We start from the raw sequence: 72,089 nt of genomic DNA, 5'->3' as shown, positions 1-72,089 counted from the left end.
CCTTTTGTTTACTTGAAATATTATGTTCCGTTTCCTATACGGTGGGTTATGTGGTTGGAAAGAAATCATATTCTAATTGCCAAAAAAACAAATAAGAAAAAAATTGAACTATTTTATTATAGACATTAAAGCAGTGAACTTAACTGGTCCATCAATGTTGTTTTATTTAGGAATATCAAGTTTGAGGATTTTATTTTTCATTAGAGCATCCGCAATGGACGGCTAAACCCAAAATTTTGATCCAGAAACCACACGCAGTCGAACGGATTAAAGAGTAAAAACCAGACCAAACCCAAATATCAGACTATATTTGGTCGAGCGAAGTTGAAATGTTCATTTATTAACAGGCGAGCTTTTAAGTTACGTTTGAGTTGAAGCGGACGTATATTTTCCGTCCGTGTAGTGAGGCGTACATATAAGTTACGTCTCAGTGAGGCGCATGTATAAAGTGATCCTGATGACTGATGGGGAGGATGTATAAAGTGATCCCGATGTATACTTTTTCCCAAGCGAACATTATATGTGTTCTCGACCAAATTTACTCTTCCACCCTAGTGTAACACCACAGACTAAACCAAATTTTTTTAGTTTTTTTGGTTTTTGGTCTTTAGGCGAGTTTGTTTGGAGTGTAATTTTGTTTTAAGCTCTCTATGCCCGTTGTTCATCTCTTGTTATATCTTGTGATGGTGCTATCTTAACACCCTTTCTTGTTTTTATCTATGGTTTAATGGAGGTTTTTGGTTATTAGTTTAAGTTTTAAGATAATATGGATGTTCTCGAACGACGAAACATTCATCTTTGTTATCTCCGGCGATGAAATCTTCATCATAATTTATTCGGCGACGGAAGCTACAGAGATGATTTTTTTTGAAGAGGGAATCTCGATATCTTGTTACAAGAGATTTGAGCGAATCACTCATATTTTGGGAGCACATGTTTCTGTAGAAGAAATTCAAACAAAATGGTTCAAATTTAATTCCAAAGAGAACCAATCTTCCTCCGATTTATTCGGATCTTATTCATACTTGCATTTGTCTTACGCTGATAATCCTTCTGTTTCTCTTGTTGGATTTTTCGGTGTTGTTCTCTTACTGTATGATCTTGTTTTTTCCTATTCTCTTATTTTCGATCTTAAACTCCGTGTTTATCAAAAAAAAAAAATCAGAGAAAATAACACTTAAATGTAATAAGATTTTCTTTCTCTTTATTAGAGAAAAAATGGAAATAGAAGCATGGTCCTCTTTTTGATATTAGGAGAGAAAAGAGAGAATAAACTGGCCCATCAATATATGGATTAGTAAACTCATAACATATGACTTTCCATGAAAACAGGCGTATGTTGTTGGTATAAAGATATTTTTTCGGAAGTGAGGGAATACTACAAGCAGCCGCTGTAGATTGGCGTCTATGGTGCTTTGGCACATTTTTGAAACTAATTGATTTTGGCACATGGTATAGAATAATGTTTCATGATTTATATCACTTGCCACTTCGACAACACGATTAAATCACCCGATACAAACCGATATTTTATTCATTACTGAAGCCAAAACATATTCAGCTTTCACCAAAAGAGGAAACGGTACTAAGTTTTCCTCGGATTTTTTATTGAGACAACGGGAAGTTGCAAACTTTCAGCCATTTTTCGACAAAGGAGAATTAATTATTGCGCATAATATCTAATCTTGTGGTGGTGTAGACAATATGCGGATATCCCGGTTCAGCTGCACATCCATGAAGATAAGCACACAACAGAAAAAAAAATGAATCAAGAAAAGCTCTTAATTTCCTTGATACTCAAGAATGAAGAATTATAACTATGCACTTATTAATTGTCACCTCAATGATTTCCTTCAATTCAGCTTTTATGCGACCGAATTCACGTTTGATATGTGTCAATGCCCTCTCACACCTAATGAAAAACATCGAAATGGAGTAGTGATATCAGTGAAAGAACGATAAAAGAAATCGAATTTTATACGTATTTTGAATATTTTTACTGGAAGTAAATAACAAGGTACACAAATAAATCAAAAAAATGCAAACTTAAGTACGTACCCATCTACGCTGGACTGTTGTTCGATGGCTTTCATGAACTCAGTACACGCAAGAGTTACTTTCTCACAGCCAACACTGTAGCGCCCAACACCCATCTCAGAAAATGATCCAACTTACGAATGCAATCGATTTTTTGTATGATTCATGTTAAGCTAAAGTATATAAACTACCCTTTTGTACAGTTTTTTTTTCTTTTTTCTCTACATTCCAACTTAGGTGGTGCTTTTTCTTGTAACCCTAATTTTTTGGTTTAATATATTGTTTTTTATCGAAAAAAAAACTGCCCTGATGATATACGCACCTAAGGCTGCTCTCTTTTATTTGCCTAACTAGGCTTTTAAGTGCGCGGATATTCATTTGAGGGTTCCTGCAATTTTATGGGAATAAGATCTGTTAGTGAACCAAAAATGAGACTGATAATTAAGAAAACTAGTTGTTTGTTCCTGATTTATATTACGTACATATAGAGGTCATCGATTTTGGTCAACCTCTCTGTCATATCATAACTGTAAATTTGCAGCACATCGACCATAAACTCTGGTTCCTCGCCACATAATTTGCTCACCATTTCATCCTGCATCTTTCCGAACGTTCCCTGCATTCATCAAAAAAGAGAGTATAGCAATCACCGATGACGATTCAACATTTCAATAAGAAAATCTAAAATCCATGTCAAAAAGAAGATGAATGGCTAATGAATGAAGAAATTTATCTTTTACACGTACATCCTCGCGATTCTTTGTCATGAGTTGATCAAGTTCATTTTTGAGGGTCTGTAACATCGGCATTTTTCTCTATGAGATGATATCAAAGATAAATACGAAACCGAATTAAGAGAATTGCTTGATGCATATGAAGAAGAAGAAGAAGGAGAGCTTATATACAGTTTTTTTGCATTTAAAACCCTTTAAAGAGAAGATTTTATATGTTTCATGATCTAGTTGAAGATTTTATCAACTATATTAAATGTTATTGCTTGAGAAGGATTCTATAGCTAGATCTCATATTGCAAAAGCAGTTGCCAGTTGCAATTGATTATCTTTTGTAGATTTTATATGGCAAAAAGCAATTTGCTACTTGTAAATGAGAATCTTTTACAGAATTAACCATTGATTTGAAAATATGGGCCGGGCTCAGTGATTAATGACAAAGTTCACCGTATAGATTATGGTGTTTTTTTCTTTCTTTCTGAAACTCATGTGACTCAAAAATTACTGTATTACTAAGTAGAACTAGTTTTTCACTCGTACTACGTACGGGTATGTTTCTCGCTTATAATAAATTTGATCTCTGCTTTGAAATTTATTTACAAAAAACTAATAAAAGTCAATAAACTGATGATGCTAAGAACTAAAAAATCATCTGTTACTTAATGGCCTTTTTCTTATTTTATTTATCTTTGCACAAATCTAAATCTTTTTAAAATGGAAATTACCAAATTCAGAACAAATTAAAATTCATATAACATAGAGAGAATATTAAATATTCCCTCTATCCAGTGTAGATGAAGGTCTAGTTGTTTTCATGCAAATTAAGAAAAAGGAAAGAGACTATAATTTTTTTTCATATCTACTCGCGATAAAATTCCTACAATATTTAGGTCTTCTTAATTTTGATTCCTAGATTCAAGCATGGATTTGGAATATAGTTGATTACTTCAGAATTTCATTTGTGAAAAATTATATCATGGATTTTCATGATATGTGTTACATGTTCTTCCTTTTTGAGTGATGACTTAGATAAATATTAATACTCAACGGTGTTGTTAATTCCCTTATACTAACTTTTTTGACTTTGATGTTGGGCATTGAGCTTATATTATATAAGCGGAGACAAATCAGGAAATTCTTGGGGATAAAAAAAAGGAAAACCTCCGAGAGATATGGGACTTATAAAAAACAGAAAACCTTCGTCTAAACAGGTACAAATGGAGTAAGCAGTAGAGAATTTAATTTTTGTCGTCTCTAAAGATGATGTCATAATGTCTAATTTATTTTTATTTTCATACGGGTTCTGAGTTGTTGAGGTTTTCCGGTTAATTCCTCGAATACATCAACCAGTACTGTCATGCTTGGAACTATATTTATTTTCGCACGGGTTCGTTTTCCTTGCTCCATTTACAAATGATCCGAGGTCATTAGAATTAATACTTTAAACACTAGCATATAAATCAATTATATCTCAAAATATATAACATTAGTTGTGTATAAACTTAAAATAAAAAAACATTTCATTTGTCCTTAGACCGTAGTAGTCTTGCTCGTGTGCTCCCTTACATGGTCGTTTGTTCCTTCTAAGCACTTTCCGCTTTCTCCCACCATAATACTAATTTAACGTTAACAATTGACTATTATTATCTGAACACAAAATCTATTTCTACTCATATACTGTGTAATTTGTGAGTCTAGCCTATGCTGCCAGGAATTTATTAACGTCTGACTCATAGTTATGCTCGTAAAAATGGTACCATTGGTTTTTCTTCATTGTTTCGGCTAGGATCTGGAGCTTGGACAAGAATACATGACACGGTGACTCTATCTTTTATACAAAATCCAAATGGTGACGAATTTAAAGCTAATCTTTTGGTGTTATGTTCCTCTTATGAAACTCTACATTCCTACCAAAAATGAGCTATTCAGAGATACGAAACTTTAACATCCACAAATTTTAATTTTCACTATTAATCATTAACGGATGATATTCAAAATGGTGGATAGTAATCGGATCCACAAATTTTAATTTTCAAAATGATACGTCTCGGAATGCGCTTATTTTTTGGTGGGAGTGTAGAGATTTATACGTGAAACATGTCATCGAAAAATTAGCTTCAAATTCATCGCTATTTGGGTTTTGTAAGAAGAATGGGATCACCATGTCATGATAATATCATTCTAACCATGTTATTGGATCCTTCCCTTATAGATATTCGGGTTATATAACTTGCATGAAAGGAGTAGAAATAAATGATATGATATGACTCGGGCCGAGTCAAGTTCAGATCTTGAGTCACGGTTCAAGGAAGAAACGTTGGGTTTTCCTCTCGTGGGTGTAAAACTGTTGGGCCCAAGCAAATAATTCCGGTTGTTAGGCCCAGTACATGCATGATCGATAACAGGAGTATATTTCTAGCAACTTCTAAATTGAAGACGAAGAATGCACCGCAGGGCATATGTTGTTGATTAAATGCTCAGAATAAATTGAAATATGTTGTAGTAGAATAATAATGAGAAAAGGAAGAGGCAGAGAAGAGAAGGATTTCCATTGGTTAGCCTATTACATAGGTAAAGTATCCTTTATATACATGTAAAGAGAAACCCCCAGGCTCTAGTTGGCCCGCACACCCATGGGCCGTAGGCCCTACAACACTCCCCCTTTGTGTGGTCCAATAGAACTCCGTTTGTAGTGCTTCACTTATATTGCTTCGAATATAGGTCTTCAAATGTCGTCCTCTTCTTGATGACTTGTGCCGAAATCAATCGCCTCATTAAAACTTTGACAAAGAAAAACCCAGTGGGATAAAACCTCGGTAAAACTCTTCGCATGTAGTACTTCACATGTTGTCACGTACTTTACATGTAGTTCATCACATGCAATACGATTTTCAAAGATCGACGAGTCTAAGTTAATTGCCTCGTTAAAACTTCGTCAGGAAAACCCAAAGGGACAAAACCTTAACTAAAGAAAAAGAATACAATATTAAGCAAACTTAGAACATAGATGGACTCAAATATGTTTCCTCATTAAAACCTTGACAAGGAAAACCCAACGGGATAAAACCTTGACGAGAGGAAAAGAGCACAACGTGATAGATGCAAGTAAAGGTGATCCGTTGCAAATGATCATTTTGCTCCGTAGAAATTGGCTAGTTGCTTTACAACTCTTAAGGCATAAAATCCTCGTGGGAAAGACAATAGACTTAGCTGGGAAATCATATTCCCGGTGTTTGTTGTTGTCTCATTAAAAACCTTGATGAGTAACAAAATCCTGTGGGAAAAAACAACCTCGGTGAAGGAAAATAGTTCAACACACCATTAGATGCTCCTCCTGATGTCATATAATTTTCATTAGGCTGATGCATTCAAAAGGAGTTTATCACACTTTACTTTGGTGACTTGAATGTTTATAAGACCATGTTGTTGATTCTAGAAGTTACGTTTATTAAGAGAATATCCTGTTTCATTTCTTTGATTCAGAAATTTTCAGTAATATCAACGCAATCTCTATATCTTCAACATTCAACATACTTGATGTTTTTAGTGTTGTCTCGCTAAAAACCTTGTCGAGTAACAAAACCTTTTGGGAAAAACTATTCTCGATCGAAGGAAAAAAGAGTACAACACAGCTTCAATTTCGAAGTAAAATATGTCGACATCATATCTTGGATCCTCCCCCTGATGTCGGAATCTCCCCTTGATTACTTTCAGAGTTGTTCCAAACTGTATCTTTAGTCATGTATTTTTCGAAACTAATATCGGTAATGACTTAGAAAATAGTCTACCATATCTCTCCTGATTACTTTCGTTGGAGAAGAAATTATTGTTCCTTCATAATCAATAACCTTTGGATTGCAGTTCCTTTAACATTCATTTTTATATCTTTGCTGGGATTAAACAAACTCATGTCAATGGTTAATTTTAATTACATGATTACATTGAGTGTACCATTCCAATGACATTACGTTGGTGTTGAGCAATATCTAGCTAACAAGTTCCATGAGGATGTAAAATTTAATCGAGTATATTACTATACTAAGTACAACAATGCGTATATTTGTATTAGATATTGGAATTTCATCCCCAACACATCTTCGTCATATTCCTTTAGACGAAATGGTCACTTACTTACATTTGAACCTCGACTAATCATAGGAGTGCTATCAGGATGCATGTCTTTATTAAATGGCCTGACAAATTTAGACATATGCAAACTGGCGGGATGATATACCACAAGATCAGTATTCAGTCAAGCTTTCCCCATATTTTTAATATCAAATTCGGATTTCAAATAGCTTTTAAGATCTCTTATTACATCAAGAGTACCCATCATGTCTGTACCATCGACATAGGCAGCTACAATTCCAAATCAGGAACTTTCTTGTGAATACGCAAGGAAACTAACTTACTTGTATATACCCTCCAAATCAAACAACCATTTAGATGGGTATACCACATCCGCCTGATTGCTTCTATTTATAAGTGAGCGTCATATTTAATTGTAAACGCACTATGTGGTTTAGAGTCACTTGATTTAGGTAACAAAAAGCTATCAAGTACTATTGTAAATATATTCTATCTCTTGATTCTTTCAGATATACAGAACAACCACATACATAAGATGCATTTCAAGTCCTTTTGAAATTACCAAGCTAACCGAGTAGCCGAACACTATGAAGTTCATTAAGAAAAAAATTCCAGGGCTTGGTGAGAAACCTCATAGTTTAATACTTCTTCTTCTCATTAAGCTTTATGACAAATTAATCATGTATGTCCAATAGGCTTTACACTTGTTTGGTTAGCACTAACACACCAAATACTTGTATATTTGTCAAAGAACCAAGTTCTACCTGGATTTTATAGGCCAAATATGCTATTCATTAACATTAAACAATAAGGAGCATGGTTCGATATCATCTTTCTCTATTTCCTTAAGCAAGTGTATATAAAATTGATCATCAATATACTCGCATGATGTTTGCATTGACTCGTGCGCATTCTCATAATCCACTTGCGATGTCATTGTTATCTGGAATCATTAAACTTCAGAGCGTCCTCCAGTTTGATTCATGGACATATTCAGAGACAATCTTATGAGATGATTTCCGATGATATAAGTAAGTTGTTCCTTCCTCACCTACTTCCTTTCTAGGTGAGGATTGATCGAACCAAGTGGTTTCTCCAACTTCCTTTATGGAGCCACGACCTCAACCACACTTCCACTAAGTGTAGTTGCAACACCTTAGTCTATGTTGTATATTCCTTATTGAGGATTTTTAACCTTGCAGGTAGGTTTGCAGCTGGTATATGTGATCTCATCACTTTAGCGACATCAACGTACATTCTGAAAATCGATTATTCTTTCACTTTACATTTACATTTGTCGAGTACAAGAATCAATATGAGACACAGTGGGAACACACAACGACTATTCCTGTCTTTCTCTTAGAAATACTTTTTATTATCTCCCTTAACAACGGGAAGATTGTCTCATTAAAGTGATAACCCGCAAATCTAGCGGTAAGAGATCTCCTGCCAAAGGTTTTAAAATGAGGATAATTGTTGGAAATTCTTGTCCAACATAATAACTTAATCATTTCGATGACCCATCATAGTACGATGTGGAGTCGTAAGGGCACATATATAGTGCAATCAAAAATGCGTAAGAACACAAAATGTCAGGCTTATATCCAGTTACCAACTGGTACGCAAAGAATGGTTGGCCAATTGTGGGTTTAAAACGAATAAGTGAAGATGCGTGTAATATTGCATATTCCCCAAGCAGTTAAAGGTAGGTTTGTATGCATAACCATGCCTTAGGAACCATTTGTAACCTTTGATGATAGACTTTGCGAGACGATAGGGTATATGATTCTCAACATTGATCCTATTAAACATGCAATAACAATCAAGTCCTTTTGATGTATAGTCTCTAGCATTTACAAAGGTTGGTGAGTCCTTACATGTATAATGTGTGCTAGTAGTTTTACAAACGCAACATTACTTGGGAACTATAACTAGTCCAAAATTTCAAAAAATCCACGAGAGCCATAAGTCACTTTAATGGTCCGCATTCTGCATGAATATTTTTCTAAATATCACCTCGTTTTCTTTGTAATATGGATTGTTTACCATTTGCATCTTAGGACGGTCTCGGTCCTATTTTACTGAAGGCTTTATGAAATGAGTGATATGCTAGCTCTCTTAATTAAAAGCATAACAGGAAGGGGGGTTGTTCAACTAGTTCTTTAGAGAACACTTATTGAGAGATATGTTGTTACTTCCCATTCTGTCAATCTTTTTCCCGTTGTCTCGTCCACTAAAACACAATGATGTAGTATGAGTCCTTTTAAAATGAAACATCATGTCACAACCAAAGTTCCTTTATGGTTATGTCAAAGTATGTATGAGTCAATTCTCAATATTTCATCGTCGAAGTCAATATGGATTCAATAATCCAAATACTATAGTGATTTTCATTTCACTGGATTGACTCATTAGTTTCTCTAAGATATATTCCTTCCAAATATATTAGAGACTATAAAAGATGCAATCAATTACATTCTCATCATTGTGAGTTTCCATATGATATCCACTTGCATGGGTCTCTTTGGAATTTAACTAGGTGATTAGCTCTCGGTACATATAGAGCTTTTGTGACTTTTAATCTTTGTTCCCTCTTGGAAACAAAGTTTGGCCATAGCTTCGCTCGATGATCCAATCATCGTAGTCACATTATAAGGAAATAGTTCAACAACTAATTTAAATTCCTTAAGAGTTTCGTGTAATAAGTGGTGTGATCTTATTACGTACCAAAAGAAAATCTATCTCATTTACTTTATAGTGTTACCGTTCATGAAGATGATATACTTTTCATCATAATGTATCAATGATCCTTATAACTCAAGTACTTTTGAGTATATCTCAAGTTCTTTAGAGTATTTCAATCTCATGAAATGATATACTTTTCATTCCATAAGTGCAGACAATGAATTTAATTCTTCGCAAAAAAAATTCTTTATTTTAGCTAATGAAATATATGTCACTATCATGTAGACAACAGTTTAAGATCAAAATGTAGATTCTAACCATACGAATTCGATTGAATAAAGGTAAGAAAAAAATGGGTAAGTGTATTGACTTGGAAAATTTCTTGTTTCCATTAATTTTGATGTCTAGGGCATGACCTTCTCCAAAAATATAATGTGTTCATTTTCCTTTAAACTCCCTTATATCTCTTGTAGTTGACTACTAATATATGATACTTCCATTACAACGCTTGTATCTTTCTCAGTAAAATGCTTATACCAAGATTTGCAACTCTCATTGGTATGAGTCAGAATTACACCTTTTTTCCATTATAGAGATACATTTACTTTGTATCATTACTACTTGAGCCAAAATTACATCTTAGATTCGTGGAAACTTTTGTGAGTTTCTTTCCACAAAACATGAGGTGTGATTTTAATTACAACATATCATTGTCAAAGTTATTGAATCATTTTAGTCTAACAAGTGGATTACCTCCCACTTAACATTCAAGTTTGGGGGAAAATGAATGTTTCGACAAACTTCCTTCAAAGCAATACATCGTCTGAAGTTAATATGTCGCCTTGGAAATGTTGAAGGTATGGCTTCCTCTTTGAAAGGTGTATCTTTATAAGTTGAAGATTTTTATGAAGAAACTATTGTACTTGTATACACAAACTTCCACATCATAGACTCTTTAGTGGTGCTCAAGTACTTCTGAGTTCAAAAGGTCAAATTAGAGTCGAATTGGTTTAGTCAAAGTCTGGTCAACTATTTGATCAAGACCCGGTCCATTGGGTTGACAAGTTCATATTTAATGAATATAAACATACATAGTCCATTGTATATGAAATATTCAGGTCCATTGATAATAAGTGTGAAACTATTAGCATATGATCCCAAAACATATCGTTAACCCTAAAAATTGAAACAATTCTTCTTTCAACTGTTCTGATAGAAATACAAATGGATCATAGTCCGATCATGATGAAATTGTTACAGTAGCTTCACCACATTGTTTCGAGAAATATATTAAAATTTCAAAGAAATCCAACGGCTAGATAAAAAGATATCTATGACGCTGTATAACTGTTCCAATTCACGTTTCTGTGGACATAGCAGGAAATATCACGTACTTTGGAGTACTTTCCATTGTTGGATCTTTATGAAATGTTTATAGTATATCCATGAGGATAACATATACCACATATAAAAATTATAGAATAATCCAACGGTTAAAATTATACGAAACTTAGGTTTTTCGACATTGTTATAATTAGGGTTTTCTAAACGAAGACAGTTATACTAAAATCAGAATTTGGAGATTGCATCATATTCCGATTTGATTTAAATTTTAACAGAGTAAATAAAGACTAATTCTGTTGAATATACTAAATTTTCATGAAAATCTAACGGTGAAATATATACGTTTGATAATCATGCTTTCGTGGAACCCTAATATATATATACTATGAAACGAAATTTCTTTGTTCAAAAGAAATACCTGATACGCATCCGTGTGAAAAAAAAATCAACCGATCCAACATAGCTCTGCGGTATAGCTTCGTGCATGATAACGTGTTGTAGTAGAATAATAGGAGGAAAACGAAAAGGCAGAGAAGAGAAGGATTTTCATTGGTTAACCTATTACATAGATAAAGTATTCTTTATATACATGTAAAGAGAAACCCTTAGACATCTAGTTAGGCCGCACACCAATGGACCGAAGGCCCTATAACAAAATAGTTATAATTAAGATTAGTTTTATTTGGAAAAGAAATCCATTCCATTAGGGAAATGCTAGAGATATCACCCAACAAGATACATTGAAAGTAATCCAAATTCGTGTAGATCTAGATCGATCGAGATACAGACTTAAAGTTTTGCTATGAAATCAGTCGTCCTTGCAAGAGCATATAGGAGGGTAGGATTCTGAGCAACTACACTGCTTGCATTCTGGTTTGCAACCAGACGATGGAGGTGGTACTGTTGGTGTATCCATGCAAGAGCATTGTGGAGGAAGTGATTTGGTGCATCTACACAATTCACAATGAGGACTACAGCTAGACGGCGGCGGTGGTGGTGGTGTTGATTTATCATTGCAAGAGCATATAGGAGGAAACGATAGTGCGCATACACACATCTTACAATCTGGACTGCAACTTGATGGTGGTGGTGGTGGTGGTGCATCCTTGCAAGAGCATATAGGAGGCAATGATTTTGTGCAAATACACATTTTACAATTTGGACTGCAATTGGACGGTGGAGGTGGCCTTGGTGCACCCTTGCAAGAGCATTTAGGGGGGAGTGATTTTGTGCACATACATATTTTACAGTTCGGGCTGCACCTGCTACTAGATGGCGGTGGTGGAGGCAGTGGAGAAGAAATACGGCATTTTGGATAACATTTTTTCCTTATGTCCATGCAACGACACTTAGGAGGAGAAGATTTGGTGCACCTACACCTCTTGCATCCTCTGTAGCAATTCTTCCGATCCGTACACTGGCATTGTGGCGGTATTGATTTCGTACATAGGCAATTATTACAACATGCTTTAGCCTTATTACGGATCCGATCTGAGTTCACATACAAATAAATCATAAGACTAAGAAGTAAACACAGGATAATATGAAGAAATTCATTTATACACACACACCAACAGAAGTAGTTTGTTGTTTCTTGCCATCGAGTTCTTTCGCATCCACCGCAGTCGGAAAAGATGTTGCAGCTACCATGGCTAGCATAACCAGAACTGCTAGTACTACCGTTGACACCATTTTCTTTGCCATATCTCTCTCTCTCTCTCGGAAAAATGGTTTAACTGTTAATTACCTTCACAATATGCAACCTGCGTACTGGAAGGGCTATTTAAAGACCCTGCAAATTGGTATTTGTTTAGTATTGTTATGGTCCACTCTTGTCTTGAGATCTTAAATCTGCACTTACGTCCGATGCAGATAACATGTATTGTCAACTTAACGCATGTATTGGTGTATCCTACGTAAGTGATGAGGTATTTAGTTTAGCTACCAAGTTAAAAGAGATGCCTCGAGTATATCTCTCAATTGATGGTATTTGTTATTCTCGTGCGATTCGTATCTAGGTTTACCAATTTATTTTAGTCGTGCAAGGGTGCAGCCAACTTCACTTCCACCTTTATTGCTTGCATTTGTGATGTGATGTGCACTCAACACCCTATATTTTTAAAATTGTACAACCGGTTAAGGTGAATGCCATATTTATCATGCTCCATTGGCTAAACAAGAACAGTATTATGGACTGTGGCGAGGATTGAAGATTGGGTGGCTTGGAAAAAAATTTTCTGTCCTTACAATTTTTTTTTTTTGGCGGTGTAAAACTTTTAAAATCGTATATCATGTCCCTTTCTGACATTTTTTTCCAGTTGATATAGGCAGCAGCTCCTCAATGTCTTTCCTGATGAACAAAAACATTATCAGTAACCCCAAGAAAATTTATCTCATCAACTTCCATCAATCAGCTAATATTAACTACCCTAGAATACGAAGTTTAATTGAGTCAAGTTCCCCACTAGTGGTACCCATGAAACCAAAACGTTAACATGTTTCAAAACCTAATAAACATGGTGTCTAAGAAAGTGACATCCACGAATCGACTTGGTCCTCCACGAATGCACACATTGCAGCTTATTTTACGATCTTGAGAACGAAATCAATTATACAAGCCATAATGAAATTGCAATTTTGGACCAAACCCATGAATCCAATATCAACAAAAAAACACACTAAGGAATCATCTAAAACAAACCACAAGCAACCCTAAAACAGATGCAAATATCGCAATTGAAGTAGACTCAATAACATAACCAACCTCATTGTAAAAATGACATCATGTTTTCTAGGACTGCGCTTCTGCCGATAGAAAAAGTGATATCATGTTAAGTGCATACGCGTTTCTAACTGTAATTCAGATGAGCAATTCACTTAAACAAATTTACATATCAAACAAATAATATTTGGATGAGTAATTTTTTCAAACACTAGGAGTGCATTCAATAGAAAAACATCACTCGCGAACCATTACTACATATACTGATTCACAGATTCTAATCCAGCGACATCTAATTACTTCAAGGAATCACCTAACAGTAGGTGCTCAAAATTCCGAAAAATTACAACTGCAATGTATCAAAATTTGTTATCTCAAGAAGGCCAATATCAAAATCAAATGAGATCAGTCCAAATATATTAACTACGTCAGTAACATTACATTAGTACTGGCCACTGATGGATCAAACAAATCTGGATTCACGAACCCTCAACAATCTAATATCACTTGATTTCAAAGATTATCAATCAATCAACACTAGCAACATAACTCTTTCTTACCCTGGCTTGGCAACAATTTCTTACCCTGGCTTGGCACTATGTGTAGCTGGGTTTGACGAAAATAAGCCATCGTTTACTACCTTCAAAAAAAAATTTTATTTGATTGACCCCTGGCTTCAGCCAGGGGAAGCCTGTGCATACATCCGCCCCATTTCGTAGGAGGTTATTCCAGCTAGCATTCCCAGAAAAGAATGACCCAGTCCCCCAAAAATCCTCTTCATTATTTCCTAGGCTAGCCCAATACAAAAAACTATGAGACAGATGCGTGTGACTAAGCCCATGCTAAGATCCATTTAGGCTCGCCCAATATCTATCGCTCACTTGTAGTTGGATTTTCCACCCCCAATGACACGATTATTAAGGAGAATCCCTTTTTATTCTCTTAGAAAATCCTATAATTACCTTTTAAGCCATCCAAAGTATGGTTTATGGCAGTTAGAAATTGAAAATGTGGCCAAGTGGTATATGTACTATGTGCTACACAATCAAACATTCAAAAGGTGTTTGTAAAGATGCATCAACTTCTTAGAAAAAGCTCATGAGAAACCTTATTTTTCTGGAAAAGTTAACAATCTAAGGAAGACGGTTTCAACTAACACTTCAGCTACTTCTCCAGTTCTTAAGAAAAGTCATAAGAGTTTCACTAAAACAACTGTATTCATCCCTTCAAAAGATGAAATACCTATTAACATGGATTTCCTGCAACAACAAAGTGGTGCCGATAATGATGATGCTACTAGTCTAGGAAAGAGACTTAGGACTTTTTGTGACCCTAATCCAAATACCAATGATGCTGAATCATCTTCTACCAACACCATCAATGATTCCAACTTAGATGTTCAACAAGCTCAAAGGTGCACAATACGAGGAGAACTGGTTGAAAATGCATTAATGGAGAATCAAGTAATTTTTACACCGAATTTTTTTTCTTCCTGCATTAATTATCGCTTCTACATCATAATTGTTTTAATCATTTTAAGTTTGTTTTTTATTCTTAAAGTTAAGAATTACAATTTAAACATCTTCTACGTAACACTGCGTGCATTTATTACTTTCTTAGGGTTTACATATCTTCGCATAGCAAAAATTGTCTATTCATTAAAACTATCATCGTTATATATTTATTAGTGTTTTCAAATATTTCAATTCCAATGAAGATATTCTTCTAGAATGTCTAAGGTTTAAAAACATCTGAAACTCGTAATCATCTCAATGATCTAGTCATAACTCAAAATCCCGACATCATATTTCTTTGTGAGACAAAAATTAGTCAATAAAAAAGTAAACCTCTCTTAAATCACTATGAATACCCAAACCAGGGATGCGTAGAGCCGGTAGGTTTATCTGGTGGTTTAGTGATACTGTGGAGGGATGAGTTCACTTATGATTTGTTAAAGGACAGCCAAAACATTTTTAGTCTAGCAGTTCAGGATGATCCTAGCAAAGCTGAATTTCTTCTCACATGTATGTATGGATATACTAATTACACTGAAAAAGGAACAATGGGAATACATTCACCAAATTAGTGAAACCATAATGGTCCCTGGATTCTTATAGGTGATTTAAATTTTCACCTTTTAGATGTTAATAACAATTTCTCTTCTTTTCCTGATGGTTTGGTTAACAACATTATTATTTCTTGTGGTCTTGAAGATATTGGTTTTGTAGGAAAGGAGTATACTTGGTCAAGCAATAAACTAGGATCCGGCGCTAGAATATCTAGGATAGACATGGCTTTAGGTAATGTAGATTGAATTCACAATTACCATAACTCCAAACTTTTGCATCTTACACAAGTAGGAAGTGACCATAGTCCTATTATGCTTGTTACTAATACTCATGATTCTCATTGATGGAAACCTTTTATATTTTTTCTAACATGGCTTGAGGATGAGACTTGCACTTCTTTTATTGAAAGTGCTCGGAAGATTAATGTTTCTGGATCACCTGGTTATCAGCTTGTTAAGAGATTTCAATCAACTAGGAAAAGGATTTCTTTGTGGAATAAAACTCACTTTGGTAATGTTAGCCAAAGAATTAATGATCTGCAAAAAGAACTTGGTGTCCTACAATATCTCCCTCCATCTGATGATAGTCACAATAAGTTTTCCAACATCAACAAAGATATAAATATGTGGCATAAAACCAGAAGTGAATTCTATCAACAAAAGTACGGAGACCATTTCATCAAAGACATGGACAACAACAGTAAGTATTTATTTTCACACAAAAATAAACAGGAGAATAGCAAGGAATAACATTGATGCTATTCAAGATCACAACAATAATTGGCTTCATACAAGAAAGGAAATCTTACAACTTCTTACTTCTGATTTTAAGGATATAAGTATTTCCATGCCTATTGTTCCAGATGAAGGTCTTTTTCTTCTTCTTCCAACCATTATTTCTGAGGCTGATAATCTTCTACTTACTAGAGTTTCTTATCATCAAGAAACTCATGATACTCTTAAAAGTATGGAGAATTAGAGTGCTCCAAGACCTGAAGGATTTCAAACAGGTTTTTATAAAAGTTAGTGGAACATTATTGGTGATGATGTTTGTCAGACGGTCATAAGATTCTTTGAATACAAGCACATGGTGAAGGAAATTAATAAAACATACATTTCTCTTATTCCTAAGAAGAAAAAGTGTATATGTGCAGTTGATTACAGACCAATGGGTTTATTTAATACCTTATAAAATATTATATCCAAGCTTATTTCCACAAGATTAAAGACTCTAATGGAGAATATTATATCACCTTACCAGGAAGCTTATGTATATGGCAGGCTAATAAGTGACAATACTGTCATTGATCAAGAAATCATACATTCTATGAAGAACAAAAGAGACCAAATTGGAGGGTTGGCTTTGAAACTAGACATGTCAAAGGCTTTTGACAGGATAGAATGGAATTTTTTGATCAAAGTCCTGGATTATTTTGGTTTCAGTAAAGATTTATGTGACCTTATCTACCAATGCATCTGCACTACTTTTGTTTTTGTTGTGCTCAATGGATCTCCATGTGAAGAGTTTCATCCCACAAGAGGCATTGGACAGGGAGATCCTCTATTCTTGCTATGGAATTTCTTTCAATACATCTTGTTTCATCTCAACAAGATAACTCAGTTAAAGGTATTAAAGTGGATGCTAAGCCATTAATGATTTTCTTTTTGGAGATGATTGCTTGATTTTCACTCAAGAAAATCTTTCTTCAGTCATTAAACTTTTGGAGTTCTTACACAATTTCAGTACCCAATTAGGTCAAGTGATCAATTTTGATAAATCTTCTGTGCATTTCAGTAACAAAACTAAACCTGAAGTTGTTGAAACCCTTACACATATATTAGGTGTTAAACCTATGAGTTTTAAAGAAAGATATCTTGGTTCTCATTTAATTCTAGGTGACTCAAAATAAGAAGCATTCAAAGCCATTGGAGAAAATTTTATGAACAGATACTCTACATCCTTCTAATTTCATGGTTGTTCACTCTAATGATAACTGCATGTATTTTTTGTAAGGACAGATGCGACATGTTTTTCAGGAAGTTAACCTAAATCCTTTTAATTCCATGCATAGAATTCATTATCATCTGCATCTCATTTGCATGACACATCAAGAAGCACAAGCATTGTTAATCCCATTAGAATGTATCAATGGAAGCCTCCCAAACATGACGTATTAAAATTTAATGTGGATGCTTCTTTTAATGAGGAAACTAACACACTTGGCATTGGCATTGTATGACGCTCTCATGCAGGAATTTGTGAAGGGATCAAAGGATTCTACTCAGATGGAGTATTAATCCCGGAGGATGGAGAATGTCTTGTTATACGTGAAGCTCTATTGTGGGCTTGGGAAAAGAAACTCAAAATTATTCACATAGAAGCTGATGCAAAGTTGGTAGTTCAATCAATCACGGATAATGTTCTTCTTATTCAATGAGAAAACCGGAATATACTATAGCAAATAAAAAGTTTAAGTGCAAGTTTATTTAATTGTAATTTTGTGTATGTCAGTAGAGATGATAATAGGGTAGCTGATGCAGTTGCTAGATGTGTTAGAGAAACAACTACAAACTTGAACCTTTTAAATAATTTCTTTGCAGAAATTTGTAGGCTCCTGGCAAGAGACATTACTATTCCTTCATCATAAGCAATAAAATCCTTTCTTTCTATAAAAAAAAAAAATGAAAATGTGGCCACCAACGGTTAGCGGGCACGCGGGTGTAGGGGCTTCCCCGTACAGAAGATCTGAAACCATCTAACACTTTGAAAATCAACCATTAACGACTGAAACATTGAGGTACAACGACATATAACCCAGAATTTCCTCATCATCTATTCTCGATCGACCATCCATAACATATCCGTTGAACCTTCTATCTTCCCAATATTCACATGATGGTAAAGGGTCCTGAACAATATCAACATCATTATCAAATGACTCGCTTTTTTTCTCATCGATTTTAAACTTCTTGTGCTCATTTGGGATTTTTTGTACGTATCTGCGTTGTCTTGTGACTCTCTTCGAAGTTGTACATTACACATCCTCTTGGGTGAAACAAAGGCCCAAAATAACTTTGTTGCTCGGCGTACCCAACCATCTTTACTTTTCCTTTGGGAAAATCCTTCTTATAAGGGTCAAAGACAACATATTTCGTCGTCAAGTTTTCCAATTGGCGTCTCAACTTCAGATAAACCACATCTTGGGAATTTTCCTTACTGTTGTAGGTGTACATGTCCCCATAAAAGTTATCGTCCCATTCCTTTTTCTCAAAAGCCCTCTCAACAAATATTGGGAAGTGCAAATATAGGCACGCCTGCAGAAAAACCATATTCCCTCTGATTGGTTCCTTTCATACCTAGAAGCCTTTCTCAACTCATTCAACAAGTGTGCAAGGATGGCAGTTCCCCAAGAGTATTCGTGAATCTTGTCAAATGGATGCAACAGCTGAATAAAGTTGGCATTCACACGAACACCAGAAACGCCGAGAAAGATAACAAATCACAGGATGTAGAGGACATGTGCATTGGCCGTGGAGAAGATACGTTCCTTGGTCACCAATTTTCCCTCTGCACGAAGTTTCTTTGTTCCCATGAAGAGTTCCCTCAACTTCGAGAGTTGGAATATCCTCTTTTTTTCTTTGCCTACTAGCATATGTGACTTGGTCATCTCCTCATCCCATTGGAACACATTCTTGGTGAACGAATCTTGTCCCACTCAAGCTCTTGCACGTAGACTTCATGCTTCACGGCTTTACCATATATGCTTAGGCTAGTAATGAACTTCCCATCATTTGGATTTATCATCAACGGAAGATGCAAAGTATTCGTTTTCTCGTAATATCTCTCGGCAAAGGCGGAACAAAGAGGTTTGTCGTAATAAGATCTAAATTCTCGAACGCATGCAACAACCCCTTAGATTTTACTATCTCGACTACTTCTTCAACTTCTCTAATGGTCGATTCTGGTGCTTCTAGTACCCAATTCTTCATCATACTCCTGACGTTCCTGGATTTATACAACGAACGACATCCTTGTGACCCTATTAAACAAAACAAATCCAATGGACAATAATCAAAACACTACACGGATAATAAGTTTTATGTCACATAGCATAAGGTTTAGGTAGTTACTATGGTATGGCAGACGACATCGACCCAACGGTATTGAGCATGTGGAAATATCTTCAGCGTGTTGGGATGTGGCTTCCTTTTTTCTTCTTTGTACCATCATTCTTACCATATGTTTTACATTGTTCTTGACCGTCTCCTCCTTGGACTTGTTCTTGCACTTTTGATAAGCACGTTAGTGCGACACCTTTTCACCCATAATTACATTAGTTAGGACTAATATTTTCGCTAATAAACTTGTTTTATGTATTTTTAAGGAAATAAGTTTTTGGAGAAATCGGCTTGAAAAATTGCTAAAGGCACCCCAACTTTGGCTAAGGGTACCCCCAGAATTGTGTTAAAAACGCCCCAGAAATTTTGTTGAAAACACACACGGGATTTTCTAAGAAAACCCTATAATGGATAAGGGGCACCTGATTACTATCGCCACCCTCGGCAGTTGGATAAGGGGTAGCAATCTTCTTCCTTATTTGAATTTCAAATTTTGGAGGGAAAAATGGGAGCCGATTAGGGTTCGATATTTGAAGGCTTTCTAGTGAGACTAAATTGATGAAAATCATTGAGTATGTTTTATTTAGCCAAACAGAGATGGTAATCTTTGTTTCGGCTAGAATTGGCTAAATATCGGTATTTCAAGATAACAGTGTTCCCCGTTTTGACAGAAAAAAGTGTAGCTTATGAACAGAACTAGAGTTTGAATTCTGAAGGTGTTCTGAAGAGACTAAAGAGCTAAGATTAATTGGGGTTGTTAATCATGACCTAACAGAGTTGGTAGTTGGTTCTGTTTCGGTTAGAATTGGATGGAATCGTGAGTCCACGGGTTGCTACGTGTTTTCTGTGGAGGATTTTGGGAAGATTTGGTGAGGGTTTTTCGTAGTACTGAGTTGGAATTATCCTTCTACGACTTAAAAGGGCTAGTAAATGATTTGGAGTCGAGAAAGAAGGAAAGTTTACGCGGATTGAAGGAAACAAGAAAAAAAAAAATATTCCATGTGATATTTTGGCATGTGATTATAACAAGTTTGATTCAACATGTGACGTAGATTCAACGTATTTGGAGTGTGCTGATACAAGAAAGGGAACATTGACATCTTCAAAGACGTGTAAGAAGAGAAGAAAGTAAAGAATGAAAATAAAATCTCGTAAATTAAGAAGATATGTAGTTATTACGAAGATTTCCTTAGCCTGTTGAATATAAATAGGGTGGTGGGGAGCTGTAGAAAGGAACGGAGAAACTGAGAAGAAAGTATTGATTAGAATCGAGAGAAAACAAAGTTCTAGGAAGTTCTGCTACTGCTGTAAACTCAAGAACACGAAGAACAAACACATGTTAGATACAGTCGCAGAAGATGTCGCAGAATAACCACAGAAGATCTCTATCGTTCCTTATCCGGTAGCGAAAGACCTTTTGTCACTGATTTGCGTAGCTGAATCTTTATATCTGGGATTCTTAAGTCGCTGATGCTTTTAGCTACCGAAAATCGTTGTAAGCAATTTTATATGTTTTTGAATACAATGATTAATCAATTTTTCTCCATATTTCGATTCATGAGTAGCTAAATTATTTCTAGGATTTTGGAGGAAAATATTTTTGTTATGTACTAATAATTTTATTTCTTAGACAATAATTACTCAATTACTTGTGTTATTCATGACTAATAATTTCTCTTCTATAAATGCTTCATTTTAATTATTTTGGGTAGTTTCTACCGATCTTTTATAAGCGAAGGGGGTTATGTTTTTGTAACAACGAGAGTCGCATAATTAATTTTAAACGTTTAATCTTCCAAAACCCGAGATTGGGTTCAATATGGTTTTGAGTATTTTATGAGTAATTGTCTGAGATAATAAATTGTTATTTTACAACCATCAGAATAGTGGAATCTAAAACCCTAGGCTTATATCTCCTTGGTTAACAAAAATTAATTAGCTTTCGAGTATTTTGTCTTATAATCTTAAAACCGACCTTTTCAAAAGTCTGAGAATCGAACCTTCTACTTACCACTTGTAAAAACTTCATCAACTTGTTCTTGAAATTCTCTTATCTCTTCATCAACTTTATTCTCACTTTCTTCTCCATCACATTCATTCTCACTTTCTTCTTCATCAGTTTCATTCTCACTTTTGTCTTCATCGCCTTCCTTGCCACCAATTTATTCTTCATCAACTTCCTTTCCCACACTTTCTTCTTCATTGATATCCTTTCCACCACTTTCTTCTTCATTAACTTCCTCCTCACCACTTTCTTCTTGAGAAAATTCTCTATCACCACCTCCTTCTTCAGTAGGTGTATCAGAATCAAATTCTTCTTGTCTTGGTTTCTTCGCTTGAGGTGGTGGGTCCTTGATGCGGATCACTTTGGTCTTACTCCCCGAGCCCCTTCGATGGGAAGCATTCAAAGTTTTACCACCCTCTCGACGAGGTCCGAAACTCTGAGGAGAATCAAAGTCATTTTTCCTCTTATATTTCTTTTCGGATTGATTTTGTTGCTTGTCTTTGTTTGGCATATAGAATACGGAGATAAACAACAAAAAAACAATGAAATTGAATGCATATTTTTGAATTCAAGGTATACAATCGATTTACTCGATGCACATTCAAAATCTGGTTCCTAACATAATACATAACAATCAGATTATATTAGTGCTCTCATGTAATCCGATTCTAACAAAAAGAATGGAACAGAAAAAATTGGGCATTTTTTCTTACAAGAATCGGTTTATTTGATACACATGTAAAATCCGATTCTAGTATTACACATCAACAATCGGTTTTTATAAGTGATCATGTAATCTAATTATGGGATAAGCAGATAAGAATTCAAAGGATACACAATCGGTTTTTATGGACACATATGTAATCCGATTCTAACCTATAAAAATTATGGAAAAACGATGATCCCTACAGTAACTAAATCGGGTTGTGTGGACATTAACATTGTCCGGTTCTGGTTCAAATTTCTCGAACAATCGGTGTTTGTGACCAAGAACATCAACCGTTTCTAAACACAATCGGTTCACAAGTACATTAACATCATCCGATTCTGGGAAACCCGAAATATTTTTGAGCAATTGCATGTTACTAAAACCTAGTTTAGAGGATTGAGTTGATAGAAAAGTACCTGATTCGACCCATTTCCTCCTATTATGCGATAAAAGATGCTTCGTCTTCCTCAACCATTTTCTTTGTTTTGTTTCGAATCGCTTCAACAATTCTTGGATTATTCTCACTAGGAAATTTCCTGTTAGTAGGATGCTTCACTCGCGTTGGTTTCGACGACATTTTATATAAAAAAGAAGCGATTAATCATTTTTGGAACGTCGATAATCGACGATGTTTTGGTTTCAAAAAAATGAAAAAGGAGGGAGAAGAAGAGAAAGAGAATCTGTTTATAGAGGGAGGGATATGAAAATGAAATTGATTTTAGTTCTAGGTTTTATTATTAAGAGTTAACGGGGTAAATTGGTAGTATTAATATTTTTTAGAGGGTAAACTGGTTGTTTCAGCAAATTTAGACACCCCTTATCATTCCATATTTGGTAGATGAAGTAATTTATAGGCCCCAATTAATCACACTAGGCCACAAACTAGCCAGGTTATGAAATCTCTAAACTCTAGGGAAAGACTGGACCCATTTATCTCAAGTATAAGAGAGTCAGGCTACTGCCCAATGTATGGGTTACCTCATGTTGGTTCTATTTGTTATAGTTATTGTACCTACTCGCTGCGTGGTCACAGGCAGTCGCAGTAAATGTCGTTGATCGACGAATATGGCAATACTGATTTACTTCTACACCATTTGGAGTTCGCTTTCCCAAAAGGACATGCATAAATATTGGGGAACTATCGTTGTTATCAGTTAATAACTTAGCATAGTCTTGTCTTGAAATTTCCATCTGATTTCCATAATTTGTCTGTCTTGATTTGATGTATGCTGATGCCCAAAATATAACATAAAGGATGAGTTTTTAATCCTAACATTTTTAGGGGTGACCCCAAAGAAATTAGGGTCTATTTTTTTATACCCATCCAAGGGCAGGGGTTATGGGGTACCCTGTAAAATTGAAGTTACCTATATGCCCTTCCACTAATAAAACCAATTAAAACCTAATCTAATTTCATTTCAATTCATTTCAACTCTTCTTATTCTCCTTTTATTCTTCATTCCCGAACGTAGAGAGGAAAAAAATTCCCTCATTCTTCAACTTCAATTCATCGTCGTCGTGAATCGCCGAATCAAACATCGTCGCTTCTTCTACAAAACGATGATTAAAAATAATGAATCCAAAAAGCTCGAGTGAAAAACTATACCGTGGTGACGATCCGAAAATTGGAGAAAAATAAAAAATCAAAGAAATTGTTACTGAAAATGATGGAGAAAGCGAAGAACGCGAAGAAGATGAAGCGGCTCATGTAATTGCTGGTGATGAATCTAACAATCAAACTCTCCGGAAACTTCAGATGGTCCCAATTAGGTAAGATTCTATCATTTTTTGGGTTTTTATTGTTTCAATTTGACGAATCGATGAAAACAAAATCTAGGGTTTTCGGTTTTTTACCGAGAATCGGGAGTTAGTTATGATTTTTTACTCCCAATTGTGTCAATTTTCTTCATTCCTCAAGAACTTCGAACATAATCGGGAGATAAATTTATATGTTTTCTACTAATTTTATAACGAATATACTAGAGGATTAAAAGATATAGAGACGCAGTAATTGGAAGTTCAATTTTTTTTTGACTTCCGAATATAATATGTTTGTTGAAAAATTCAAATATTTTGTGATTCTGGAGAAATCTAATTTTGGGGCTACGTTTAAATAGAAAGAAAATGTAATTTACTTTACTTCTGATTGTTTGATTTTGAAATTGAAATTATTTTGGGGAAACATTATATTCTGTAGATATGTATGCTTGTTTGCTTCCGATTGCTTAGGCTTAATAACTTAATAATTTTCTGATGCATATTCAGTAGATATGTATGAATAGTTGCTTCCAATTATTTTGACTCAACAACTTAAGAGTTTTCTGAACTCAAAATGATGCATATTCGGTATCCGAATGTTAATTATTTGGAAGACAAAACTGTCATTTGGCATCCGATTATACGTATTCGGGTGATAATGTTGAATTTTACTGCCGAATGTTTATATCGATTGTTGTTTTTTTGTATATCTTCCGATTGTGTAGTTTGTTAACAGATTCTTATGAACCAATTCTCTTTAATTTGTTTTTTTATGGATAGGCGAGGTAAGAGATTCCAAGGTCTAGTTGACTCAGGGGCCTCGTCGAGAAGGGGGTAAGAAAGTGACACCTAGTGCAAGGAGAGAAATGAGTTCTAAAGGAAATTCAAGTGCTCAAGATGAAACTCTATAAGGAACTCAGGAAGGTGTAGAACCAAGTGACATACAAGGAACTCAAGAAAGTGTAGAACCAAGTGCCACACAGGTTAGAGTCAAATATGAAATTCAACCAATTGATCCAATGCCAAGAGTAGAAGAAGAAGGACAACCAAGTAGTACGCAAGGAGAAGGAGAAGGTACAAGGAAGCCAATTTCTAAGAAATCATCACACCTTGTCACATCTTCTTTGGTGGTGAAGAATATCCCGGAAGTAGAAATCTACCGGAGGATGGACGAAAATTGTTATTTGGATACAAGACACTTGGGACACAGATATCTACAAAACCGATGTAAGAATCATATCTTTTTATTAACGTATTATTTTCTTGTTCGTAATAGTATTCTATAATATCTTAATGTTTATTTTGTAATTTGTTGCGCATTTAATAGTTTCATTCCGATGTAGTTCGTCTACTCAAACGCACGTCCGCACCAACAAAAATGACGGATTGGCATGACCGGGTGGCAATATCAGCGTTCGTAAAGAGACTGTATATTGACACCGACACCTTCTATATGTCGTTCAGGGAGATGACGATTACCCCGGATGATGTTGTGCAGATTCTTGGTCTCACTGACCATGACACGTCTGTGAAGTTTAATTACACAAAGCAGTGCAGTTGGGAACAACTTTATGTTCTATGTAATCAGTGTTTTGGTTGGATGAAGTGAAATTAAAAATTCAATTCGGGAGGTGCGCTAAATACAGAACTAGACAGTTCAACATGGATCATTTGATGGATATGTTCAAAGGCACCTTGGAGAAAGAAGAGAAAGGAACGTTAACCGATGAAGAAGTGGAGCACGCGACCACCACATATCTACTATGTGTATTGGGATGTCTCATTTTCCCCAATGCTGGTGGATACCGGGTCGACGCCAACCTTCTATAACTACTACATCCTCTCAATAAAGTCTGTGATTATTCTTGGGGCATGGCATGCCTTGCATTCTTCATGGAAGAGTTGAGAAAGGCGTCGAGGCGAGGAACTAGCCAAATTGCTGGGAACATGAGCCTATTACAGGTATTTTATTTTACTAACTATATTAGTCCATTAATAGTTATGTTTTTCTTTTTTCTCAATTTGAAAAATCAATTTTCTAATACTTGGTTTCGTATCCATATAGACATGGATCTATAACTACTTTCTTATTCTGAAATTGGATTTAGAGAACCCGGAGTGCCAGAAAGGTATTCCTAGAGGAACAAAGTACGTCTTCGATGATAACTGTTCTAGGACAAATGAGCAACAGTTGATTCGCATGAGGAAGGTTTTGGACTCGTTGAAGGCCTCGGACGTATGTTTTGATCATATAAGGAAGACCGAGCTACTGGACATATAGTGGGTATATAACAAAAAAAACCTTACTATCCTCCACCTACTTTCCTTTTTGAGGTTGTTGATAAATCATTCCTTTTCCTCCACCATACTTGAAAATGACTATATGCGCATATCACAAAAAAAATCCTCATAAGTGTAAGCATTTAACATACATTATTTGAAAAGGTAAAGAGTAGTCATGAGCATACCAAATCGTTTGCATAGTGCAGGGAAATATCAGTCCTAAAATTGAAAATCATCATCAAAAAAATAAAGAAAAATTACAAAAATAATAAATCCTAATAAAGTTTTTTTTTTAAATAAAATAAACAAACCCTAAACTAAAATTGTCTAAAAAAAATAATAATAAAATTGTCTTTCTTTTCTGTTCTTTTTGCTTTAATCTTTAGCTCCAAGTCTTTATGAAATCACCAAATTCCTTGGCTCAATTTTCTTTATGATCCAGAACCTGTAGACACAAGATAAATACCCAAAAACATAAAAAAAGACAAAAACAATAAAAACAAAAAAAATAAAAAAAATAAATCTAAAACCCTAATAAATCTAAATCCCTAAATCCCCGGCAACGACGCCAAAAATTTGGTAGGTTGGGAAACCTACAATAAAATACTGCAAGTGCACAGTGTCTAACTAGTAGAACAATGGCAAGTACAGGTCGTTCCCACGAGGAATCTGAAATACTCTACCAACTAATACGAAAACTAAATAATCAAATAGATGATGTTTTAACGGTTTTCAGAAATTCGGAACAAAATGAAATACCAAATAATCGTAATAATAAACAAAGTAGGAGTGGGTTATTAGGGTCTTCGATTTCCACCAATTCAATCATATAAAACTCTACTAATCTCTATTTATTACTCAAGGAAATTTCGAAATCAATCTCATGTCTCGGAAGATGGTATATTAAATTCTAAAATATAGTTTCTCCGTTGTAATTTCCTTCGCTTCATAGGTAGTGATTCTAAAGCATTACATATCAATCCTAAATCATACCACGTCAAAGGACTTAATCCAAGCACGAAATATCAATTGAAAAACATAAATAATCAAGAAAATCACATGAACTATTAAATGTCAAGCCATATTTGAAGACAAATCACTAGTCGATGAATTATTATTAGAAATATCAACATACAGTTTATAAAATTAAATTGGTTTCCATCTAAACCCTAACATGGCTGTAGCTAGACAAAGCTTTCTCAAAAACCATAAACAAATTAAAATCAAAAATTCTAGCTAAGCGAAAATGGAATTGAAGAAATGAAACTTCAAACCCTAGTCTTCTTTCCCGGTTACGGCTGTGTAGCCATCTCCTCTGTAGCCTGGTCGGCTTCCTCCCTCTTCTGTTTCTTCTCGATTCCCATATAAGGTGTCGTTGGAACTCCACCTAAGACCTAGCAGAATTGCTGAGGCTCGGTACAATACCCACCATATTTAGGCCCATTGTCAAGTCCAACTTCTGTTTAGCCATCAGCCACAACTTCTCTGGCCATCTCAATTTCGTCAACCACCGGCGAACGGCGTAATCAATTACTCCAGCTCCTTCCTTGACTGCCCACAACACAAGATTCCACTTCACACACCAGTTTCGAACCATGTAGGAACCCGAGTACCGATCTCTACCCTCTGATCCTTATCAGCCAAGAACATGGCCATTCCTTCCAAGACCAGCGTTTCAAGTCTTTGTTTGCTGCAATTCGTTCTCCTACACACCAACTTTCATTCCCTGCTTATCTGACATCACCTCCACTACGAATTCAACTCATTCAACATAAGATCCATCTCAAAACCCATCATTTACAGCCACGAGTCAATGGCAGCAACACTCGTATCATCACTTTCTTATTCTCGTATCAACTCAGCCACACCCATCTTCTTCGCTTCAACTCCATTCCATACCGACCACCTTCCGACTAATCAAACCATATTGCACTGCCATCTTCTAACAATATCAACAGCTCATACAAACTGTCCGCCTGAGAGACTTATTGACTTGGTTTCAAACAAATCTAACACAGCACTAAAGAATCAACGACAAAACCATTCTTCTTCATGCCTGCACGGCCATAACAACCACCGCCAGTAAGAGAGATGCAGCCAACTGATGTTCCATGATCATCTAAGCCTCTTCCCGTTCTCATTTCCTTCTCGAGCTTCCATTTCTTCAGAACTTTCGCCAACAACATACATTTCATCTATCACAGAATGCAACCATCTCGATCACAAACCCAAGGGATTCAGTTGATCTAGTGCTTACAGTCCATCTTCATTCCATTCCAATCTGTGGATAAGAGAGATCACCACCATTTTTTTCCATCTCATGCTGACACAAAACCGTTCGAAGTAATAGAGAAACACTACCATTTTAATCATTTTTTCGACTCCAGCAGCTCAACTATCTACTCAATTTAGCTCCATCTTCTTTGAACAAAACACAAGCTGCAAAGTCCATCCATACCACCTCCGTGTACCGATGACAGCAACTCATCCATCTCTGCCGGTTCATTCTCGTTGCTGCAGTGTCTTCCCTTTGTAATCTTCCATCGCCAATTTCTCTGTAGATTACTATTTATCACCAGGAAGAAAATGTGATACCAGCTGCTTGGAAGAGAGTATAGGAAATGCATATTCTGCCTCGTAAGGAAATGAGGCAGTTGGGAAACTAGACACGTCTCCCAGATTCCCACTTCTTTAACCCTTCTCGGTTAAAAAATGCCACCTGCATGAGAATTCCTTTTGTCTCATATAAGAAATATGAAATATGATGTTGTCGTGGACACGTCACTTGCTTGAATCAAAGAATGCACTTCTCTGTTTCACCATTTACTATCCATGAAAATTGTTAGTGGTGCTAAAACATATTTTACTTGATAGCTCGTAATTAATTAAGTTGTCTCCCTCTGGTGCCCTGAGACGCTCCGGTCATTTTTGTTGCAAACGCTCTCAAGCTTGTAAATTTAGCCGTTTATTTTTGGATGATGGTATTCGCTCGTACTTTATACAAAAGCACTAAAATAGTGTTATTAGCCAAAATATCGAGTCCTAATTAATACAAATATGGGTATAAAATATAGTACATACGTGCTTATCAACACCCCCACATTTATATTTTGCTAGTCCTCGAGCAAAACAAAGAATATATCTGCTACACAGCTGGATATGAAGAGTGTTGTCTGCTAAACAGCGAGATCGGTCCGCTAAACAGCAAGATCGAAAGATGTCTGCTAAACAGCGAGACGAATCCACTAAACAGTGGATAGAGATGTCTGCTAAACAATGGATAGAGATGTCTGCTAAATAACAAGATGAAACCACTAAAAAGTGGTGTAGAGAAGTCTGCTAAACAGTGAGACAAATAATCCGAAAGACCCGCTCAACAGCTGGTCATGTCATTCAATTTTTATTTTTTTATTTTTTTTTTATTTTTTTTGAGACCCGCTAAACAGCTGGTCATAATATGCATATTTTTTTTAATCAAAACTCCTAACGAAAGTGCCACTCCCCCACACTTAAACATTACATTGTCCTCAATGTAATTGAGTCATCCAACGTAGAAATTAAGGTGGGAAATTTGCAAAGTGATATGTAAAAGAAATAGACAAATAAAAAAAATAAAAGATAGAGTAAAGGGAACAAATCTGATGGGTTGACTCCCATGAAGCGAAAGGTATTTGTTTCCCTGCTTTCAGTACCACGTTCTCAAACAAGATGAGGTTAATACCCCCAAGTAAGCTGCCAATCATATATATAGAGTCTGAAAAGTTGGGGATCAACCCAACCAATCCAGTTAGCTGAAAATATGCACCTGCAAAAACTATAATCATCCAAAGATATATGTGAATCCATTTCCCATAAATAACAATCTTTAGTAATCAATCCATGCATTGTTAGGTTATGTAAATCATTCACACAAAGAGGTATAAATTGTTCAATAGCTTCTAGTTGAGGTGCACGCCTTAAGTCAGGTTCTAAATCAGCGGAAATAACTTTCATGGATGATATTGGTTCAAGTTGAGAAAAATAGGGCACACGAGCATGTGTTGGCTCAAATGGAGCAATAATATCATGACTCATAGACTCACTATCATTTACAACGGTTTCATTATTAATATTATCAAGATGAGTCAAGGGCGAAGCTTTATCGACTGATGGAACTAGTCGAGACTCGGGCAGAATTAGAGGTTCTAGTTTGGGTTTCTATGTATCAGTGTCTAGCAGCGGTGTGGAGTCTAATAAGACATTGACTTCACAAATAACACTACATCATCAAAATCATACCCAAAATGAGTTAAGCAAACCTCTAATGGATCTTCCGAGTGGCTCTTGCAAAAGCCTTGCGAGTGCATACTTTCTTTTGGCCCACAACACTTCAGGCTAAGGTACCTAAAAAAAATCAAATAAAATGCATATAAAGAACCAAAAGAAATCTCAAAGAAAAACAAAATAAAATTATGTACAAAAAGATATCAATCAGAGAGTATTTTTCAACCACTCCCCGGCAACGGTGCCAAAAATTGATGTGATTTGTAGATAGTGGTAAAAGTGGTTCGATTCTCAGACTTGTGAAGGATATTAATTAGACTTAAATCCTAATATTAAAATAGAAAACTCACTAAAAATTATAGAAAACTCAATCAAAGATGATATCAATACTAAAAGAAACACTAAGGCTAAGATTCCACTATTTTCCAAGTTCAAAGTGAATAAACCAATACTTATATTTATGCAATTTTCTTGTTTAAGTTGATTCTAAAATATTACAACAAGTAGATTTTCAGAAGTAATAATTGTAAATACCAAGTATGAAGCATCAAAAGTCTTAAAACTAAGCATACTCCATCAAAATAGATCACAATCACTCAAATAAAAATCATATTCAATAATATTTCACGGCAAATAATAAAAAGATAAAATAGAATATACCACTTTTTGTTGGAAAAATAGCTTCCTCTATCGCCTCAGCAATGGGGTTTATCTCCTCATATTAATCATGATCTCAAAATATGTGTTTGTTGCTCAAAAGATGATTAAAAGAGTGAAAAGTAATAACACGGACTGTTTGCAACAATGTATTGGTGTTGCAAAACAGCTGTTACAATGGAACTGTTACAGAAAAACTGTTGCTTTGCCGCTGATTTTAAGACCCTAAAATAAGACTGCGCTGAACAACTTAATGTTCTTCAGCTGTTAAACAGCGACACTTTTCTGCGACTGTCTACCGAGGGTCAATGTTCTTCGCGTTCTTCTTCTTCAACAACAGCAGCAGCAGAAACAAAGTTTGGTAAAGCTCTGATTTCTTCTTCTCTGGCTCTCCTTAGGTTTCCAAACTCTCGACACCTCTTCTATATGACCAAAGACATCTATTTATATCAGAAATACCGATTAATTCTCTCCCAAATCTTCCAAAATCTCTTTCCTTCTCTTCACGGCCAAGTTGCGACAAATTCTTGTTTTAGGATTTCTACGCGTTTCTGAGCTTTCCTTTTTATTCTAAACTCTTCCTTAGATAGATAAAAATCTTTGGAAATGGGATGCCCCTTAGTAATTAGGTTGCCCCTTATCCAAAGTGAGAGTCCGAATAGCAAATGTCCTCCGGGTGCTTTCCGACAACTTTTCGAGCCAATTTTTTCCAAAAATGTTTATTAGCCAAAAATACCTACAAATAAATAAAACACCATAATAAGTACAAAAATGTGCCCTAACAATATATAGAATCGAGACAAATAGGACACAAAAATGTGTCTATCAAATACCCCCAAACCTATTATTTGCTACTCGTCGAGCAAAAAAAAATAGAAATAAAATCCTAACTCACTATCGCAGGCATCGTCGATTGCATTTAGCGTATGCAATAAGCCTTTAAACCCCTAGGTGTCCCTAGTGACGGAGTGTTTTCTCCGGAGGGCTTACCAGAGGTATACCCACAAAACCTTTTTACTCCAGACCCTAGCTATCTACACAAAACCTTGGAAGGCACTAAAGAATCTCCTTAGTTGGCATACTTATTAACTACAGGAGGAAGTACCCTGATGCGAAATTCCAATTGTTGTACACGAGTTTTCACTCAAGCATACTAAAATTCATATGAAGTGACAGAGCTCTACTCAGATAGTTGCACTATGGACATCAATATCCGGAGTCAAAACTAATCACATTGATAGATCAAGAAGATGGATATAGAAAAACATAGATGGTTTTGATGTTTACTAGGTGAACGGTGTTTCTCATATCTGTCTGAAGGCCTCCGTCAAAATGAACCTACCCTAATGGACTGAGATACTAGTCTGACTAATATCAACATACTGCATATACAAGGGAACCAGTGATTGATAATCCTAACTCTAGGTCAACACAACTGGCATATACAAGGGTTCCAGTGGTCGACTTTATTGAATTTATTCCAGTTGGTATGATGGTCTTGTCTGGTCTTTTTTTTTTTTTGGTATCTCAATCACTCTAATTCACCCTAGCATTGGTAAAAACTTGAATCGCGAGCCCCACCTAATCACTTAGAGAAACATAGTTTAAAAACAAAACAAAATAAAAACAGAAGTAAAAAGGACTCAACGAGATATGGTGAAACTATGATGTTATTTCTAACACCTGAGCTCTGTCCTTTTATGAATAGACTCTTTAGATGTTGCCATCTAGTCAGATTGGTTCCTCAACTCCTACAACCAAAATGCTTCCATCCACTTAGATTGGTTAGTGCCATCCTTAATAGGGATAAATTTCTAGGCTCTGGAGTTTAATTATTGCAACGAAAAGGTAACAAAAAGTTCTACTCCACCCCCAAACTTAAATCTAACATTGTCCTCAATGTTTCTAATCAAATAACAGTACCAAAAATATAAGTAACATGAGGAAATAGTAAAGAGAGAAGTCGGAAAGATAGTACCTGGGTGAAGTGTAACCAAAAACCTACAAAAATATTATACAACATACAAAATCGCCTCGATGGTCAATCAAGGTAAATAGGGTCCTCCAGAGGGACCTCCTCAACATCACCTGTAGGAAAAAGCTCTAAAAATGGCTTCAATCGATGACCGTTAACCTTCGAAGAACTACTACCATCTGGTGTCTCAATCTCAACAGCGCCATGAGGAAAAACAGTACGGACCACAAAAGGACCGGTCCACCGAGAGCGCAACTTCCCGGGGAATAGATGCAAACGAGTGTCATATAGAAGAACTTTTTGACTTGGAGAAAATGACTTTCGTAAAATATTCCTATCATGCACAAGTTTCATTTTGTTCTTATACTCCTTAGCACTATCTTATGCATCTCTACGAATCTCGTCCAACTCATTGAGCTGGAGCTTTCTTTGAGCTCCTGCCTTGTCAAGTGAAAAGTTTAAGTTCTTAATAGACCAATAGGCTCGATGCTCCCGGGAGTTACCCTATGCGATAAATTGCTATTGGTTATGCCATAAGTAACTCCCGCGAGATGGAACTATCCGGGAGTCCTTTTTGGTTAATGGTATGTGTTTGTCCATTTTTAGTACTCAAGTACTAAAACCACATGATCACACCTAAAAGATAGGTTATTATTGATGACAAAGCATTAAATCCTCACCATTGAGTTATACTCTCTAATTTTGTGAGGATGGCATTACCATTTGAGACTGGAGTTACTCTAGCATCTTCTTCTCCGTTGAATGAGACGAGGTTAGAATAACATATTAGCGTCACTTCTATAGGTTATTTTGGGGATGAATTTTTCATAAATGTTGTTTGATCGGAATAATATTTGGGGAAGTGAATTAGAGCAACCTTCTGCCATGTGTTGGATGTAAAAGATGTTCAATTGTTTTTCCCTAGTAGAACTGTGAAGTGTGTTAGTGGTTACTTGAATGTTGTATTTGTTTCCATTGGGCACCTCTTTGGGATGATGTGCTCATTCTCCCATAATTTAGTTTTCTAAATCAAAAGAAATGGTGTGCACGAAAATATTCGTTTTTGTAGCTTTAACTCTTTATCGAATCTAGAGATATTATATATCTTATATCTTATATATATATATATATATATATATGTATTATTTGTTAATGTGTAAAATAATATATTATTGTATTCATATCACTTATATATTTTTTTATTTTATAATATCATAGTGATAGAGAATACCAAATCCATGTAAGATAATTTAATCCTCACAACTGCAACCTATGAATTGGTACCATCTTCTGGACTTTGGTATTCCCTGTATCAATCATGCCATAAATTGCTATTGATTATGCCATAAGTAACTCTGATGAGATGGAAACTAACATGGAGTCTTTTTTGGTTAATGGCAAGTGTTGGTCCACTTTGAGTACTCAAGTACTAAAACCACCTGATCACACCTGAAAGACAGGTTATGATTGATAACAAAGCATTGAATTCTCACCATTGAGTTATACTCCCTAATTTAACTCGAGCAATTCCCGACATGAATGCCAAATTCATATTAAACAAACAAATTTTCACCACTGATCTTCTGAATTGGTAAGACCAGTGGAATTTGGTGTCTCCTATATCAACCATGCGATAAATTTCGATAAGTTTATTTTATTTTTTATTTATTTTTTTGATTTAAAGCGTTAAAATTTTATAAAATAGAGAAGTACAGAGGAGAAAGCACATGTCAAGTGCAACAAAGGGAATAAGACTAGTCTAAGCTTTAACAAAAACTAGTAGAGGCATGCAGGCTGCAGCCCCCGGCCTTCGCAACCCCAGAGAGCTAAATAAAACAAAAACAAACAAAAGCTGCACCTGAAAACTAAAAACTAAAAACAAGCAACAGCCAGAGCTTATTAATTTCCATAATTAATTTAGATGAGATGGAAACAAACAAGGGGTTCTTTTTGGTTCATGGGAAGTGTTTATCCATTTTGATTACTCAAGTACTAACACCACCTGGCCACCTAAATGACAGGTTGCTTTTGATAACAGAAAATTCTTTAAACTTATATATTTTTCTTGAAAATTGCTTATATTCTGTAATTTGATTGGGAGTTGTGATCGACTTGGTGTTCCTAGTCAAATCATGAATAAGACTAGTCTAAGCTTTATCAAAAACTAGTAGAGGCATGCAGGCTGCAGCCCCCGGCCTTCGCAGCCCCAGAGAGCTAAATAAAACAAAAACAAACAAAAGCTGCACTTGAAAACTAAAAACTAAAAACAAGCAACAGCCAGAGCTTACTAATTTCCATAATTAATTCAGATGAGATGGAAACAAACAAGGGGTTCTTTTTGGTTCATGGGAAGTGTTTATCCATTTTGAGTACTCAAGTACTAACACCACCTGGCCACCTAAATGACAGGTTGCTTTTGATAACAGAAAATTCTTTAAACTTATATATTTTTCTTGAAAATTGCTTATATTCTGTAATTTGATTGGGTGTTGTGATCGACTTGGTGTTCCTAGTCAAATCATGAATAGTTACGAGACTGTAATGCTTATGTAGCACTCTCCCCTGGTCTCTCTATAAATTGCAAGGCCTTGGCCTGTTCTTTTTTAATGCAATCCTTTTCTTCCGAAAAGAAAAACAAGAGATAAAGCAATGGAAATCAATGGAATTGTTCAATCTCTTGAGAACAAGATCATCCTTGTCACTGGTTCTACTGGATATCTAGCAAAATGTAAGAACAAATAAACGCATAAGTTTTTCATTAAACACGTATCATTTTGTCCATCTGTTATTCTTTACCTTCTCAATCATATGTTTATTCTTCGGTTTTGATTAAATTGCTTATTAGGCAGTGTTTGTGGAGAAGTTACTTAGGCTTCAGCCTGGAGTGAAGCATCTATTTCTTCTTTTAACAGCTTTTGATGCATCTGTTTCATTTGTGGAGAAGTTACTTAGGCTCCGCTACTCAGCGTCTGCATAATGATGTGCGCACCAAATCGAATTAATTATCCTCGGCTTTGTTTCATTTATAACAGATTAATTAATATTGTATTAGTTAAAAGCCAAAATGAAATCAAATAAATTAAACTAACTTGAGCTTAATTTTTTTTTTTCTTTTTTGTAGGTGATGGGCAAGGAAGTGTTTAGAGTATTAAGAAAAAAACATGGTGTTGGGTTCGATTCCTTTATATCCGAAAAAGTAACACCTTTTTTTGGGGATGTCAGTCTAGAAAATTTGGGAATAAAAGACTCTGACTTGGAAAAGAAGATGCATAAAGAAATCAATATTGTTGCAAATTTTGCTGCAGCTACAACTTTTCAAGAAAGGTATATATTCACTAACGAATTCTTTTAGATCAGCTAGGCACAAGCTCGTACGCATATATATTATGGGCTGACTCAATTTTGTTATTTAACATTGATTAGATACGATGTGGCGTTGGCTGTGAACACAATGGGACCTAAGCATGTTTTAAATTTCACAGAAAAGTGTGAAAACCTGGAGATGATTCTCCATGCATCTACAGGTAAGACTCTTAGTGCAAATGTATCCATCCCCACCTAAGATCAAAACTATTATCATGTACGCATTTGCAAATATCCTGCTTATCTTTCTAATCATGCACATATGCAACTAACGTGGATTTGTTTGTGAATGATCGAACGAACAGCTTTTGTATGTATCAGAGAGACGCCCGGAGTTAAATTAGAGACATATCTCAATCAAATATTCAAGGAATCCTCAAAGTTTCTAGACGTAATTGAAGAAGAGAAAAAATTGGTGCAACAAAGATTGGATGAACTCAAAGTCGCACGAGTGTCGAAGAAACAAGAGACTGCTGCAATGATAGAACTTGGACTTGAAAGGTTTGCAAAGGGTGTTTTATCATTTTTGGGATTATCTGAGAATCTACCTTACGTGCACAAAACCCCTTTTTTACAATTCCTTCTTGTTGCTGGTAGAGCTAAACTATACGGATGGCCAAACACATATGTGTTTATGAAGGCACTGGGAGAAATGACAATTGGTCGACAGTTGGAAAGAAATTTTCCTGTTGTTATCGTAAGGCCTACAGCTGTAACTAGCACTTACAGAGAGCCATTCCCTGGGTGGATAGAAGGATTCAAGTATGTCAAATCAATATTAAACACTTTTACCTAAATATTGATGAGGACATAGCGAATAGATTCATGTCACTCGTCCGAGCTATATACTACCTGTCATAGTACGCGATACATTCTCATCAATGAACTGTTTTCCGCAACTAATTCAACTGATTTTGTAATCTGCAGATCACTTGACCCCGTAGTAATTAGTATTGGAAGAGGAAAGTTACCTTGTTTTATTGGGGACCATGATCAGTCATTCATTGACATTGTAAGTCAAGCCTAATTAGCTCTACTGCATGCAACTTGTCTTTTGTAATTTCCAATGTAAACTCCGATTATGATTTGATGAAATAGATACCAGGAGATATGGTGGTGAATGCTATAGTAGTGGCAATGGTGAATCACCTAAAGACTAATATTAATCACAATTTCTCTCGCGGTGACAAAGATATTATCTACCATATAGGTAGTTCTACACACACAGAGCCGCTCCTTAACCTGTTGGAATACGCTTATGATTATTTCCGCCAAAATCCATTGATGGGTGGAGGTATGGATGAAATTGTAAAGCCTGTTTTCTTCCCCACCATGTCTAGCTTCCAAGAGCACATCCATAACAACTATGTGGTTCCTATGAAGGTTAGTCAATATATAGATTTTCAATTGACATTTCTAGAATCGATTTTTATCATAATGAAGGCAACTGACTAATGCCTTATATTCCCCTTTCATGAAGGAGCAAAAAGTTCAATTTGCAAAGCGGTGGGCTGAAATTTATGAACGATACGTGCTTCTGAAAGTTACGTAAGTAATTTCACATCCATACTGATTCCCTCAAAAATAAATAAAAATAAAAAGTTTAAATCAATAAATTAATAGGGGGAAGTGGGGGTTCGAATTCGCATCAAATGAATGAGGGTTGGATCCCAATTCCCTCTCACCTCCTTAACGCACAATATTGCATATCAATTGTTGTTGAAGTAATTTCTGAATTTTGTAGTTTTGATACTTCGGCCACCGATCAATTAAGGATGTGGATGAAAGCGCACTGTGGACCTGAAGAAGCAGTTATACTTGATTTCGATCCGAAACAAATAAATTGGAAAGAGTACATGATGAACAGTCATATTCCTGGTCTGATGAAATATGTTGTCAAATCACATGCAGGATATAATAGCAAGTTATAAATTCAATCAAATTCTGATGCTGGCCTAAAGGGTCGAAATTAAGGTATATATATATAAGGGATAATATCCGGTTACGTAATTGTGTTTGTGGTTCATTATCTAGTGTAGTAGTTTATGTGTTTAACGCTCTTACCAATGGGCAATAATACAATGTAATAATAAAAATTCTAATTAAAATGTATCCTTCTTTTGTTTCTAATCAATCCTGTTATAGTGGCCGCAAGTTCCATTAAAGGGGTGGCAAGCTAATAAGACAAAAAGGGTCATTACATGAGTAATTTAAGTACCCCTTATAAAAAAAATATGAAAATAATTAATTAACCCTTATTGTTGATAATCAAGATTAGCGTTCATAATCAAGCTTAGTGTTGATAATCAAGATTAGTGTTGATAATTAATTTTCACTTATAATAACTCTAAAATCAGATTTGTAGAGTTACAAAAAAAAAGTTTAAAGGAGAAGAAAAAAAAAAGTTTTGTGATATTTGTGAAACCGTAGATTTTGATTCACTCAGCCAAAATGAGTGATTCCAGTGACAAATTTGAGATGGGTGAATCTCTATACGATAGAGAAAACAAATACTACATACCCCTTGATGGAGATTCTGATATGGAGTATTTGTTAGATGGTAGAGATGTTTTAACCCATAGTGAAGGTCAATCTCAAACAATTGAAGAAATTAGCCAACAAAGTGAAGAAATAGCAACTGAAAATGACCAGGTATATTTCTAAATTAGTTCCCATTAGCTTTTTGTCGCTCGAAATTCTTTAAAGTACGTAAAAAAATTGAAACTTTTAAAATTTCAGAAGAACTTACGGTTGGCATTAAGCTAGTTACCAACCGTAACTCACATTTACGGTTCGAAAAGTATCAAATACCAACCGTAATTGGTTCAATTTGGGGAAAAACCCAATCGTAATACCAGTTACGATTGGCTGGGAAAATTTCGATACGCACCGTAACGTGGTTACGGTTGACAATTTCATGCAGTAGTTACCAACCGTAACTCATCATTTGCATGGCAGTATTTACTGCACTTATTACGGTTGGTAATATGAGAATCGTTACCAACCATAACTTTTGTTACGGTGTGTTGTGTATTTTTGTTACCAACCGTAAATTGCTATGTATGTTTTCAATTTTCTTTTGATGTATTTGCGGTTTGTTAGGAGATGACAATTACAAACCGTAGGTGTGTTACGGTTCATATATGTTTGTAGTTTAAAACCGTAACTCAGTTACGATTTGTGTATCCTCTATCGTTACCAACCGTACCTTTATATATATTTTCATTTTGTTGTCTCGTTTAGACTAATGTGGCTATATTTTTGTCTAGATCGGGAATGTACCTCCCATAATAGATGAACAACCTTTAGCAAATGAAGTTCTCACCAAAGATTCTAGCTTTCACTATTTAACCGAGGAGACATGGAAGGAGAAACACGATGCAAAGAAGTGGGCTAAAGAACGAGGAAAGTTGATTATGTGTATCATAGTTTGTAATGGTACCACTAGTAATAGTGACTTTCAAATGGTTTGCGAGTGTAGTGGAAAACATAGAAGTCACGCAAAATAAGGTACCGTGCAAGTAGCAATGACAAAGAGGAAGAATACTACTTTCACTAAGAAGACCCGATGCTCCTTCAAGCTTCAGTTTAAAATGAACGCGGAAAAAAGGTGGTTTTTGGAGAAAGTTGTATGTGGTAATCATAACCACCTTATACCGGAGAGTTTGATATCACACTCTTATGTTGGACGCCTTACCGAAGAAGAAGAGAAGATCGTAGAGTCACTGACACAAATTCGTATGAAGACCGTTGATATCCTCGCTCACTTAAAGGAAAGAAATCCACAAAATGCTTCTACTTTGACTAACATATACAACGCAAGAACAAAATTGAAGGATAAGAAATGGGAACAAAGGAACGAAATCCAACAATTAAGGCATTTGGGGGAGGCGCATAATTAATCGGTTTTCCACGATGAAGATGAGAAAGGACGAATAAGACATCTTTTATTGGCAAATCCCGAGTTTGTGAAGTTGGCACGGTGCTCTCATCAAGTGATTTTAATGGATTGCACATACAAAACCAACAAGTTTGAGATGCCGTTGTTGAACTTTTTCGGGCAAACTTCAACCAATGCTCCTTTTAGTATTGGTTTTTGCTTCTTGAAAGATGAGCTCGAAGAGAGCTATGTGCGGGCACTAGAACAAGTGAAGTTATTCTACGTAGAGGGATATACTCCAAAGGTGATTATTATCGACAAGGAACAAGCTTTGTTGAATGCAATAAGGAGGGTTTTCCCGGAATCTCATAACCTTCTTTACACGTTCCACTTGTGGAAAAGTATTGAAACTAAGTGCATGCGCCTTGTCCGTCCAACCAAAAAAAGCGAAATGGATAGAATAAAGAAATTACCGTTACATAAACAAGAGGAAGCCAAAGAGAAATTTAAGAAGGATGAAAGTTGGTGGAACTAAAATGGGAAAGTTTCAAAACGGAGTGGAGAGCCTTGACCTATTCTATCACTGTGGATGAATATGAGGATAGAGCTCGTGTGTTAGTGGCTCATTGGAAAAGAGGTTATCCAAGTGTTGTGAAGTATTTCTTGGATAATTGGTTGGATCCGCACAAAGAGAAGTTCGTAGCGGCGTTCACTAACCAATATAGGCACTATGACAACCAAGCTACAAGTACGGCGGAGTCATCTCACAACCGGTTGAAGAAGAAACTTCATAGTTGTAATGGTGGGTTAGTTACGTTATTTGAAGACATGGATTCATATTTCCGCCGTGATCACGATAGAGTTACTGAGTCTTTTGAAAAAGGCCGAAGTAAAAAACAAACCAAATGGTTAGACAATGGGTGGCTAACGGGAATTACACATCAAGTTTCGCACCGCGCAATTGATAAGATAATGTATGAAGTACAATATTATGAATTGGGGGATTATGAAGAAGAGTGTGTTTTTCCAAACATGACAAGTTTGGGACTCCCATGTCGGCATGTTATAGCCACATACCAAGAAAAAGTGATCCCGATTCAAGATGGTGATCCCTTTTGGAAACAATTAACATTCCGTGAAACAATTTTTGATAAACAATTTGGAGGAACGTTTACCGATACCGAGATTGGAAAAGCTCTATCCGAGAAATATGCTACACTAATGATTATGATTTTTGATTGTTGTTGTAGTAATGAGGTTCAAACTCTCGGACTTGTGAAGATTAAATTTAAAGATTTAATAAAATTATATACAAAAATATTAACAAAGTGGGCGAGAGGTAACCAAGACACTAGAATCCACTATTACACATGAATGATGTCAAATATTTCATAACTCTAATTATCCTTTTAATCATTTATTTCTTAATCCACAAATAATCAAACATATTCTCAAAAATTAATTGTATCCCTTAAGCATAGATTATCTAACCAAAGCATAACCTATCTAATTGAATCACAACTAATGAAGAAAATTATGTAAACTTTTAAGAACTCTGCAAAAGCAGTGATTGAGTGAATTATAATTAAATACTAGAGAAAATGAAATAGTTACCCATTGTTCATGTGTGAATAGCTTCATCCATTGCCTTGGTTACGAGAGAATTAGCCGCTCATCATGTTGGAAAACCTCTCAAAGAATTTCATTGATGCTCAAAAATGGTTTACAAATGATGAGAATATGAGAAATACAATAAAACCGGGTTTGTAACAATTATATTTGTTACAAACCAGAGAACTACGACCCTCAGTGACAAAATAAGACTGCTGCAGCTGTGTCGCAAACGCTGTAGCAAATAAGTCTTCCTGATGTACGACCCACAGATGTGAGTCGTTATTACTGTAGAAAAACGACTGCGGTTGCAGGTCCGTTCTTCATGTTCATCAGCAGCAGCAGCAGCAGAAACCGAGCTTGGGAAAACTCGAATTTCTTCTTCTCTGGCACTCCTCAGCACCCCAGACTCTCGACACCTCTTCTATGAGTCCCCGGAACTCTATATATACTCCACAGGATCAAGAAGTCTCGCTATAACTCGAGCTAATTCTCTCTTAACTCGGTTTGATGAAAAAATATTCTGGGAATATTTTCTTCCCTGATTTAGGCTCTCACGCGTATATTTCCATCCTGGTCACTCTAGAAATTTTTACACACGACCCACAATGTTGCTAGAGCCCTCATGCATGAGCAGAACACGCTCAAATCTTCTCCAATCCCGTGTTCAACCCGTGTTTCCATGTTTTGCATTCCGTGAATTATCCATCTAATTCTGGCCAAATTTGATCGAACCAAAAGCCCAAAACGTGTTTGCTAGGACATATCACAACTTCCTACCAAAAATCAGCCATTGAATCGCCCTAGAACACGTTCAAAAGTTCCAACAAAACATCTGCCAGTTGATAGTATTTTTTCCCGCCAATTTTTGGTTTTTGAATTTGGGAAGAAGATGTGCGAATAGCAGCTGCCTTTGGGGTGACCTGGGGTGCCCCTTAGTAATTGAGGTGCCCCTTATCCAACGGTGAGAGTCCGAATAACACGTGTCCTCCGGGGCTTTTACCAACTTTTCGAGCCGAATTTTCCAAAAAATGTTTTATTTCCAAAGGTGCCTACAAACACATAAAACACCAAAATTAGTACAAACTCGAGTGCCAACAATATATAGTATTGAGATCAAATTAAACACAAAAATGTGTATATCAAATACCCCCAAACTTATTATTTGCTAGTCCTCGAGCAAAATTTATTTTTGAAAAGATAAAAAGACTACACTTAGCACGTGCAGCAGGCCGTTAAACCGCTAGGTGGCCCTAGCGGCGGAGTGTTGTCTCCGGAGGGTTTACCAGAGGTGTACCCACAAAATCTTTTCTCCTAATTGGTCACAAGTATCCAAAGAGCTATGAGGACATACATATTATCAACCTATCTCCAAGTAAGTAGAATGCCAGAGAAATTAAAGGTGTCAGCTCTAAAGCTGACTGAAGAAAAGGGGAGACATATCCACACGACTGCTAGATAAAGAGATATCCGCTACACAGCTAGATAAACATTGTAAGATGCGTCCGCTGCTTTACAGCTGGATAATATTAGGAGAGAGATAAAAATGAGAGGGACATCTGCTGGACTAATTACGTGTGATGAGTTAAACCAGTGCTAGAAAGATTTTGTGCCAGATTGAAAGCAGACTAACAAAGCAACCAAAATGCATCTTTCTTCGACTCTCTCACAGTGCTCAGTAGAAACAACGCCTTCTTCGGTCTTCAACTGTTGATGATAAACTCTTGAACCTCATAGAACCTTGACAATTAACTCTTCTCTTCGATTTCTTGCTTGACTTATAAATTTCTTCTTCCCTATGGCCTTATTGAACAAAAATAACGTAATGATGTTTCATTTTATTTTATTTTTTTGAAAACAAAAAATTACAAGACAAAAATTTACATGGCCATGAGAGAAGGACTTTCAAAACTTGGATCTTCGCAACTTGTGATGTCTTGGTATCATGGATTCTAACAACTTATATCATTTGCTCTTATAACTTCAACTTTGATTTTTGAATTATTCTCTTCTATTGTTGCTTCTAAACCTAAAACGTTTTCAACTTTCTTCATAGATTTTGATGCCGCTCCGCTTGTTGATGATGATAAGTTTCTACTGATAGAGAGTCGCAATCCAGTAACTAAGACTACATTGTGAGGTTGCTTTGTCTTTCTGGCATTTCCCTGACCTACTTGCCTTTCCATCATGTATGGTTAGGTCCATCACGGTTACCCTCTAAAAGGAACAAGTTCTCTCCTGAATTTCAAGGATCTCAATGTCTTTTTCTCTAATGTCTCAATAAGTTGTTATCTCTAGCATTCCAATTTTTATATTTTCGGTGAGAAACAGTATGTAAACTTAGCTAATCGGATACCATGTGACGCTAGAAGTTTCAAAAGTGCAACTAAAAAGTTTCTCCCATACCCCCAAACTTAAATCTAACATTGTCCTCGATGTTCTAAAGATAAAATTAAAAGCATGAACAAGGAGAAACGGTTACCACTTGAAGAAAAAGAGTTAAGGAAAGATATTACCATGTTGCATGAGCATGGATTACCTCCCAAGAAGTGCTAAGTTTAAAGTCTTCAGCCAGACTTAGGAAATGATTAGTCAACTCGAACCGTATAACAGTAGCCGGAATAACTACGGGTCTTCAAAACCAAATAGAGCTGACCAAAGGAAACTGCAGTAAACCAAGAAAATGAACAAGACTAGCATTCCCTTACCTATTTTCCTGAATAAGACAACTACATCTAATTGTGGTTCAGGTTCAGGTTCTATAAAAGGGTCTAAATAAATTTCTTTAGGCTGCAACTCCTCAAAAGTGAGATCCGAATTATTAGGTCCTAGAGTCTGTAAAAACTCAAATAAAAATTTAGAAGCACATAATAACAACCTGAATAATTGGGGATCCTCTAAGTCAATTAGATTTGACTCACAAAGTTGACCATAATAATGGTCATTCTTAAGAAAATGTGTCGACCCTAATATCCTAAAGTAATTAGGTTTAGTCTCAAAACTTAATATCCGGCACATCTGAAAATCATATGTTCGAAGAAAAGTTTTTGGTGGGAAAACAAAGTCAATCTTGGTATCATAGCCTGGGTTAACCACATCAACCAGATGATGGGTTTCTAACAACTGAGCTTCTCTATGGACATCATTAGGTTCGGGAAAACATGTATGAAGATAATCTTGTAATATGGTTGAGGCATAAATGTCAAGTCCTACACGAGGGAACTTTCTAAGAGTTAAAGCACATGGAGAATGATAATCACCCCCAAACTTAGAGTTTTCTGTGTCTCTAGAAAGACTAGTCACAACTTCCCTAATTTCTAGGTCATCAGATTCCTGGAAATGGTCAATTGATTCTTCTAAGTCAGGTTCATCCTCACTCATCTCTACGAGTTCATCTTCTTCGTCTAAGACTATTGTTTCTAAATCTCTAGACTCTAAAACATTATTCTCAGAATAAACTCGTTCCTCTAAATCATTATCGGCTTTGTAAACAGGAAATACTACATCGTCTAAAACGAGGGTATCTCTAGTCAAATCCTCGTCCTTTTGAATAGGTGAATAATTATTAAAATTATTTGGATTTCAACTAGAAATAATATTATCATTGTAAAGTTCAATTGGAGTAACCAATTCCTGATCACTATGCCTACATATTTCATGTTCTTCATCAATACTATCCTCATCTTAATCATCACTATAATAACATGAAAATGATCGAAGCTTATCAAAACAAGTAGTGTTACCAATTCTAACCTCGTCATCTTGATTATGTGAATAAAAACTATCCTTATTTTCGAGGGTGGTATTGGGAAAACTACACTGGAAATTAAGACTATCCTGAGCAAATTTTTCCACAATCCTATTTGTATTCTCATTAAATTGCTTGAGGGTCTCTTCTAGAGATATCTTAGTTGACCGCTCTACGGACTCTTCTGGGAGAAGAATATTATAAGTCTCTTTCATAAATAACTTCCGTGTTGACTCATTGAAACTCTTGAGAGACTCTTCTAGAGAAATAGAAGGATTGTTTTGCTCGTATGACTTGTGGGTATATGGATAGTAATTGGGATCACAATGGTATGGACCATAACCTTCAAAAGTTTCGCGTTCCCAATCACTATTCACACTATGGTCATAAAAAGGATAATGTCCAAGCTGCTCAGTCGGATACTCATTGTATTGGCTATTATAATACCAGTTCGACATCCTAACCGCAAGGGAATTCTACAGAATCACAAACAAGGCTGACTCGACCAAATCAAATCTATAAAATCTAGAAAACAACAAGCATGATGGCTCCACTTAGATTGTTTCTAGACCAGCTTCTAATCTTTCGAAAAGGAATTCGTTACAATCTGAGCAAACCTCTTTGGAATCAATCCGAGTTTAAGTAAGTTGAATTGATACGAGGGAAGCTGCGAGGAGCTTTGATACCCAAGGTCTCAACGGTATTATAAGGAGGCTCAGTCACGCATTCAACTCGCAGAAACCATCATGAACTTCAAAGTATGCTCAAAAGAGTAACCAATATTTTTCGAACGACTTTCCTATTAAGCTCGTTACCCTATAGGTCTCGTTCTAGTCAAAATTTTAAGCTTGGGTTCACGTTAGGTCTCGTTTACCTAAGGTGTGCAAGAAGGGAGCGGTGATGAAATCCGAACCCTTATCTTGTATTGGCCAGGCCTTGCCCTTTACTAGGAATTTAAAAACAGTCCAAATTCGTCCTCAATCAATCAATCACCTTAAGGAATACAGTAACTCGCTTACAGGAGATTATCGAGTGTTTCGATGGACTTACCTCCCGTACCAGACGGGCGAAGAACCGCTGAAGTCGACTCGGGACACGACTCCTATGTCATGTGCGAACCCGAGGGGCCGAGACGATATTGTAATCGTCGTCCTTTCCTGCAAACAATTTTATATTTAATGTACCCTTCCTTAGGGTTTAAAAAAAATAATTGTCCAAGTCCAAAGTCCAAATAAAGTGCAAAAGAAAAGAAAAAAAATAATTACAAAAAATGGAAGGTCTCTAAAAAAAAAAAATTCTCTCTTTTTTTTAAAAAATTTTCTTTCGCTTTTTTTTTTTTTTTTTTTTTTTTTTTTCCTTCTCTTTTGGCTTTAAGCTTTGATTCCAAGTCTTTAGTATCCAACTTCAAACCTGTAATACAAAGACACACCCAAAGAAACGTAAAAAGAACAAATGAAATAAAAAAAAACCTAAAAATTCTACCTAAGCACAAATCCGCGTCGGCGGCGCCAAAATGATTATGTTTTGTTGATGTTGTAGTAATGAGGTTCAAACTCTCGGACTTGTGAAGATTAAATTTAAAGATTTAATAAAATTATATACAAAAATATTAACAAAGTGGGCGAGAGGTAACCAAGACACTAGAATCCACTATTACACATGAATGATGTCAAATATTTCATAACTCTAATTATCCTTTTAATCCTTTATTTCTTAATCCACAAATAATCAAACATATTCTCAAAAATTAATTGTATCCCTTAAGCATAGATTATCTAACCAAAGCATAACCTATCTAATTGAATCACAACTAATGAAGAAAATTATGTAAACTTTTAAGAACTCTGCAAAAGCAGTGATTGAGTGAATTATAATTAAATATTAGAAAATGAAATAGTTACCCATTGTTCATGTGTGAATAGCTTCATCCATTGCCTTGGTTACGAGAGAATTAGCCGCTCATCATGTTGGAAAACCTCTCAAAGAATTTCATTGATGCTCAAAAATGGTTTACAAATGATGAGAATATGAGAAATACAATAAAACCGGGTTTGTAACAATTATATTTGTTACAAACCAGAGAACTACGACCCTCAGTGACAAAATAAGACTGCTGCAGCTGTGTCGCAAACGCTGTAGCAAATAAGTCTGCCTGATGTACGACCCACAGTGTGAGTCGTTATTACTGTAGAAAAACGACTGCTGTTGCAGGTCCGTTCTTCGTGTTCTTCATGTTCATCATCAGCAGCAGCAGCAGAAACCGAGTTTGGGAAAACTCGAATTTCTTCTTCTCTGGCTCTCCTTAGCCCCCCAGACTCTCGACACCTCTTCTATGAGTCCCCGGAACTCTATATATACTCCACAGGATCAAGAAGTCTCGCTATAACTCTAGCTAATTCTCTCTTAACTCGGTTTGATGAAAAAATATTCTGGGAATATTTTCTTCCCTGATTTAGCTTCTCACGCGTAGATTTCCATCCTGGTCACTCTAGAAATGTTTACACACGACCCACAATGTTGCTAGAGCCCTCATGCATGAGCAGAACACGCTCAAATCTTCTCCAATCCCGTGTTCAACCCGTGTTTCCCTGTTTTGCATTCCGTGAATTATCCAGCTAATTCTGGCCAAATTTGATCGAACCAAAAGCCCAAAACGTGTTTGCTAGGACATATCACAACTTCCTACCAATAATCAGCCATTGAATCGCCCTAGAACACGTTCAAAAGTTCCAACAAAACATCTGCCAGTTGATAGTATTTTTTCCCGCCAATTTTTGGTTTTTGAATTTGGGAAGAAGATGTGCGAATAGCAGCTGCCTTTGGGGTGACCTGGGGTGCCCCTTAGTAATTGAGGTGCCCCTTATCCAACGGTGAGAGTCCGAATAACACGTGTCCTCCGGGGCTTTTACCAACTTTTCGAGCCGAATTTTCCAAAAAATGTTTATTTTCCAAAGGTGCCTACAAACACATAAAACACCAAAATTAGTACAAATCGAGTGCCAACAATATATAGTATTGAGATCAAATTAAACACAAAAATGTGTCTATCAACTAAGCCAAGGGCAAAGGCAAATTTGGTTGAGTAACTTGAGAGATTTCGTATATCCACAATTTAGGTATGATATCAAGGAACCACCAAAGGGGAAGAGTAAGGGGAGGCATCCTACCAAAAGAGGTACGTAGGAAATAAAAAAGCAAGGGAATTGGCAGAAGAATCAAAGAAAAGAGATCCTTCGGGTTATGAATGGGTGAGAAAGGAATATGAAGCGGAGGATGAGATGGAAGAGGATGATGTTCAAGGTAGAAACAAACGAAAAAGAGGTCAAGCGAATAGAGGAGAACCAAGCCGTCGAAATGTACAACAAAAATGTATCGAGCTTCCTTCTCAAGAAAGTGCAACAAGCGAAATTGATGTTAAAGGAAAAGGTCCGGTATTTCGCTCGAAAGAACTACAAAGAAGCAAAGTTGTAGTTAAAGGAAATGGTTGCAAAGAAAGTGGAAAAAAAGATGATGTATTTAAAGGTAAATGTTCCAATGTCGGTCCCGAGGTTTCCTCCCAAGATAGGTCAATAAAAAGACTTGTTGGTAAAGTTGGTGTTAAACAATTAGCAAGGAACAATGGAAAGAGTCCGATGGTTGAAAAAATTCCGTCAAGTGGTGAGAAGGAGAAGGAGATGATTCATCTAAAAGGAGTGCATAAACCACCACCTAGAGACGAGAATGGTCGATATATCCGGAACCATTAGGTCCATTACATTCTCTATCAATATTACCTTCGTTTTTTCCCCGACTATATTCGTGGTTATATCAAGGCCACGGAGGATGTTCATGGTGATGGGAATTGTGGTTACCACATCTTCGTGGATTAACTTGGACCATTTGAAGACGCGAAAGGGTGGGGTTAGGACCAAGTTACTTACATAAGGAAAAAATGCTTAATGGAACTACGTTGTTACCGCGATTTCTATAAGCCTATGATGAGAGTTGAAAGAAATGAAACCAATGAGGTGAACGAGAGCTTCGTGGAAATGGAAAGGCGGTTAACCGACAATATATGTTTGACAAGCCAATATTGGATGCGCATGCCTATATGTGTCCAACTACTCGCCAACACATTCAATTGCGTCATTCATTTAATCTCTAGAGACATGAGCCATACATTTGCACCAACAAGAATACCGTTTGACGAAGATTTTTCAATAACAAAAACAATTATCATGGGGCACGTGGAAGGAAATCATTACATCGGCCTCCGATTGCATGAAGGAAGCCCATTACCTCCATTGTGGAGGGAATTTGGTTGTGACGGTGAACTCCCCATGACTTGGTGCAATCAATTTGAGAAAAAGATTGAATTATGGAAGGCCATAATGTTGTCTATGCCGAAGCAATTCATAGTTATGACCGATGATGAAGAGGATGCTTAAATGTTTTCAAGTCTTGGTGAAATACATTTTATATTTTGTATTTTGGTATATTGACTAAATGTGATATGATTAAAAGTGACAATATCATATCTAGTTGATTCACGTTATGAATGAAGTATTTTGTTCAATTAATATATATCAAATCCAAGTATATTGAGCTAGTATCCATATGAGGCAAGGTTTCAAGGTTATGTACGGTTGGTAACTAGATTCAATTACCAACCGTAACTAGCTTCAGAAACAGATTTTAAATGCCATTGTCATTTACGGTTGGTCTCGATAATACCGTTACCAACCGTAACTGACCCTGACACCAAATACAAAGCAATTATAAGTAATTTAAAACCATTAAACCATGTTCATCACTAAACCAATACTAAAACCATTAAACCATTACAAATATAAATGACACTACAACTCATTCATTCATGCGACTTAAAAGTATTCTAATAACCGGGTCTACGAGTGCGATAGAAGTCTTTAAGGATGTTGAAATGAGGTAAGTATTGGAAATTCGACCTTTTCCATTGTCTCCATTCTTGAATAGAGATCTCTAAAACTTCAGTGTCAGTTTCACCCCTTAATCGTATTTGACCCATAATACGAACTAATGCCATAAATTCTTGAACGTTATCCCGAATAGTTCCATATCGAACATACAACATAGTTCCATCGCGGTGATTAGGGTTACCTGTTTCAGAACAAAAGTTTTCAAAATGAGTTCTCAAATAACTTGTACTCACAAAACCACATCGACGTCGTTCTTATCTTCTTTTTGGATAGCATAGAACAAAGTTGCGGCAAATACATAAATATTCTTCCAAAGTGAATTCAGGGTTTGGAGCCATAATCTAGTTTAAGGTAAGAGATGATTCATGTGGAGGTGTAACTTCTATCAAGGAGGATAAGCATATATATATATATATATATTTAAAAAAAAAAATCTTCATTAGCGGATCTATTTTTTGAAAATGAAGTTTTTGAAGGTTTCAACGGCTATATTTTCAAATTGCACAAGGACATGTCAGTGCAAACAATTATTTTTTTTGTGGGAAATGTAGAGTTACGGCTGGTAACTATAATCAACAAATGAACCGTAACTCTGAAGAATTTTGAATTCCAGATTTACAATTGGAAATTGTTTAACAAACCGTAACTCTGAAGCAAACTGAATTCCAGAGTTACGGTTCACTAGTGGAAAATGGAAGTTAAACTACTGCCAGGACATGAAGTAATATCACTAAAAACGACTGTGTCCATCAGCTGCATTCTAGAAGTGGTTTTTTCCAAAACGACTGTGTCTGGCAAAAGTTGAATTCTTTAAAAAAAACTACTTTCTTTAACAGTAGATCGACAAAAACTGACAGAAACAGTAGTTTTTTTAATGATATTTCATAAAAAAAAATTGATATTGATTCAGCTGAATCCAAAGCTGATTCAACTGAATCAAAAACTAAAAACGGGAATTAATTAATAATGACTTCGAAACTGAATATAATAGCGACTTTAAACTCATTTTGTATGGAATAGTGAATTCAATTTACAATTTCAACTATCTCAAATCTTCAACTGTGTCAAAGTTAAACTTGGATTTAATACTTCCTACTTTCCCTGAAGAATCAATAGATGCTGATATAGAACTTTAGACGAAGACCTATTTCCCAAATCAGAACCAGAATGACCACCACCACTAGCACCATCTCTCCCACCACCAGGCGGAGAACAGAAAGACCCATTATCAATTCCCCCCGCCGTCTCCTTCAACACCCCAGTCAGTAGGTTGCTGCGAAGCCTTAGGAATTTCATTTACTTTCCCACTGAACATGACTAAATTCTCCCAATCCCACTACAAGGGAGTCTGTGTGTTCCATTCCATTACTGTTCCGAGTCCAGAACCACCTGCAACCATCCTTTGATTAAAAAAATGTATATATTTAGTGGGGAGTACAAATGGTTTCTCAATTAGGAGAAAAAATACGAATCTGATATCTGGACGATGTCTACCATGAGATAAACCCCAATATATTAAAATTAAGAACATTTAACTAGCTTCTCGTAAGAAAAAACAATCATAAATGTCGGCTAAATGTGTACATTCATAACAATGGCACTACCTGTCGAATGTCCAAAGCAAAAACAAGGAATTCGGTGTGTTCAGGAAGAAGTTATCACTTACTATAATTGATCTTCTGAGTTATATGAATGCTACTCTGTGGTCTTACTCCAATGTCTAGTCCTGTTAAGAGTAAACTGAGCAGTGTAGATGGCTGCAGCAGCTAACAGAGATGGTGGTAACCTAAGCATGTCATGATCAACCAAGGATAGCTCGATCAAGAAAAAGGAGAGAAGCTCAAGCTGTTTCAAAATACAAAAAATATGTTAGTATCCAAGCTATAAAAAGTTATAAAATACTATGGATCAACAGTTTAATCTGATGGAAGACTAACTATACAAACCTTCTTATCAGACTGAGCCGTTTTAAGGAATCTTTTCATAAATACATATGAAGTTGGAACTGACATATTGAATTGTTATAGAACAGACAACAAAAAACACAAATCAATTATTACTTTTTCTGCTAACATCTTCTTAATGAAGGCTTTTTGTTATTTAACAGACAACAAAAACACAAATCAATTATTACTTTTTCAAGCAATTTTCTTTAAATGAATCACAAGGAGCAAGATAAAATTCTCGTTTATTTTCAGCGTTCATGTGAAACATACCAAGTCACTGACTGCAGCATCAATGGAATACATGTATCCATGGACGCCATCACTTCCACCATGTCCTGATGTTTTTTAAAAAAGTACATAATACATCAGAAATGACTAAATTATGACATGAAACCTCTTCAAAACTATAAATCTAAAGAAATTGAGTACTCCCACGTGATTACCAGCATCTACTCCATCTATGTACACAACGGGGCCAACTGATATTTGGATAACAAGACAACAGGGTGAGGTGTTCTTCTCTAGTTCCAACAGGGATGATGTCAAATAGTTAATTGCTTTATCAGTCTAATGGACCACCTGCAGCACATCAAGTGAGGACAGAAAAAAAACACAAGCCAACATAAACAAAAAAAATTTACATATAATAGTTCATCACATTCCATAAGGATTGATATATACCTGGGTGTGACGATCATCTCCAGTAACAATATTTCCAACCGTGCATAGGGGATGATTGAGTACAGTAGGAGATGGGTGACTACAAAAGAAAATTTCTTTCAAATTATATACCATGTGTACATATGGCGGAGTCTAGAAACATAATACAATAAAGTGATACTGCAGTAGGCACCAACTTCAATAACAACTTGAATTTTGTCATTTCTACCGTCAGACAGATAAGAAAGGGACTAGCAAGCATCTGTAAGTACTTCTTCATCAGTGAAATTGATAAGACGCTCAAGAGCGGGGAGTGCAGGCTTTGTCTGCACAAGGAATTCACCAACAAAGAAAATTGATATCTATTAAGGATACCAAGAAGGATACCATAAACCAACCTAACGGTAGTGATAACTGGCGAATTATACCTGTTCAAATGATGGTTGTGGCTTGCCCCAAAAAAATTTAGACAGTCCGGTTGGAATTTCTCAGCGTAGAAAGTTTGGCATGCTCCTTTGATTTAATTAACAAAGTAATCAAGGCCCCATGGCCAAGAACAAGATTTCGACACTTAGGTGAAGCACCGTCAACATTCTCAAATGCCTACACAGCCTATATTATAAAAAAAACAAGTAAGTGTTAGTCTAAGCCTGCACTCCTAGTAAGTAACTTAGTCTAAGCCTGCACTCCTAGTAAGTAACTTCACCTCATCTCATCCATTAAATTAGGCAAAGCACGCCTAGTTACACAAAAATAAGAAATAATATTTAACAAAACTTGATTCCTTTGGTCTTAAATTTGTTATCATACTGGGGGAACTCAGAATGTGCAATAAAAATTGGGATAGGTCTGTGATCAACTAATGAATCACTTACTAATCCTCAGCCTAAACTATACATATTAACTGACAACAAATTTCTTAAGGGACAAACCAAGGGATTCATAGGTTACGCACCATGTCTAGGGAATTCAAGTAAGTGAATTCGTCGGTCACAATGTCTCCCATGAAGACAGGCTTGCTTATCATCCATGCCTACCAAAGAGGATCAAGGTAAGTGTATCAACCAACTCCATCAATATGAAACACAAGTACCTAACAAACATAATAAGAAGCTGCATTAGTTCTGAAAAGAGTTGGCCAAGGAAAAAATCAAGCATATCACAAATCAAAACAACAATGACTCTGTAGATCTTTACGGTGATGCTCCAAAAACTTATACAAGACGGTCATATATCGTAAGAAACATCATAAAAACCATATCACATAACATAATTGAATGCTAAAATGATTCAAACCTTTGGATTGTATCTTTCTTATATATAACCTAGTAGTGGTAGTCATGTAAAAGGACACATAGATTTGGTCGACAGTGCCTACAGCTCCTTCAAGTGAAGTTAAATCTTGCAAATTGTATCCTACTTTTGCATTTAGTTGAAGACCTGGTATTTTTCTGATTTAAACTAAAGCAAAACAAAGATAAATTCAGTACACCAACAATACTAATTAGAAAAAATAAAAAGAAAAGGTTGAAGATTACTTACAAATTAGTAACAAAATGAGCCAGTGCAGGTAACACCTTTCCAATTCCCTCCAAAAGGATCGCTACCATGTGGAATTCATCTTGTTAGCTGTTGTGGTGAGTACAAGCTGGTGTAAATAACCCCAAGAGCATCAGCTGTAGATCAAAAACATACAAAATAAAGATCATTTATTAGTTCAAAAGTCATCTATCATTGCTGCCTGGGAAACCGACAATCCTCCAATCTAATTCAAAATCTATTCATCCACATCTTGTAATATAGATTCTAATGAATTTATGCAATGATACCTAAAATCTGCTACACTTAACAAGAAAATCATTTGCTAATGTATGTATAGAAATTCAGCCACTTCAATCTAAGTAGATGACACACATATATCTTCATCCATGGAGAACCTTAGAAGCTAATAAAGATGAATCCTTTTTCTGCAAATTACTTTGTGAATCATAGAATTCAGATAGTTTGATGAAAAAAATGAAATCTAAGCAACAACCCAAATCTTACAATACCAAATTGACATACTTGAAAATCCAAAAATCAGAAATTGTCATAACAAATGAACACTAAATAAATAAACAACATGACCGAATCATGGATCTGAACTTGAAGCTGAACAACATGACCAAATACAGTTATTATCAACAAATACAATTGAAATCATACAAAGAACTAAAATATGTGAAATTCAACACATAAACAAACAATGAATCCAAATTCTTTCGCAAAAATTAAATCGAACAAACTAGATCTACTAAAAACAAGTCAAACTACCAATCAAAATCAAAAAATCTTACAACAGACATCCAACATGATTCAATCAATTTCTCCTCCGATCTTCACGAACCCAGAAAATCAATTCGTTTTTCTTTTTCTTCTTCAAGACTTGTATCAATTTTTTATTCAAAGTTAATAAAAAAATTATGAGCATTCCCTAGAATTTTTTAGAGATGAAGACAAAAATGAAACTGCTGCAGATTCTAGGGTTGTAAAGAAATGCAGATTTTTTTTTTTTGGTGTTTATTTAAAGTCTGAAACTTCGGGGATGAGATTTGGGTTTAGGAATTTTGGGTATTATTAAGTTGCTGGTGGTGAGTGAATGGAGATGCAGAAGAAGAAAATATGGTGTGCTCGGGATGATGAAGGTGGTAGATTGGTAGCTGTGGTGGTGAGTGAATGGAAAAGAGAAGAGGGATTACAGGGTTGGGGTTTGGTAGTTGCTGTTTGATCTTTGTTGGAAGAGATAACGAAGATGGAAGAGAGAGGCGCAGAGGTTAGACTAGAAAGAGATAGAGATAGATAAAGTGTGGGTGGGGGGGGGGAATTATCGTGCTATAGAAACTATTTACTCTCACAGTGGTTCTTAAAACTCTATATTTTTACAAAAATGCCCCTTAAAAAAGCTGATGTGCCTGAGACAAGTTTTTATAAAACAATTGTTGCTCACAGCATCTCTAGTTACGTCAGCCGAGTAGCAGTGGTTTTCATGAAGCCTAGGAAGTGGTTAAAAATCTGTTTTCCACTAGTGGTTGATTACCCGCGTAGGTTACAAACCGTAACTCTGCCAAAAAGAAAAAATACAGAGTTACGGTTGATTACATAAATACTTACGTACCGTAATTGGTGAGATCCCAAAACTATAAGTTCCAGGGTTTTTTACGGTTGGTTAAGGTGAAAGAGTTACGAACCGTAACTTAAGATACTGTTGGTCTCGATAATTAGTTACGAGCCGTAACTAAAGTTTGTGAAAAATATTGGTTCCTGTGTTATTTACGGTTTGTAACAGAAATTAGTTACTAACCGTAATTGGCCCTGTAACTTAAAATTTTCAAACAAAAACTATCACAAACAAACACATTTCCATAAATTCAAATTCATAGATAATATCCATAAGTTCAAATCCATAACTAACACAAATAAGTTCATAAGCTAAATTCCATAAGCTAATATCCATAACTAACACACAACTATTAGTTTGTCATAATATCCATAAGTCTAAATTCATAACTAACCACACACAACTAAGATAAATCCATAACTAAGCATGGCATCCACCACGACCCCTTTTGTTGGTGCTACCACCACCACGAGTTTTAGGACCATCACGACGACCACCACGACCACCTCTTTGGCTAGTACCCACACCGTGAACCTCTTCTTCATCATTTGTCTCTTCCCTGCTAGGTGAAGGTTGATGACGGCTACTACTCGCACCTCCAACAGAGTTTTAACTCCTCTTTAAGCCTCTTTCTTCCGTGACCAACCCCTCATACAATTCTTCCATGTTTGGATTATGCATGTTACTTATTTTCTCTTGTAAGATCTTTTGTTGAGGAGCTTTAATCACACCATTACTACAGATGCATGAAGCCATGCTATTTTCCAATGCTTGTCCTCGCTCTTTCTATTCACATATCAAAAAGATTGTTAAGATATTATTTCATAATATACATTAATATTCAAATCCAAAGTCATGAGGATAACAAAATTACGTACAAACATGAAATATAGCTTCTTCCAAGTCATACCAAATAGACCTTTTTTCTCTTTAGTCTCGTCGACCGCCGTCCTTTGAGCTATAGCCTTTTGAATATATGGTTGGGCCTCCGTATCATTATTGGTCACATATGGATGACCAAAATGAGAGTACCAAGACATGTAATCAGCAGCGGCTTCTTTCGTGTTGTTACAAGGAATTGCCTCTCCCGCTGCGAGTTGGTATATTTCCAAACATCAAACATTGGAGTTGGTCTATAGTTGAGTACAATGGTGGGGTCATTTGTCTCTGATCCTTGATTGGATAATTTGAAGTTTTCCTTGATAACCCTTTCTTGAATACGACCAATTTGGTGTAGAGTTCGACGAGGATTGGTCATAACGTAACCTGTGGGATGATACAATGGTCTGTTGTATCCTGCGTTCTCTGTGAACCTACGAAAATCAACTCTATTTTCAATCCTCAAATAAGGGTCAAAGATAACATCTTCATCAGTGAAAGCACCTATTTTCTCCCTCATTTTAATAAGCTTATCCTCTTTGTTCCTTAGTTGTCTGCCAGTGAACTTGAACTTCTTTCTGGTAGGGCCATAATCATGTTCTTCACATTCAGTAGGAGGTCTCAGGATGGGAAATGGTCATAAACCCATGCCTAAAAAATAAATTAAGTATAAACAATTGGCACATGACTAAAAATATAACAAACTAAGAAAAATGTAACCAAACTTACCATTAGAAGTGAAACATTCCGGAAATCTCAGTAGCTCCAACCCTAGAGGCCTTTCTTAGGTTGTCAAGTAAAAACGCAAGGGTTGCAGTGGCCGACGAATAGTTTTTGATGTTGTCCAAATTCTTCAACAGTTGTAGGTAATGAACATTCACCCTATTTTCTGAGTTATCGGGAAAGAATACGGTCCCAAGAGAATACAAGAAATACGTTGTGGCTGTACGCCTAACTCTTGTTTCATCAAACCTCACCTGCCCTTTTCTTTGCTGATGTTCCTTCAAACTTGGTCCTCAAATTCTTCAACAATAGCTTTTTGATGATTTTTTGTTTATGTGGTTCAAGAGGGTCATAACCACCAGCCAATTGAAACTCCATCTCAGTTTCATCTTTCTCCCACCCAAGTGTTTCTTGAACAAGGATGTAAAGGTCATTCCAAGACATGTTGTTGTCGAAACCTTCAAACACAGATTGTCCTTCAACTTCAAGGTCAGTAATTTGCTTCACATCGTCCGGTGTTATTGTCATCTCTCCAAATGGAAGATGAAACGTATCGGTTTCAAGCCAATATCGTTCCCTGAAGGAAGAGACCACAACACTATCATACTACGATTGCAAATGAAGCATTCCAAGCCCTAGTCCTGTACTAAACACTAGATTGCGAACTGAAGCACATTCTTTACTTAATGGCCAATGTTTACCCCTTTGACGCTTCAGCAATTTTATGCATCTTGCGTGGTCCTAAGAAAACAAATATACAAAAATATAAGCATATTACGGTGAACTAAAATAAACAAACAAAATGTATCAAAATAATGAATGTTTTAAGAAAAGTAACAAAAAGCATACCCTTGTCTGACAGACTTTTGCGGACCAGGAACCTGTATAACCAAATAAGATTGAAGACTTATATGGAGCCTCTCCCCAAGGTCTTCTATTCTTCTTCGGTGGCAACAACAATTTTTTGCCTTTAGGAATATGCATCCCTTTCGGTGAGGGCTCCTTTCTCGACTTCTTTTCTTTCTTTTGCCTTGGAGGTGCAGCTACAACTACCTCTTTTCCCTTGGTATTTTCTCCCTCTTCATCATTTTCTTCGTATTCCTTTTCTTCATCATTTTCTTCATCTTCCTCCTCTTCATCATTTGCTTCCTCTTCCTCCTCTTCATCATTTGATTCCTCTTCCTCCTCTTCATCATCATCAGGTTCTTTAGGTTCTTCTTCATCTTCATCATAATTAGTTTCCTCCTCTCCAATTTCATTTTCGTTGTCTTCACGGTTAGTTTCGACTCCCACCTCTTCTTGATCATTATGTTCCACTCCTTCTAACTCAACTCCAGATTCAACTACAGGTTGTTCCCTCAACTTAATTTCAAACTTATTCTTATTCTTCTCATTCTTGTGGATACCTCTATTATCTACACCTAAATGCTTGTCACCGCGAGGGGTAGGCGTATGATCAATCGGGGTTAAGTCATTTTCTCTCTTTTTCTTCACCCTATCAGGATTCCTACACAAGCATTACAATTGATTGATTAACTAAGTGTAGAACAAATAACATAGAAAACAAAACACAAAAAAATTGGTGAGTAGGTTAATTTACGGTTCGTAATATGACATCAATTACAAACCTTAACCAATTACGGTTGCTAAGTAATGAATCGAGACCAACCGTAACTGAACTACGGTTGGTAAGTCAACTATATTTTCGAACCGTACATCACTACTTCAAAAATTCTTAACATACAGGATGATGTACGGTTGGTAAATTTAATTGAGTTACAAACCGTAACACAACTACGGTTCGTAAGTGAGATGAAAATATAAACCGTAAAACATGTTTGAAACATACAGAAGGAATTACGGTTCCTAACTAAGGTTTCGATACCAACCGTACATTAACCTAATTCTCAAAACTTAGAAGTTACGGTTCGTATTTGGGTTGTTACCAACCGTAAGTTCATCAAAATATACAGTCACGGTTGGTATCTGGGTTATTACCAACCGTAACTCACATGCAACATACAAATTCCAGCTTCAATTTCGATCCAAAACCCTAATTTTTGATGCAAAACTAACTTAAATCAAACACAATAGACTAAACCCTAACTGGGTTTTTCGAAACATACCTCAAATAAGTTATTGTGCTTGATTTTGACGGTTGAGGAGTTTCAAATTGATGTTCTTGACCTAGTGGAGGATTTGGTTCATTAGAACGGCTACAATCTTCGTCAACCTTCTTCTTCGGCATGTCTAATATAGTTTTCAATCAACGATTATCAATTTTTCAAATCGCCGATTAATTGAAGAGGACGATGAAAAATCAGTTTTAATGGTGGAGAGGAGGAGAAGAGAAGATGAAGTTGAAGTTGAAAAAAAAAAATTGTTTTGATTTTCAGTTTCTATTAGGTTAAAAATAGGGAGGACAATTCAGTATTTTCAACCAAAAAAACAAGGGTAAATTAGTCCATTCAAGGTGAAAAGGGTAATCTAGTCAATTTACAACCCCCTATAGGACACCCCCTAACCAATAAGAGGGACATTGCTATCACACTTTCCACCCCTTTAATGGAACTTGCCTCCCCTATAACAAGATTGTTTCCAATACGTATGTCGACACAAGTCAGGGACGGAGCCAGAAATCTTTCAGAAGGGGGCTAATTTACAAAACATATATTTTAGGGGTGGGAGGGTTATTAAAAGATTTTTCTTCCGAATAACTAAACATCCAAGGATCTTTAATAAATTAACAAAAAACAAGGATCGGGGGCCACCCCTATAATAAATTAACAAAAAACAAGGGTCGGAGGCCACCCGTAAGATGCACTTAGCTCTGTCCATGAGTCTCAGTTAAGCCAACTTCAAAAGTGACGGCCAGGACCTCGTCTACTGTCTATGGCGAGACTAATTTTAGAATATGGCAAGACTAGATCGAGAGGAAAACTCACCAAGATGGTCGAAATCTTGGTGAAACAATTTAGCCAGTGGAGAGGCGGTACGAAAATCTAATTATAAAAGAATAAATAAAAAGTATCTTTAGAAAACTCGATTTTTCCTAATCAGTGAAGTTGTAAATATTATTACCAGAGGTGAGTCTAAATTACATCATGTTTGTTTACTACTGATTCATCTGAGTCATCTAGATCCGAGTGGTATGGATTTGATTGAAATCACCTGACTTAAGTCAAATCTGACTCAATATGTTTGTGTTGAGCCAAATATGACTCAATTGAGTCAAAGATATACGAGTTAGTGGTTTGGTCCCATAAATCAGAAATACTTTATATATTACCTGACACAATCGAGTCCGAGTCATAAGTTCGGTCTGAATCAAAGATCGAGTCAGATCTGACTTACAATGGAAAACAGACGGTCTAACATCTAACTCGCAACAAGTCAGGGGTTAACTCAGATTCAGATCGCGAGTCAGGTGTAAACGTTGTGCTAGTCTAAAATCCTCAATGTCTTACTCAAATGCTTGATTAATTAATTACTCCCTCCGTACCTATTTTATAGGTGCAATATTGCTTTTTTTTTGTACCATTAGATATGCGGAATGATAATTTCAAAATGACTTTTAATTATTTTACCCTTATTTATATTGCTTGGTTATCATCACAATAGAATTCATGTCTCTGACATAGAAAATATGACAAAGGGCAAAACAGAAAAAATCATGAATACTTACAATCTTATAAACATTTCCATTTAGTGCCATAAACAGCCAAAGCATACATGCATTGAAGTGTTACGACGCGTATCTGGTATCACCAGAAGACAAAGTTTGAGCAGTTCGACAACAACTTCAAAGTTTGGGGACTTTGGGGCAAAATGACAACAAGTAAAGACGTTTTCTAAGTTTCAAGGCAAAATATTTGGCAAATAAGACAAAACGAAAGGGACTTCCACTATCTAGTACAGCGTAATACCTATCGCCTTTTGTCCATATATTGCGGCTGGGGCGGTAGGGGCTTGCCCTTCTGCTGGGAGGGTTGACAAGGTCTAGGTTAGACTGGTTGCGCTTATATATACACAAAACTTGCATTTCATTTATTTTGTGCACTTAGCAGATCTATAGAACTCCATCGGCTTTTTTCTCGAACTTCAGCTGTTGTATTCACGTACGCAAATGGAAAGCTCATCGGATCTAGTTCGATTCCATGAGTGCTACCAGAACTGGATGACTCAACAACAAGAAGATCTTGATGAGCTCTTACAAGTGTACAACCAAAAGCCTAATGAAGAAGAGAAGCTAGTCTCGGTCATCGACAAAGTTCTCGAACACATGCAAGAGTATAATAACAGAAGATCAGAACTTGCAGTTATCGATGCTCCGTCCTTTATCTCACCTACTTGGTGTCCTTCCATAGAGAGGTCGTACCTATGGCTCGGTGGCTGCAGACCTTCGTTAGGGATTCGACTCGTTTACTGGCTCTGTGGTTCAGAACTCGAGTCGCGACTCTGTGAGTACTTGGAAGGAGTAAGAATAGGCAACGTTGGCGAGTTATCAGCAGATCAACTCAATCTTATTAGTGAGTTACAACTGAGAACAATTAGAGAAGAAGAGAAACTTTCAAGTAAGATGGCTAGTTTTCAAGAAGATATAGCTGATAATCCACTCACAGGACTTGCTAACAACTTGGACGATCCAACAACTGAGTCGAATGGGCAAGTGGAACAGGCTTTGGATTCACATGCTAAAGATTTGGCTAGTATATTAGGTGACTCGGATAAGTTGAGGCTGAATAATCTGAAAGAACTTCTAGGTATCTTGACGCCGTTACAAGCTGTTGATTATCTGATTGCTTCAATTAAACTTCACATTCGTGTGCACCAGTGGGGCTTAAGAAGGGATGAGCACCATGGAAGGGCGGGATAATAATAATGCATATAATGAGAGTGCAAGCAGTGGAAGTATGTACATTGGTTAGTCGTGCCAAGTTTTCATATGCAAGAAAATAAACTAGCCAAGTCGTGCTCGCGAGATCTGTTTGCTGGCAGTACTACTAACTAGAATTGTGTGTCTATGTGCTACGTTTATGCAGCTTCATCACTAGGAAAAGAGCTGCATGTGGTTTTGTATTTTAGCAGGTGCGTTGTTGTTTAGTTTTGTATTTTAGCAGTTTAGCTTGTGTTTCCGAGGTGAAAAATAAAGGACATAGAGAAAATATTTTATATCTAGAAATTGTTTTAGCACGGCCATTTTGCATTTATAAAATTAAAATAAATCTATTATATCCCGGCTTGATTGGGGTTTCTCCACATTAATTGGGGTATAGCTAATAAGACAAAAATCGGGTCATTTTGAAGTAAAATAGGCTACCCCTTAACCTTGTATTTTCTAAATGGCTAATATACCCTTGTTTAATTGACACTAAAAATTCTGATTAGGTTAATTAATTGAGTTTACATGAATTAATTAAGTAGATTAAAACTTATGAATTTAAGTTATCAAATTTTGTTTTCGATTGAACTCATGTGGGAAGATTTTTGATGAAAAAGATTTGTTTTGAGAATTTTTTTTGCAACGAAAACGAAAACATACTACCCAAACACTTCTAAAAAGGGATTGCAAAGCTAATGTATAAAATCATACTCAAAATTAAAGAAGAAATCAACACTTTCAGTTCTGAAACTATGAAAAGTCGGCAGGGTCACTGAATGAAGAACATGCCGACTATATCTGGCCGGCAAGGTCTACGGATGAATAAAATGCCGACTATATTCGGTTGGCAAGGTAGGTGAATGAAGAAGATGCCGACTTTATTATTAATTTTTGACACACAGAAGACTGTTGTAAATGCTTCACTAGTCGCCATCTTGTTGATTTCTTACCTTGACGGCTACCTTATAGTCGGCAAGGTCAATAAAAAATACTATGCCGACTATAGGATTGTTTGAGATATAGAGAAAGGTGTTACAAATGCATGATTAGTCGGCAAGGTATTAATTTCATAACCTGCCGACTAAAATATAGTCGGCAAGGTATAGAGATGGATATCTTGCCGACTCTGTAACTGCTAATTTTAGAGATGAAAAGTCGGCACGGTATTCAACCTTATACCCTGCCTACTATATTTTAGTCGGCAAGGTCGACAAAAAAAACCCTGCCGACCTTTGATTCGTTTTGATTCTTCGTTTTTTTTTTTTTTTTTTTTTTATTTCACATGTATAGTTAGAGTTTAGAGGAAAGATTTTGATTTTTTGTTCAATATATTTTGGTCGGCATGGTTTTTTAGTATGAGCAATTTGGTCTTTTAACACCTTTTAGACACCCCTTAGCACACTAGTTTGGATAGGAATGAAATGGGTATACTCCAATTAATCTAGGTATACCCCAATCTCGCCAGGTATTATAGGGCACCCATGATTTGGTTTTGAGGACTCCTATGGATAACTTCCTAAATACGGACGAAGGGACCTAATAATTAATATAGGCTCCAAACCTAAATCATATTAATATAGAGGCTTCAAACCTGATTCTAATTTTTCAATCTTTAATTTCATCAAAATTAAACCTAAACTAAAAAAGAAAAAACGGCCTCCTTCTCTTTTCTTCTCCTCCCCCTCTTCTTGCTGTCTTCTCCTCATCCATCACCACTTCTTTTTTTCTTCCATTTTTTTCTTTAACAATGATAATCATTGATTCTAAACCAGTAATGACTTTAATTAGGTAAGAATCTAAAATTAATATTAGAGATTTAGAAATTGGTTTCCGTAGTGAATACGGTTGGGAAATCAATATTTTCCCAACCATAAATACATTTTACGCTAAGGAAACCCAGTTGTCAAAAGAAAAAAACAAAACTTTTTTAACCGTAAGTTGACCTAATGTTTTCTACGGTTGAAAAGTCTAACCGTAATTTACCCAGATTTTGTCTACGGTTTTAATTTCCATCAACTATAAATAAAATGACTAGTATAATCTTATTACTAATCTTATCACTAATCTTACTTAATTTAGTTAAAATAATCGTTAGCATTAATTAATCATTAGGATAATGGGTTTTGGAGATTAATATTTGATGACTAAATTTTATCATCTTTTAAGCCCTCAAAACCAAAATTTTGAAGCCCAATAATATGTTTCAATTAAAATGGCCACTCTATACAAATATCCACAATGCACATTACATTAGAGGTAGATTGGCTATGCGTAAGGTTAATATCTAATCATTTTGGAAGGTGGAATTCATATCATATTTAGAACTTAGGCAATGAATAATCATTTTGGAAGGTGGAATTCATATCATATTTAGAAATTAGGCAATGAATAATACTACTTCAGATGATATGAATTATACTACTTCACATGTATCTGTGAGGTGTCATGTAGTTGCACAAGACAAGGCACTAGTATAAACAGACGCCAAGCAGTCCCAAAACTGTCAAATGAAATGAAGAAAGGGGTACATTTATTTTGTTGTCAACTTTTTTTTTTTTCTCTTTTTTTTTTTTTGAAGGAACAAGGTGTTTTAAAAAACTCCTGAATTTTATTTATTGACTACCTCATTCAATTTGAGGTTTGAAGGATTACAAAGAAGAGGTGGCAGATAGACATATCCTTCTGGTTGATCATGATCAATTACATCAAGAAACAGGACAACACAGATAATACATGATTTACATTTGAAACTTAAAGAAACAAGATATGAAAATCGAATTAAACTTCTGCAGCCCGTTGAAGGATTTGATATCCTTATAATGGTTTGAAACCATTTTGTTTCCTGATCATCGTGAATATTAGATGCTTCCATAAAAGGGAAGTAATATGCCCAAATTAATTTCTTCACAAACAATGTCCACATATGACGAAGAAGATCGTTTTCATCCAGAACATGCTTGATGATAATGCAAATCCACCATAAAAACCTAATAAGACAATAAGAAAACAAGTACCGATAGTATTGTGAAACCATCATACCGATAAGAAGTCATAAAAATTGTATAGAAACAATTTCTTTTATTGGAAGATAAATCTATACAAGTAAACAAAATTGATCTTCCCGGTAGATCTGAAAAATCAAACCAAAACCGGGTAGATCAAGAGTCTAAAATCTGAAAAAAGTAGTTTTTTTCTTTTTCCCTTCTGTGTTGCTTGTCAACTGTTTTGCTGAAATATAGATATAAATGGAAATTGTTTCTTGAACATAACATTTCGATAGTATTTTTTCTTTTTTCTTTTTTCTTTTTGAACAAATTTATTTTAATAAAAAAGCTCAAGTCACTAAATATTTTTTAAACAAATTTTCTTTTATTTTCTTCTATTGTGGTTTTTTTTCTTTTTCATTTTAATTGAAAAGGGAAAATTTGATTGAAAAAAGCTCAAGTCATTAAAACAGTGACAAGAAACTAAAGAGGATCAGTTTACAGATTAGAGTAGACGGTGAAACTTATGAAAGATATCTGTAAGTTATATTCATAACTATTAGCGACACTGGTTGTTGTGTTCTTTGTTTGTGATAAGTTATACCGTTTTGGTTTCTTACCAAATGCTAGTGGAAAGATCATTTTGTAGTGGTTGAACTTTCTCTTTTTGTGCTATCTTGGTTGAAAGTGTTAACGAGTGGGTTTTCATATTGCGGATTCAATGGATGTCATAAAATATACTCTTAAGTATTAATTTTGGATTGGTCGGACGAATTCAAAACATGTGGCTTCAAGCTTGAGGATGCCTCAGTTTTATACTATCCTTGGACATATTGTGTACTCATAGTTTCTTACAAATATAAATGACGCTCCTTAAGTTCGTGCACTAAGTATTTTTTTGGTCCGTGTTTCTTGGATTTCTTTAATTAGCCTTTATATGAAAATGATAGAGAGAGACATAGTTTAGGATACCATGGACTCAGTATGCTCATTCACCAAAAAATAAATAAATTTGTGTGTGTTTCTTGGATTTTATTTAATTTAATTAACTTTTGTATGAGATATGTGGTTGTTTTTGTTTATTCTAGTAAATTATAATTTTTAAAGGAGCCAATAATATTGATCTTGCGTGGTTATGCTTTGAAATCCGCCAGTTCACCTACATCCACTTGGTTCATTCGTTCACTCGACGATTATCAAAGTCGCTAGGTGATGGAATGAACGCGGATGCATTTTTAAAACGGAAATGTTTGGTGTATCGAAAATCTACACCGTGATCTATACCGAAATTTTGGTGTGAATGGATATTTGGTGGTGGACTCCACCTTTGGTCCCACCATCCTGCAAATTTTCTCCAAGGCTACAGTAACAGTCTTTCGATTTTTTTGCGGTGCAGATCGTGATACACACCTTGGGTGTGTGTATCGCTATTGTTTCTAAAATCTGTCATTGGAATGGATTGGACGGGGGAGGTACTAAATCTGCAAATCCCATCCACCCGTCCGTTGCTGACCCTTAAATGGACCAAAAGAGAAAGAAACTCTTTTGCTTTAGCGTTTAGTGTGGGCTTAAAGCCCATGTTAGATTTTTCTTTTCTGATTCTAGTTGCGACTTGGGAGAATTTGATTTTCAGTATCAAAAATTTACTAATAAATTTCAGGGTTTTACAGAATGGAGGAGAAGAAGAAGAAAATTTGGGGAAAACAAAGTTTAGTAAATCTATTGAAAGAACATTTTGGGTTTTCTGAATTCAGAGGAAAACAATTTAAAGCCATTCAAGCTGTTTTATCAGGTATTTGAGCACCCTTTTAAATGTTCAATTTCATATTCTATTGGATTGTTGAATCGATTTTATTTACTTTCTAAACATGGATTGGCATATATAGGGTTTTGATTCCAGTGACATTTTTTTGTAGGAAAAGATTGTTTTTGTTTGATGCCAACAGGAGGGGGAAAGTCCATGTGTTATCAGATACCTGCACTTGCAAAATCAGGAATTGGTCTTGTTGTTTCTCCTCTGATAGGTGAACAAAGGATTTTGCCTCGTTTTAGAGAGATTGTTTTTTTTGTGCAGTTCTGACTATTTATGTTGGTGTTTTGATCTTCCTTTTGACAGCTTTGATGGTATGTGTTCTCATTTACATTTAGTCTGTGTGTTCATTTGAAGATTAGTTTTGGATTTGAATGTGATGTCATGTTGTAATAGGAAAATCAAGTTATGGCACTGAAGGGAAAAGGAATTGCTGCAGAATATCTTTCGTCGACTCAAACTTTTGCAGTCAGGGAAAAGGTAACTCGATTATTTGAACAGTCAGAAAATTTAAGGGTAGTAGACATAAATATGGTTGAGTTGTGGAATATCCAGCTTATTGTGCATTATGGTGTTGTCATTAGATTCATAAAGACTTAAACTCTGGAAAGCCGTCGTTAAGGTTGCTATATGTTACACCAGAACTGATAAGGACACGAGGGTCAAAGCTGACAAACCTTTATTCTAGAGGTTTATTGAATTTGATTGCTATAGATGAGGTATGTAGATTCTACCTGTACAAGTCTAACTGTGTTGTAGCAGGTTCTTTGAGATACTTGATTTATGGTAGTGTGTTATTTCCAGGCACATTGCATTTCGTCCTGGGGACACGATTTCAGGTTTGTGATTACGACTCTCACCTCTTAAGCAACCATTAGCCATTAGGTAAGGAGTATGTGCTAGTGATGTAACAGGGACCATTAAAAATGAACAAAATGAATGTACATTCTATTTCATGATTTTTTTTTGTCAGCATACTCTATAGTCCCTAGTCCTAATTTTTGCTGTTTCTATTTCATCAGGCCTAGCTATCGCAATCTTTCGTCTTTAAGGAACCATCTTCCTGGGGTTCCAATATTGGCCTTGACAGCTACAGCTGTTCCTAAGTAATTTTGGTTTCTTATTCCTTGCTCGACAGGATAGAATTTGAATTTAGTGTGCTTGAAAATTATGTCTGTGCCCTTCCCTGAATTTTACAGTGTAATTTGGATTCACAGTTGTTAAAAACTAGATGGTTAAAACACATTAGAGTTTCTGATACCTAATTGTCTATATTGCAGGGTTCAGAAGGATATCGTAGAATCATTATGCTTGCAAGACCCACTAGTCCTCAAATCGTCATACAACCGTCCTAATATATTTTATGAAGGTCAATTTTAGTGTTTGATTGCACTTTTTGTTATTTTATTTTTGTGAAATAGATAATTGTATTTGGCACCTTATGATTCATTAGTATGGATTATGCGGTAGGGAAAGATACTAGTTAAAAGTTGAGAAATGTCTGATTTGACAGAATTGGCCAGATCTTATCCCCGTCTATACAATATCATTCCCTAGTCCACAGTTAAATTGGTTGCAAGTTGTCATGAACATGTTACTCTTTAAAAAAAGTTCGTTATAAAGATCTTCTGGATGATGTCTATGCTGATTTGTCTAAGCAACTCAAGTCTAATGGAGATGTATGCGGAATCATTTATTGCCTTGAACGTACAACATGTGAAGATTTGTCAGCTCATCTGTTAGAGAATGGCATCACTTCCGCCGGCAATTAGAAGAAGTTTTATCCGTATTAAACTTCTGTTGATTGTCTTTGTGAATGCACGGCGTTATTCATTTTTGCTTATTTTTGCAGCTTACCATGCTGGATTAAACAGTGAACAGAGAAGCACAGTTTTAGAAAATTGGCTTACTTCCAAAGTACAAGTGGTTGTGGCTACTGTGGCTTTTGGGTATGCATCACATTGACCTATAATTTCTAGCCCTTTGTGCTCTTTCAACCTGCGAGTATCTTTCAGCTTTACGGAGTTAAAAATCATCCAATTTTCAGGAAAACTAAGTAATTTGATTATCACCAACAACTTCATGATTCTGCATTATCTTAGCCAAATTGTACTTTGAATTTCTTATCTTTACTGTTATGACTTTACTGTTATGATTTTGAACTGGTGATTGAATGTCTGTTTCTTTCCTTGTGTGCTACTGCTTGGGAATTATGCGTTATTGGTGGTGGTTCAGAATGGTAAATTCTTAGGTCTTTCTTTTCGAAGGCTTTCCTTAAGCATTTCTCAGGAAAACCTGATTAGCCAAAACTTCCCTTTTCTCTTTCTCCTTCAAAAAATTGCAGGGTATTGATAAAAAGGATGTTCGGATAGTTTGTCATTTCAATATCCCTAAATCGATGGAATCTTTCTATCAAGAATCTGGAAGAGCTGGACGTGATCAGATGCCTTCAAGAAGTTTGTTATACTATGGAACGGATGATCGCAGAAAAATGGGTATAACACTATCTGCATTATTAGTTTTTCAAACTCATCAAGCTCCGTCGTCTTTATTCTTGCAGGAATTTATTCTTGGGGTATTCTTGCAGGAATTTATTCTCCGTGAACTAGAGAACGAGCATGCAAACTCTTCAAGCTCCGTCAGTGACTCATCTAAAAAAGCCTTGGCAGACTTCAATCAGGTGCATGTCTTCATTGTTAATAATTAACTTCAGAATTACCTCTTAAAACTTGATAATTAAATTAGTATTGAAACTAAACTCTGACTACTCACAGATGGTTGAATATTGCAAAGAATCTGGGTGCCGCAGGAGAAAAATTCTCAAGAGCTTTGAGGAAAAGGTACAGCTTAACTATGTTTTTCATAGGTCTATGATCATGCTTGTGCGTCTCTCTTCCCATTAAGAATATCCGTTCGCTTATTATCTTCTCTATACATAGGTATCTGCACTATGTAGCGGAACATGTGATGCCTGCAAGAATCCATTTTTAGTTGCTAAGAACCTGGAGGAACTTGCTCGTTCTGCTCGTCGAATGACTACCTTCACTTGTAACGTAAGCAGACACTTTTATAACTAGATCATTAGACGGTACAATCAACCTAATTATGCAATAACTTGTGTAGATATTTTGTAGATACTTGACAATTCAAACCAATTTTAAGGGCAGATTTTTGGTACAAAACTTTGTTTTCTTGAAGCAACAGAACTTTGTTTGAATATACTCCCTAAAACATTTAGTCACCTCATATGCCCCGCCCCACCCACGCCCCCCCATGTCTCGTCGCACCATGTCTTAGGGGCATACAATACTACAAGAAGCCGAAAATAATGAGAAATGGCTCATAAGATGTAAAGTGATCCCCTTGTAATAAAGTGCAGCCACTAAAACGCTATATATGCCTGAATCCAACAGAAAAAACAGACGCATATCGAATTATACAACCATTTTCTAGACTGCATAACAAGTTATGCATCTTGTAGCCATTCTTTTGGTTGATTTTAGTGCGTATGCATAATGCATTATGCAGCCATATTTTCGGATGCATAACAGGTTATGCATCCATTTTCACAACTGCATAACATTTTATGAAGATATTATTGTAGGTGCATGACAAGTTATACAGTCTTTGTTTTTGTTGGTTTCAATAGTGACAAAAAAGTTGTTGCATAACGTGTTAAGCAACCGTTTTCTGGACTTCATAACAAGTTATGCAACAAATCTTGTAGATGCATAATAGGTTATGCATCTATTTTCACGATTGCATAACATGTTATGCAGATATTTTCTCGACTGCATGACAGGTTATGCAGTCATAAAAGCATCATCATCTTCTTTCTTGTTTCAATATCTCCAATACAAACCAAACAGCATAAACACCTTTCCCATTTCTTAACCAACAGCATTTTCACCTTCCTGTAGTCTGAATTCCATACAAAACTTAATTTGAATCCGAGTACAAAAAATCCCTTAATTTTGTTGATGACAAACTAAATTCAAACCCTTCCCATACTCTGAATCATCTTTTTAACCTCCATCAGTTCCATAATAACCCAAATCTTTAAC

At 35.8% G+C, this 72,089-nt stretch overlaps 5 protein-coding genes across 9 annotated transcripts; 3 read left to right on the top strand and 2 right to left on the bottom strand.

The window, feature by feature from the left end:
• Window positions 1-1,515: 1,515 nt before the first annotated feature.
• LOC113326644 lies at window positions 1,516-2,929 on the bottom strand. The gene is made up of 6 exons (XM_026574340.1): window positions 2,784-2,929; window positions 2,520-2,653; window positions 2,360-2,425; window positions 2,059-2,133; window positions 1,840-1,912; window positions 1,516-1,724 (listed from the first exon to the last, which is right to left on the bottom strand). Exons 1-6 carry the CDS (start codon window positions 2,844-2,846, stop codon window positions 1,680-1,682), a joined length of 456 nt encoding a protein of 151 aa, XP_026430125.1. The 5' UTR covers window positions 2,847-2,929; the 3' UTR covers window positions 1,516-1,679.
• An 8,617-nt stretch (window positions 2,930-11,546) lies between these two features.
• LOC113326020 (protein PYRICULARIA ORYZAE RESISTANCE 21-like) lies at window positions 11,547-12,627 on the bottom strand. Of its 2 annotated transcripts, none has more exons than XM_026573832.1 (2): window positions 12,458-12,627; window positions 11,547-12,377 (listed from the first exon to the last, which is right to left on the bottom strand). In XM_026573832.1, the coding sequence occupies exons 1-2, from the start codon at window positions 12,588-12,590 to the stop codon at window positions 11,695-11,697; spliced, it is 816 nt and encodes a 271-aa protein (XP_026429617.1). In that variant the 5' UTR covers window positions 12,591-12,627; the 3' UTR covers window positions 11,547-11,694. The 2 variants fall into 2 exon arrangements, with proteins under 2 accessions (XP_026429617.1, XP_026429618.1); XM_026573833.1 differs by having other exon boundaries at window positions 12,485-12,627.
• A 23,440-nt stretch (window positions 12,628-36,067) lies between these two features.
• Window positions 36,068-38,970, top strand: LOC113327018 (probable fatty acyl-CoA reductase 5). Of its 3 annotated transcripts, none has more exons than XM_026574657.1 (10): window positions 36,074-36,173; window positions 36,295-36,426; window positions 36,567-36,769; window positions 36,869-36,969; window positions 37,114-37,309; window positions 37,406-37,570; window positions 37,736-37,820; window positions 37,907-38,191; window positions 38,289-38,356; window positions 38,553-38,970. In XM_026574657.1, exons 2-10 carry the CDS (start codon window positions 36,364-36,366, stop codon window positions 38,737-38,739), a joined length of 1,353 nt encoding a protein of 450 aa, XP_026430442.1. In that variant the 5' UTR covers window positions 36,074-36,173; window positions 36,295-36,363; the 3' UTR covers window positions 38,740-38,970. The 3 variants fall into 3 exon arrangements, with proteins under 3 accessions (XP_026430444.1, XP_026430442.1, XP_026430443.1); XM_026574658.1 differs by having other exon boundaries at window positions 36,291-36,426; XM_026574659.1 differs by lacking the exon at window positions 36,295-36,426 and having other exon boundaries at window positions 36,068-36,173; window positions 38,553-38,969.
• Window positions 38,971-62,475: 23,505 nt separating this feature from the next.
• LOC113326474 (protein DOG1-like 3) lies at window positions 62,476-63,225 on the top strand. The gene has a single exon (XM_026574198.1). It carries the CDS (start codon window positions 62,476-62,478, stop codon window positions 63,223-63,225), a length of 750 nt encoding a protein of 249 aa, XP_026429983.1.
• Window positions 63,226-67,756: 4,531 nt separating this feature from the next.
• On the top strand, window positions 67,757-71,188 carry LOC113326913 (ATP-dependent DNA helicase Q-like 3). 2 transcript variants are annotated; one of them, XM_026574575.1, is made up of 15 exons: window positions 67,757-68,007; window positions 68,132-68,239; window positions 68,332-68,339; window positions 68,422-68,505; window positions 68,610-68,744; window positions 68,830-68,864; window positions 69,048-69,131; window positions 69,306-69,394; window positions 69,637-69,789; window positions 69,878-69,974; window positions 70,261-70,264; window positions 70,370-70,543; window positions 70,613-70,705; window positions 70,800-70,865; window positions 70,965-71,188. In XM_026574575.1, exons 1-15 carry the CDS (start codon window positions 67,887-67,889, stop codon window positions 71,100-71,102), a joined length of 1,389 nt encoding a protein of 462 aa, XP_026430360.1. In that variant the 5' UTR covers window positions 67,757-67,886; the 3' UTR covers window positions 71,103-71,188. The 2 variants fall into 2 exon arrangements, 1 of the variants encoding a protein (XP_026430360.1); XR_003348595.1 differs by lacking the exon at window positions 69,637-69,789 and having other exon boundaries at window positions 67,761-68,007; window positions 70,370-70,520.
• Window positions 71,189-72,089: the final 901 nt, after the last annotated feature.

This window comes from Papaver somniferum, unplaced genomic scaffold, assembly GCF_003573695.1.
Source record: "Papaver somniferum cultivar HN1 unplaced genomic scaffold, ASM357369v1 unplaced-scaffold_10, whole genome shotgun sequence".
NCBI lineage: Eukaryota > Viridiplantae > Streptophyta > Magnoliopsida > Ranunculales > Papaveraceae > Papaver > Papaver somniferum.
This window is presented reverse-complemented; position numbering and strand designations above follow the sequence as displayed.

Coding starts and splice junctions, on each gene's coding strand:
- LOC113326913 (XM_026574575.1), top strand. CDS start 67,887: ATGGAGGAGAAGAAGAAGAAAATTTGGGGAAAACAAAGTTTAGTAAAT. Junction 69,790..69,877: donor GAATGGCATCACTTCCGCCG/GCAATTAGAAGA, acceptor TTATTTTTGCAG/CTTACCATGCTGGATTAAAC. Junction 70,706..70,799: donor CCTTGGCAGACTTCAATCAG/GTGCATGTCTTC, acceptor GACTACTCACAG/ATGGTTGAATATTGCAAAGA.
- LOC113326644 (XM_026574340.1), bottom strand. CDS start 2,846: ATGCCGATGTTACAGACCCTCAAAAATGAACTTGATCAACTCATGACA. Junction 2,654..2,783: donor TGACAAAGAATCGCGAGGAT/GTACGTGTAAAA, acceptor TGATGAATGCAG/GGAACGTTCGGAAAGATGCA. Junction 1,913..2,058: donor CAACAGTCCAGCGTAGATGG/GTACGTACTTAA, acceptor GTTTTTCATTAG/GTGTGAGAGGGCATTGACAC.
- LOC113327018 (XM_026574657.1), top strand. CDS start 36,364: ATGCATCTGTTTCATTTGTGGAGAAGTTACTTAGGCTCCGCTACTCAG. Junction 36,427..36,566: donor CTCAGCGTCTGCATAATGAT/GTGCGCACCAAA, acceptor TCTTTTTTGTAG/GTGATGGGCAAGGAAGTGTT. Junction 37,821..37,906: donor ATCAGTCATTCATTGACATT/GTAAGTCAAGCC, acceptor TTGATGAAATAG/ATACCAGGAGATATGGTGGT.
- LOC113326020 (XM_026573832.1), bottom strand. CDS start 12,590: ATGGCAAAGAAAATGGTGTCAACGGTAGTACTAGCAGTTCTGGTTATG. Junction 12,378..12,457: donor ACAACAAACTACTTCTGTTG/GTGTGTGTGTAT, acceptor ATGTGAACTCAG/ATCGGATCCGTAATAAGGCT.
- LOC113326474 (XM_026574198.1), top strand. CDS start 62,476: ATGGAAAGCTCATCGGATCTAGTTCGATTCCATGAGTGCTACCAGAAC.